Below are 72,089 nucleotides of genomic sequence, written 5' to 3'. Positions count from 1 at the left end.
GCTTACGGGTCGCATGCATTATCGCCAGAATTGCCTTTTCCAAAGGAAGGTACCGTACCTCGGCTTCGTGCAATGATTTGCTCACATAGTAAACCGGCCGCTGCACCCCATTGTCATCCCGTATCAGCACCAAGCTCACAGCATGGGGAGCTACGGCAATATATGCAAACAGCACCTCATCTGCCTCAGGGCTGGACATGATGGGTGGTCGAGACAGGTAGTCCTTAAGCTGCTGGAAAGCCTGAGCGCAATCCTCCGACCATTCAAACCCTTTCCATTTGTTTATCAGGAGGTAAAAAGGCCGACATCGATCCGCCGATCGTGATATGAACCGGTTCAGTGCTGCAATCATGCCAGTGAGCTTCTGCACTTCCTTCGGATTCCGAGGAACCTGTAGGCTGTTAATGGCTTTGATCTGGTCGGGACTTACTTCTATTCCCCTGTGAGTGACCATGTACCCTAAGAATTTCCCAGACCCGACCCCAAATGAGCATTTGGAAGCATTCAGCCGCAACCGGTGCTTTCTTAAGATAGCGAAGATCGCTCCGAGGTCACTCACGTGCTCGGAAACCCTTTTGCTCTTCACAACCATGTCGTCTATATAAATCTCAATGATCTTGCCCAGCTGTGGCTCGAACATCCGAATCATCATCCTTTGATATGTTGAGCCTGCGTTCTTCAGCCCAAACGGCATCACCTTATAATGATAGTTTTCGATGGGCGTCATGAAAGCCGTTTTTTCTTGGTCGTCAGGCGCAAGGGGTATCTGATGATAGCCTTGAAAGGCGTCCAGGAAGCTCATTCGAGGGTGGCCCACGGTTGCATCCACCAATCGGTCGATTCGGGGTAGGGGGAATGGGTCTTTCGGGCATGCCTTGTTCAGGTCCGTGAAATCCACACAGACCCTCCACTTCCCTGTCTTCTTTCTTACCACCACTGTGTTCGCCAACCATTCGGGGTAAAAGACCTCTTTGATAGCCCCTGCCCTTTTTAATTTCGCCACCTCGTCCCTTACGGCACTGGCGTGTTCCTTCGAAGGACGTCGAGGCGGCTGTTTCTTTGGAGTTAAAGAGGGGTTGACGTTCAGGTGGTGACAAATAAAGCTGGGATCAACTCCCGGGGCGTCGTAGGCGTCCCACGCGAACACGTCGACATTCTCTCTGAGAAATCCGACCAACTCCTCTTTTTCCTGGGAAGGTAATTCAGAGTCGACCTGAAAGAACTTCTCAGGGTCGTCATTGACAGCAATCCTATCCAGACCTTCGCACCTTATCTCCTCGACCAGCCCCTCGCCTTGGCTCGCCGAGGGAGTTGGTTGCTATAAGCTCTCCGGGACCGAGGACTTGATTGGGGGCTGATGTAAAACGGCGGCCACCATACACTTCCTAGCCACGGCTTGATCTCCTCGGAGCTCTTCCACTTGTCCTCGGGAGGGGTATTTCACTTTTTGGTGAAGTGTGGAGGTCACGGCCTCCAGGGCATGGATCCATGGCCTTGCCATTATCGCAGTGTAAGGCGAATAAGCGTCAACCACAATAAAATTTACCTCCACTATCTCCGCTCCAGTCTGTACGGGCAGTCGGATCTGCCCTTTTGGCGTGACCATCCTTCCCTCAAAACTGAGAAGAGGGGAGTCATAAGCGGCCAAATCTTCTGGCTTCAGGTTCAGCCCCTTGTATAGGTCGGGGTACATTATCTCTACCGCGCTTCCCGAATCCACCATCACCCTCTTCACGTCGAAGCCCCCGATCCTCAGCGTGACCACCAAGGCATCATCGTGGGGTTGAATAGTTCCTCTCTTATCTTCGTCCGAGAAACCCAGTACCAGAGAGCTTCCCTTTCTTGACCTTTTGGGCTCTCCTTGCCTACCCTCAGGGGGGAACCGATCAACAACTAACACCCTGGGAGTGGGTGGCCCCGTCCTTCCTGGTGCAGCAAGGATGACATGTATCGTCCCGGTGGGGGGTCCCAAGGACACGTCCTTTCGGGGCTCTTGTGTTGTTTGGCCGGGATGGCCACTTGACGGGTGCAGTAGGTGACGTAGCTTTCCTTCTCGGACCAACTGATCTAGGTGATTCCATAGATTCCTGCAGTCCTCAGTAGTATGCCCATGATCCTGATGATAGTGGCAGTACAGGTTCCGGTTACGCCTGGAAGAGTCTCCGGCCATCTTTCCTGGCCACCTGAAGTAGGGCTCATTCCGTACTTTCTCCAACACTTGTTGTACTGGCTCCCTGAATATGGCATTCACTACCTGCGGGTTGCTCTGGCCCGCCTGTCGCGAAAAATCTCTCCTCGGCTGACCAGGATTGTGCCGTTCCGACCTGAAGTCGTTTGCTTTGGGGGGGATAACTTTATCCTTACCCCTCCCTTGCAGTTGATCTTCCTCCACTCTTTTGTACTTGTTAATCCTATCCCTCAGCTGATCGATGTTGGCAACCGGTTTACCAGTGAGGGATTTCCTCAAGCCATGGTCGGTGGGGAGCCCGCTCTTGAACGTGCTGATAGCGACCGCATCATGGTTGTCATCCAGGTCGTTGTACACCTCCCAGTATCTGTCCGAGTATGCTTTCAGAGTCTCTCCCTCGTGCATGGACAAGGACAGTAGCGAACCGAGGGGCCTGGGGACTCTGGTGCTGGTGATGAAGCGGGTGCAGAAATCCCGAGTGAGCTGCTTGTATGAGCTTACGGAATTTGCCTTTAGGCCATTGAACCACCTCATCGCCATTGATCCCAGGCTGGATGGGAAGATTTTACACATCAGGGCCTCATCTTTCGAGTAGATCGCCATCTTTTGGTTAAACTGGCTCACATGCTCTACCGGGTCCGTTCGACCGCTATAGATGGTGAATGTCGGCTGGTTGAACCGTCGAGGCAGCTTAGCCCCTTCAATTCTATACGTGAAGGGGGATCTTGAGACCTGGTCCAACGCCTTCTTCATGGCATCGTTTCCCGAGCCCCTGCTGGATGTGCTCTCATACTTCCGCACGTGGCGCGGTTCCTTTACGTAGGAAAAGGTTTCACTTGGGGGGGTCCTTGACCTCCGTCGGTAACTCACATCCTCCGCATTAGAGGACCCGTCTGAGTCTGAAGGAGATCGTTTTCGCTGGGTTCGTCGCAACTTTCTCTTCAGATCATCTATCTCTCTCTGCATGTCCTGGTGACTCTTTCGCCTCTGGGAAGCGTGGCTTCCTATCTGAGTGTGACTCTGGCTTGTCCGGATAGTTTGCACACTTCCCTCACGATCTCCCCTGTGGCCTGGGTTGACGGGGTTATTCTGCCTCGGGGACTCGACGGGTTGTGTCCGTTGGGAGTCGGCCTGGTGAGGATTCCCCTGGTGCGGATTTAGTTCTGCCATGCTTGACCGTTGCGCCTGCTGATGCCCTAGTTCTTCCCACAGACGGCGCCAATTGTGGTTGCACGATTTTCTTGGCCCAAATTCTAATGATCAGGCTTTGACCCAAGACGCAACCCACAATGAATGTTCGTAGAGAATGGGTGAAAGAACTTGGCTTCAGTGAGCCTGTTCGGTCGAATGCATGGATAAGGTGGTTGCAGAAGATAAAAGACACGGGGAAGATTTCTCAAGTCTCCTTATATTCCTTTTCTCTTTAGGTCTTCATACAGTTTTTTTTCCGTCCCCTTCTTTGGGGGACTGTATTACATTATATAGCTCTCCTTCTTTCATCTAAACCTTACACCTGTTGATCATCTAAGCATCCACTTGAGCGCCTGTCCCATCAGCCGCCCTCACCACTCCCTTTGTGAGTTGCAGAGGCCAAGGCAGTACTGTTCAGGGGTCTTTTCCTCATTAATGCGGCCAAGAGGTTGGTTGGGGCGCAATTAATGTGGTGGTAGCTTTTCGAGGGATATTTTGGATTTTATTCATTTTATATGTCTGGAGGGTGAACTGAATTGGTTGGGGATGGCTCTTGGTCTGGGCTTCGTGGTATCCGAGGAGGAGTTTCTCCTCGGATAGGCTTCTTGGGCGTTGCTGGGATTGAGTAACGCTTCATGTGTGGCCTCTCCTCGGAAAGGAAGCTCCTCGGATGGGCCTGGATTTGGAGTGGCCCATTATTTTTGGGCCGGGCCCCACAATAGTCATTCTTATATATTTTTTTTAACTCTTTAAAAAGTCTTGTAAGAATTTTATTAGGTAGAAAATGTAAATTGTCAATTTTTTAAATGTTTTTATGTTCATTAATTCTCGACTCTTTGGTTTTTATACACAATAACTTACTTGAATAGATATTTATGATATGATCTCACATTTGATTCCAAAATTAAGAAATAAATCCTTCTTTAAAAATAAATAATTTAGAACACATGACGCAAAATTGGACTTCAATTGTAGAATCTAATTGAATTTTCTCTAAACTTTACCTATTAATATATATATATATATATGACTTATAAATTTGAATTGTTTTAAGTTATACAACAAAAAAAAGGCTCATAAATATAAAATCATTCAAACTCTCTCTTCCTCTAATTTTATATTGTGTTAAATATACGATTATGTTTTTTTTTTATGATTTACTTATATTGGACTCCTCGTTTTTTACACTAAACTAACTCATTTGGCACAAAAATTTAAAAACTTAGATTAAATGAGACACATATCGCAAAATTAAACTCTAATTGAAATCCAAATTTTACATTGAATTAACTCACTTGACATAAAAATTTAGAAAATTAAATTAGATGAGACACGTGGCGCAAAATTAGATTCTAATTGAATTTCCATTTGAAATCTAATTGGATTTTCTCTCAGTTTTACCTATTATTATTATTATTATTATTATATAGATGTGGCGTGAAGTCGATGAGTCCACACCGAAAACCTCATTTTTTTACTTATCAAAATATTTTTTTATTGAATTGAGAATTTAGTGCAACATAGAAAATACTTCATCAATAATGATATAGAACTACAAAGTCATCTTGTTAATGGTGAAAAAAGAAAAAATAGACACCTTAACAACTCTTTAAGTGAATCTAGACAACATGACGGCACTTAAATCCAAAATTTCTCCACTTTAATTATGGAACGTAAACAAATAGTCAAAATACATAAATCATCTTCTTTTTTTAAGGGATTTGTTTTAGTTTTATTAGCAATATTGGGTTTTTTTTTTTTTTTTAAGGGGGGCCACCAATCACAAATATGGTCCTTACTTTAATTTTTGTGTTTTTCTAGACCAACTTTCAAATTTAGGGCTGGTTTTCAAATTTCGAAGGGGGCCATGCGTAAATATTTTTGAAAATAAATTTTATTTTTCATAAAAGAGATATTGACTATTTTAAATATTTTTTAAATTCTAGGGGGCTCCCCAGCTTAGTAGTGGTTTTGTCTTCGCTTTCATTTTATATTTCATGTATTAATCAGTAATTAGATCAAACTTAAACCCCTTTTATAATATTGTTTTATATAAAAATGCAACTCTAAATACAGACTTGTGTCATCACATGAGTGACTACCATTTATTTTAATGGATGTTTGACAGTATAATATACATATTACAAATTGTTAAGTGTTAAGTGTTACATTTAAAACAACTTAGTGATTTAGAAAGAAAACATAGTGGGATTTCGTGTACTTTCCCGTTAATGTGAATAACATTCAAATAGATATTACAATAATATTAACTAATATATATTTAAATATAAATAATTTATATAAATAAAAATAAAAATAGATGAACTTAATGAATTTCTACATTTTGGGTATGTCAAATGCATATTAGAAAGTTTTGAGGGTTTTTTTACATTTTAAGCTAATATTATTTGGTCGAGTAAATTATGACTATTTGCAACATTTAAAATGTATTCAAATATTATTTTAAAAAAAAAAATGATTTGTGGTTCCAAAATAAAATAGATGACAACTTAGGGTTTGTTTGGTCGGAAGATTTTTGTTTTTGTTTTCAAAACAGTATGAAAACAATTTTCAAAAAATTAAAATTAAAACTAGTTTTCAGATAATTATATGTGTTTAGCTCTCACTTTTAAAAACAATTTTCAAAATACTAAAAAAAAAAAATTGTTTGTGATACCATTTTGAGATTTTTTTTTTAAAAAAAAAAATTCAAAAAGTAATTTGTAGGTAGATTTTTTTTATTTTTTATTTTTTTATAATGATAAGGGAATAAAGCTCATGTACCTTTTTTTTTTCTTCCTCATAATGATAAGTTTCGAATTTGAAGTGTGAGAATTTTTTTTTTGTGATAAAGATAAACTCCTTAATTTAAAAGATAAAAAAATTTGGACAAATCTATAAGGTCTACTGTTTTTAATTTATTTACAATTATACCATTAAAAATATTTTTAGTATCTTGAAAATATCCTCTCAGCTATTTTCAATATCATGTATTGAATAATAAAAATAGGATACAATTTTTTGAAAATTGCATTTAAAGAACATCAATCAAACAATATATTCACATGTGAGGCCCATCATTTTATGGTTTGCAAATCAAAAAACTATATTCAAATACTCTTACCAAATAGACCCTTAGTTTACTAAGAGTTTTGTAATTTAATTGCTTAAATTTAACATGCATGCATGCATGCATACATACATACATACATATATATATATATATATATATAACAAAATTGATTTTAGAAAGAGGTGGTTGGGGCCTTGGGGGAAGGGGGGAATAAGCTGGGAAAAGGATGAAAAGATGACTATAAAAAGGATTGTGAAAATATAAAATAGGGTAAATGATAAATTACATCTCTAAAATTTAGGATTGTTTGGATTTTACACCCTAAAATTTCTAAACTTTGATTTTATACCCTAAAATTTGGTTCTATTAGCAATTCATTCCTCATAGTTAATTTCTGTTGTTAAGTGATAAATATGCACGCTGTTTTATTTTTTTCAAATCAGCGTTGTTTCAATGAAAAATAAAACCTGCCCTAGCATTTTCCAAACAGTACCGTTTTGCCCAAGTTAAAACACAAGTAAATATTAATATAATGAGTTTTGTGATCACTTATGAAAACGAATGTTCAGGAATCAAGGGTCATCTGCAATAATAACTTTTGCCATCTTACAATGAAAAGCAAAACAATTTTCTTGTATTGGTTTTCCTGAAGTGAAAAATATCATAAGAAAACAAGTAAATGACGAAAGACATTTGAAGGGGTGGATATCACCAGACACCTCGTCACGATCTCTGGAATCAGCAGCTGGTTGAGGTGATTGAGATCTGTGCTTGCTCTTGTGATGACGATCTAATGGAGAAGTAGACCGCCCATGTCTTTTATTTATTTTATTTTTTTATTGCTATTATCTCTACGACTCTACCTGACCTCTCTTTTCTATCGCCCTTAGTTTCCCTATCAAAACCCCTTTTCTACAAGGTGTTGGTTTGAAAAAAGAACTTTCGTAGACAAAATAAGATGAAATTAATGTACTAGGATTTTTTTTTTTTTTTTTTCTCTTAAAGTTCACAGCCATATAAAATAATAAATAAATAAATTGATTCTAAAAATTAATTTATATATATATAAACAAAAAAATTGGTTCCTTCTGCTTTCATTCAATAATAAATTATTTGGGTTTTAAAAATTTATTGGAATGACTGGAAAGTTTTATTTATTTATTTTTATTAAATAATAAATAAGCAATAAAATAATCTAATATCGTTGGTGTAGGTTTCAAAAAAAAATAAAAATAAAAAACATGTCGGTGTGGACTGTGTGGTACCTTTTAAATTGCCCATAGAATCAATATCTTATACTAATTCAACGACAACTAAGATAATTTATTTCTGTTGTGCGATTATTATCACGTTGAACTAATTCTCGTCGTTGCGTATTAAAAATGATTTCATTTCAATCACAATATGTTGACAATATATCGACCTCATTGATTATGTAACATCAATTTAAACGACTTAAATTTGTTAACAAGTGACAAATGACTAATAAAAAATAAATACTTTTTGCGTGTGAAAAGTATCAAATTGAGTTCATCCTATCGTAAAATGATATGAATATACATAATTTCCTTTCATTACACATTGAACATCGTAAATAAATAATTTTATAAAGACTCGCGCTTAAATTGTTTTAGGTTGGGATATAATAGAGGAATAAAGTTTCTCTTTAAACTTGTTTAGACTTTGGAGAGAAATTCTTTAAACTTCTTATATATTTCTTTTTGGGATGTAAATTTTGAAATTCTAACCGTTGAATTTCATGTTCCTTATATTTTTAACATGTATATCAAATTTCATACAAATCGGATGTTATTTATTATTTGATCAATAAACTTATTTTTCATATACAATTTTAGATCACAAAAATTTAAAATTTTAACATTTGTTTGATGATATAGCAATTGATTTTTTTATTTTTATGAAATTTTGCAAACATGAATGATATAATACAAACATGCAAACCAATGGTTAGATTTTAAAAATTTACCTTCAATATAAAGATATATGAGGAATTTAAAGAATTTTTCTCCAAACTAGTTTGAAGAGAAACTTTGTTCTAATAGAAGTGTATGAAGGTTTATTATTTGTTCATTTAATTCAATTTTGAAAACAAATCAAGTTTAAGTTATTCCATCGAGCTAGAGTGCATGTTCATGTTTAGTGGTTTTTCTTTTTCCTTTCTTGAATAAGTATTCCAATATAATATCATATGTCAATATTATTGTATTTTTCCTCTCCCATGGCAATAGGTCTCACAAATTAAATTTGTAATAAGACTTTATGTGAAAGAAGAAAGTACAACATTTTGTTCTCCTGAAATATTGTATAATTTTTCACTAGCTCATCATTCAAAGTAAATACCAAAAGTGAGATTCACATGTCTCTTGATGTATCTACACACCAAAAGTAAGATTTACATGTCTCTTGATGTATCTACACAATTCAAAGTAAACACCAAAAGTAAGATTCACATGTCTCTTGATATATCTACCCAAGTGATTAATAACTATTATAATTGATTTTTTTTTTTTTTTTGTATTTTAATTAAACTATAATGTGCTGGTTATAAAATTTTGATTCAACAAGTTTGTTTTATTGGATATTATATATAACTTTTACTATGAAATGGTCTATCCATAATAGCTCATATATTATTCATTTTCATTTATTTACAAACTCAAGCAATCCCATCCACACAATTTGATGTATCACAGCAGTCGTGCATATTTTGGGTTCATTTGAACTTTATGAACATCTATAAGGATTTTCAATTGTGACTAAGCTAGTCTTGGGGTATAATACATATATATGTGATTAGCATTTTTTATTGAGTCGTAACAGTAGGTGGACTTGATTGTTGTTGATCAGTGTTTGATTTGTTCTTTTTTCTTTTATTTCTAATTATTTCAGATTTTATTTTGTATTTAAAATAATTTTAGAAGTTTTTCATTAAAAAAATTAAATGAAATTTTATTCATTTTTCATTATTAAAAAATATTTTATCAATAGGTAACAAAGTAATTGGATGGAATGATCAATGTTGACAACAAACATAAACTTTTAAGGACTAAATTGTCAAAAACATAACTAAAGGGACCAAAATGACAATTTACAAAGAGTCAACCCACAACAAGAAAATTTATTCGAGGGCCTAGCCAAGAAAACCAATATGCCATGAAGATAGTTGTGATTCAAAATAAATTTTACAACCTCTAGTCCTATGTAGATGTTATATTGTATTCAAGCTCTCTACTCTTGCCAGTAACATGTTGTACCAGCCGCTTCTCTTCAATAGTTTCAGGTTCCACAAGTTGAGACTCCAACCGCCAATTCAATCTCTTAGATTCTTCAAAGCAACCTGAAGGTTTGAGATTGGCTTAGTAGTTTTCAGCACCATTAATCCAATACACACAAGGAAATCAAGAGTGTTTGGTTGGGTTCTCCTCTCAAGGGTATGTCAATTTGAAGAGGGTAAATGTAAGAATGCGACCGTGATTTTTTCTCTAAAGAGAATTTGAAAGTTTCAACCTTATTTATGATTTTTAGGGTTAAATTTCGTAATAAATATATATGTCACATTTGAGACTTGATGGGTTATAGGAAATTAGGAACAACAAAGACGACTGGAATTTTTGTCTCTAGTGAAAATTTGCTCAAGCCAATTTCATGCCGCTTTCAAGCGAATGTTAATGAATAACACTTTTTAAATCTGTTGAACTCATCATCTAACAACTCGCCTAACATTGAGATTCTTAATTGCTCGAGCAAAAATCCTACGTTATCATATTGTACACTTTCATTTTTATTTGATCTTCTTTGACACAATGCAATTACAAATGAATTAAATTTCAAATTTATGGATTACAAATAAAATTTTGACACAGAATTTAGCCAACACTAAATATTCTAACAATAACGATTGGCCCAAATTTAACCTCTTTTTTTTTTTTCTCCACTCTTTCTAAGCGAGTGGCCCAAGTTTAACTTGAAAGAGAAATTACTTGAACAGGCCGCTCAAGTTTATACCAGAATCAAACTTTTACAATTAAGTTTCGGAAAGTAATTTGCTAATGTGTTTTCACTATTATGTAGTTCAAATTGTGTTCCTTTCAAGTTTCAAGGTTAGTTTACGTAACAAAAGCTAAATTGTTTTTTATAGAGTAGAGATGGTGTTTTGAGTAGACTCTTATGAGAAATATATTACTACAGGAGACTTAATTTGAAAACCAATTGTTTTTGGAACTTCAAGCAAAAAATATAGGAGAAAACATCACAGATTCTTTGGTCTGTTCGAGGAAAATTTAAGAATGATCGACTAATGAGAAGCAAATAATTTAAATAGTATTATAGTACTAGTATTAGATTACATTCAACGGTAGTTGAAGACGTGAATCTTTATTAATATTATACAGATTCCTTAATTGAATTTCATATAAAATTGCCTATAGATATTTTTATTTATTGTTGTTTTGGTTAGAAAAAATTAGTCCATTAGATTATTTCCTTCAGGTTGACCTAACACATGTTATAAACATATTTTTTGAAAGAGTGATTTTAAATATACTACAGATTTTATGTTTTGAAAATTGATGTTTAAAAAAAATGATGTTATTAATACAACAAATTTTATCATATAAACCTAAAAACACTGATGTATCTTTACCGTATAAACCTAAAAAAATTGACGTATCTTTATCATACATGATAAAAAAAACATTTATTACTATTATTGATGTGGCACTAATGAGATTCATTGCCACAAGTAATTTAGCATTTTTCAAAGAAAAAATAAAATCAATAGGATTACATTATTGGATGTGAATTTTAACAAATTCACAATTGGATTACATTTTCTTCTTATATCCTCAATACTTGCAAAATTTCCAAAAGATCAAAGATTAATAAGTATATCACCAATCAATTGTTTAAATTGCAAAATAAGTTTATAGATCATATAGTAAATAACATCTGATTGACATAAAATTTGACATGTACATTAATAGTATAAAGAACATATAATTAAAAGATTAAATTTTCAAAATATGTAACAATGTTAATTTTTTTTAAAATATAGTTATATTTGTAGTCAAACTTTGTCCCTTATTTATTATGTTATTAACATGACACTAATCACATTTCAATGTCAACTTGTAAATTTGTTGAAGTAAAATAGGCAAAAGCTTTAGCATTTCTAAATAAACAAAATAGGCAGTAGTTTCTTCTTTAATTCCTTTAGGCCAAGCATGTAATAAGTTTCAAGAATTATCCTGCATCAAATGAGATAAAAATAGTGGATTCTAGTTAATTCAATTAGTAAAATCTCTGAGGATCAAATAAGATATCTGAAGTTCAATCTTTGCCTACACCAAAAACTGATCAGTGTCTTAATCTGATGATAAAGAGCTGTCATCAAGAATAAACACTATAAATTAAAACTCTCTTAAAAAAAAAAAAAAAATTGAATCACTATGTATTCTCCTCATCTTCATTTTATTCATGTACTATTGTACTAAACGAGTTTAACAACCTTGAGTGACTCCTAAGCAGCCGCTAGAAATGGATTTTCTTTTCTACCTTGCCATAAATTTCTACCCTAGGATTTGGCAACATCCAACACTTAAGTCAAAATTGTATGTGACATTTCAAGAAAATTGGACATAGTTTGTCCAAAAACTAAAAACGAAAAAAACAAAACAGGCAAAGTGAAAGAGCATTGTCATGGAAGAAAAACTATAAATCATCTCCTAATCAACACGACTCTTACGATTCTAAATTGGAATTATTAGAAATAAGAGCCATCACCATCATCGTCATGTCACTATTTCATTAAATACTCACATTCACATTATCAAGAAATAGTTCAATTTTTTTTTTTATAGTTAAAAAAAAAAAAAAACAATAATTTAGAATGTCATTTTCCAAAATGTTAGAATTAAAAAATGGCTGGGTCATAGATCATAAAGATACACATGAAACTCGTCCCACTTCCAGGAATCTTCCTCAGTACATCAATCTTACCTTCCCCAAAACTAAAATATATGCAACATTTCAAGCTTGTTACCAAAAGAATATCATGCTAATCCAAAGTACAATTTGTCTTGTTACCAAAAGCTAAAAGAGAAAAATAATTAAGATTTTAAAAAACCAATTTTGTCCACCGTCAAGTCACAGGCAAATTAAATTTGTAGGGACAATAATGCGATTGCCCAATTAACATTTTTCACGTTGGCAATAAAAACAACAACCTGAAAAAAGCATATACGTCAAAGATTTTGTAAATCTCTAGAAACATACACTACGTACTAAAAAATCGCAAAATAATTTACTGAAACAGTAAATTACTCGTGAGGCTAAAAATTGATGGTTACTTCGTCGTGATCTTGATCCACAAGTTACGTTAGATACCGGACCCATTGCCTTTTCTCCTGTCAATCTAAAGGGCCTTAAGTCTATGCTGACTGATAGCCATGTCGGAAAGAATCCTCTTCCATTTTTTGGTTAAATATGCGGCACGTATTATTCATCTGATTTTTTAAATGACACACGTAATTGGCACGTTGATTGATACTTGATAGCCATTATGGAACGAATTCTCATTCTTTTTTTTGGTGATGAATGTGTGACACGTAATATTCATATGATTTTTAAATGTCATATTTATTCTTATTTAAGTTTTTTTTAAGAGAGTTTTAATCTATAGTGCCCGATTTTGATAATAGCTATTTATTATCAGACTAAAATATCAATCAGTTTTTGGTATAGACGGGAATTGAATCTCAAATCTTTTATAAAACTATTAAAAATTTTACCAATTGAACTAATTGAACCCACTATTATTATCTAAGTAAAAACTAAAAATAAATGGGAATTGAATCATTCGATGCGAGAGAATCTTATCCAACACGTTATCCGTATGCTTACAAGATCAAAAACGCGCTTGCCCCCATCCAAAAAAAAAAAAAAAACGCGCTTTGCCACTTGTACACTTGGTGGGTGGCCCATGATTTGCTAGCCAGTCGAGTGGTGTACAATAAAATGACTACAACTGATAGGACCTAGATATGACCAATCAAGACCAGCCAAATGTCTAAAGTTTGGTTAGATTGTCGAAAGGTTTATTCTTACATAAGCAACTACATAAAATAGTTGTATTACTTGTTTTGTCGGCGGTTTAATAGATCATTAGATTGAATTTTAAAAATAAATAAAGAGTTCTAGGTTTACCTGATGTGATTTGGTTTGAACCAACGTCCCAAATTCAAGTCCCTAAAAAATTGAAATTGATTTTCCAGACTTCCACTAGATGATCAACCTAAAAGGAGCTCCTACATCCCCCATATAGGATCTTTATGTATTATTATGATCATGTCCAAACATAATTTTTCACAGATTAGTCACCTCCTGCACTTTTTATTTTTTTAATCAACTAACAAAGGAAAATTTACAATTTACCACTTATGATTTGGCCTTATCATAATAATTATAAGTGAAATATAAGTAACATCGCAAAGTATGTATAAACATAAGGAAAGCACACATACAAAGCAATAAGAGAATTTGCAAAAATAGGATTTTTCAAAATGAATGTTTAATCTCACATCTAAGCACCCGGAAATATCTCTAACTCCAAGATCCCCAATTTATTTATTTATTTTTTTTTTTATGAGTAAGAGCATCTCCAATGGTATAGCTAAACCCAAAATTCTCTCTATAATAGAGAATGAAACCGTAATTCATTGCTCCAACAGCCTCTTTATTTCTCAAAAAGTTTTTTGCTCATGAACAGTAGCTCATCAAGTTTGATGAGTTACTATAGATTAGCAAAAGAATTTATCACATTAAAAAATTCTAGAGCTAACTTTTTTGTGCAAGCATGAGTAAAAGAAGAATTAAAAAAATATTAAAGAAATAATGAAAAAATAATATTTGAATGGAATAGAGAAAATATAGAGAATTTGTTGGAAATTGGATTTTATAAAGTGGGTAGATAAAAAGTAAAAGTCATTGTTTACTTACCAAATAGTACAAAAATTTGAAGAATTTGCTGGAGATGCTAAGATTCTTAAATTAAACTTAAAATAAATTTAGCTGGCCATAACTGAACATGCCCTAAGTCGACTAGGACCTTCCTTTCCATATGATAATTAGTTAATTACTATTAAGTTTAGAGAATCAGGCTTTTAGATATATAACCTTCTCTGCATCAAAAAAGATATATAACCTTTTCAACAATAAAGCTTAGATATATAAAAACCTCAATTTAAGAGAAAGCCTCTTTAATTACTAATCAAAATTTTAATTAATCATAATCCTTTGATTACCTCACCAAATTAAAAATTCATACATGCACTTCGAGTACCTTAATTTTATATAAGAACCTATACTTAGAGACTAAAGTGTTTAGATCATCAAAACCCTCAAAATTGGACTAAGCCAAAAACTTAATGATTTCAATTTTGTGACTACTCTTCAATCTATAATAATTTATCTCAACTAAAGTTAGTAAAACCCTAATTAGATGTTCCAAATTGCATGTTATTCCACCAAATTTGATCAAATCATTACTAAATTGAAAAGTTTCTACTTAACGTAATCTATATATAAAATAATAGGTGAAGTAGAGAAAGTGTGAAATTGAATTCCAAATTAGAACTCTAATTTTGTGCCATGTGTCTAGAATTTGAAATTGAAGTTAAATTTTGCATCATGTGGCTAAATGTATGTAGGCTCATTCTCATTAAAACCACTTCTATGTATCGGGTCAAGTGAGTTACTGTGCTAATTAAGTTTTTTCTTGATTTTGTAGTTAAATGTGAAAATCAAAGAGATTAATATTGGTGATAAGAACTTGGTTTGGGTACATTGCATAATTTCCAAAAAGATAGCAAAGCCAGAGTTTGTATCTTTGTTATAAATTGTTTACAAAGTTTGCATCTTTACATTTGCACTGAGTTTCGGATTAAAGTGCTTTCTTCTTGGTTCTGACACTGAGTTTTGTTTACTATTCACTTACAAAGTTTGCATCTTTACATTTGTTATAAATTGCTAATATGTGATTAGATGCACATTATGCCTAAAATTCACTATCCTTAAATTTGGTTTTTTGTTCCGGTTTGGCACCTATAACAATGAAGAAAGCACTGTTGTGGACCGATGGATGATACTTTTTGCAGACTACAAAGGAACTTAGTGATCAATGGAATCTCACGCGAATTGGAGAGGACCCAGTTGTAGATGTCTGGATGGCAGAAGTGAGTCACTATGTTTTTAAAATGTTTAGTGAAGGTGAAGGTTATGAACAATGTAAATTTTCCGGAGAGAGATTTATTATTCTATATTTACACAAGTTTGGTCGCCTTCTTGGAGTGGATCACTCCACCTTGTCTTTCTACTGGAATTTTTTATTCAGATTGTTACAATTTTATTTGAAATTTTATTTGAATTTTCCTATTGTTGTTACTATCATATATTATCATTCTAATTGTTCAATTAGAATCTGAAATTGGAGTCCAATTTTACTATACACGTGTACAATCTAATTATTTTTAATTTTGATGTCATGTGCAGAAGCCAATGAGATGAAATTAATAACACATTAAACACTCATGCTTTGGGAATCGGTAGTACCAATCTAAATCCATTGGACCTGCTTCGTGATAATACAACTATGAAGGATGTATAAAAACCCGCACAAACCCCTCTCTCTATAAAAGGAGATTGGAGAGAATTTCTTTTATCAGCCATGGAACTTCAGAGGTTTTTTCTTCACACAAATGCCCATCATGTTACAAAATGACCCATCGTAAAACTACAAAATGATTACAACTCTGAGGGTTTTTTTTTTTTTTTTTAAATTTTAAATTTTTTAAGTTGCGAAAATTTCAATCACCAATAGAGAGATTGAAGATTCAAAAGTGTGAATGGATCTTTTGGATAAACATTGTCACCAAGGTTCATCTTTCTGTGTAAAATATATATACTGCTAAGTTTTGTTAATGAAATTTTCTGGTTAATAATATGAATTTAGACTTAACTGAGCCTTTTAAACATGAATAAACTCATGATTAATAATATATCCATTCCCGTGCGGTAGCACGGGGCTACATACTAGTAAATACTATAATATAAAAAGACCTGCTTTTTCTAGATCACATTAATCAGGAGATAATCTGATCTACTTTGGAGATTTAAACTATAATTAGAATTTTTTTTCTTTTTTTTTTTTTTTTTCTTTTTTAGTCTAAAGTATTCAATTTCATGGATCAAAGTCCATAACCAAAAAAAAAAAAAAAAAAATCCTCAATTTGGGCATAAAACCCTAAACCTAAATTATAATTATTCCATATGTCCTTCAAGTATAATACTCTCACCAAATTGAACATGTGGTCTTAATTACATGTTTTTTATGTTTAATTTCTAAAATTTATAATTGAAATATAAAATCCCCTAGATTAAGCCTAAAACCTAACCCTAACATAAAAATTTCTCATATTCCTAACAAAATCCTTATAGTTAAGTATGATCGAGATTAAATATTGAAAGAATAAGCTATATTACATGTTGAGTATGGTTCAAGACAATCTAAAAACAAAAAAGCTCAAAATGTGTCATGAACAAGCAAAAATATCAATACTTTTTTTGGCAAGATTTGGTTGGTTTTAGGCTACAACACATTGTCCTAAGGCTGGGTTGCAACTATCTTGGGTAGAGGAGGCCAAAAACTCACTATTTGCCTCATATCTTGTTTTCAATGAGTTCTTTGCCCTTTGTCAATGATTCACTGAGATGGTGAGACTTGGTTTGGCTTGGCTAGGGTTTCTAGAGTTTTAGGAAGGTTTAGATAGGTGGCCATATATATCAATAGAGGTTAAAGACTTTCTTCAAATCGGTTTGGAAAAATCTCCTCTAATCTATTATGTGAACGATTCATAAAATCATTTATGTGTATTATTTAAAGAAGTCACATAACTCATTTATAACTCATGTGACTAAAAGTATATGCTAATGATTTTATTAATTACCATATAGTAGGTTGGAGCAATTTTCTTCCAAATTGGTTTAGAGGTAAATTTTTTTCTTTTAAGTAAATAAAACTCCCTTCTTTTTTATTTATTTATTGTTTGTTTTATTGTTTTATTGGCCATTACAATGATAATCTCTCTCTCTCTCTCTCTCTCTCTCTCTCTCTCTCTCTCTCTCTCTCTCTCTCTCTCATACTTTTTACATTCTCCCCAAAATAACTCATACCAAAGGACTGTTAATGTTTGATGTAATATTTAGAATATCTTCATTAACATAAACATGTTCGATATACATAGAGGGCATTCCTACTATATTATTGAAATCATTTTAGGCATATCTAATAAGAATATAAAAATGTTGTTCCATTATCTTAAGCTGTCAATAAAGTAGGTAATCAAGTAGCAAAATATAGAGTAGGTAATCCACCTTTTAACCCTAATGTGGAGCTCGACATGTTCCACGAGTATTTTTGAGACACTGAAATTGAAAACTAATTATAAAGTTATTACAACCTTTCATTTTTATGATTATAGAATTAACTTTTAGACCCCATGATAAAGACAAAATGTGGCAACGTGTTACGTAAGGATATGCAAAGTTGACACTTCCGCCGCTAAAACGCAATCCGCCGCTAAAACCGACCTCTGATATTTTATTTTTTATTTATTTTTTACGGAGACAACCGATAATTTTATGTTCATGCCTTCAAACCTTTCATTCGTTAATCTTTCTAAATTGATCTATGACATATGCAATTGCTAGCATAATAGCACACATAATTTTAATGTTTTTAAAGATTGAGTATTCAGTCCTTTTTTTTTGTTTTTAATTTACAGTCATTTTATGCTAGCATATGAAATTGTGAAAATATATATATATATATATATGTAGGGGTAAAGTCTCAAGATCATACAATGGGTCTTGGGCCCCATATAAAATTCGACCACGTCCGAGGAGAAGGTATGGGTACCAAAAGGGCTCCCGGCCCAATACTTATGGGCCTAAAATTATTTAAAAGGCGGTCCGAGGAGAAATGTCTCCTCCGACATACCAAATGTGACTCAAACATGCACTCTGCCAGTTATAAGGATCCACTTCAACGAGTATCAGTAACAGGGATGAGTCCCACAAACCCGTAAGAAGGAAGAAAGTGTAGGATGCCAAGGGAGAGGCTACAACTGTCACATTAAATGCATGACAGCTACTATTCTGACTGCATTAATGTGGAGAGGACTTGCGAATAGTGTTACCTTGGTTACCACAACTCATAGAAAGATGGGGGAGATATCCGATGGGATGGACACTCAAGTGAAGGTCCAGATAATCAACAAGTGTAAGGTCCTGATGACTTCAAGGGGGCTATATAAGAGAGGGGAGTCCCCATGAAGAAGAGGACGGAAAAAAGAGAAACTTAGAACAGAAGAAGAGGGTGAGAACTATAGCCTTTGAGCAGGAACAGAGATACATCCCCTATGTCTCCTCGGACCGTATATCTAATGGACATGAAGGAAATTTTCTTATTTTCAATTGTTGTATAGCCCAATGTTAACTAGTATGCACTTCGTTAGGGCCTAGTTCTGTAACCCACTCTCTATAAATTTATTGTTTTGGGCTCCTTGGGCCAGAACCCCATACCTGTTGGGTCTGGACCCCGAATTGTGACCCCACAATATATATATAATTCATGGTACTTTTTTTTAATGACCAACTTTATAATAGTTTACTATTACCAAACAATTTTTATATTAAGAAAACATATGACAAACTTTTTTTTTTTTTTGAGAAGAAATTAAAACATATGATAAACCTAAGGGGTAAGTTTAATGATTCCTAAATATATATGAGATTCTGGGTTTGAAATCTTTAACTAGCATCTTAAAACCACCTTCAACTCTAAGGAATTTTTCTATGAACAAAATTTCTCTCCAAATTCAAACTCTTCATATATTTTATTATTTTTATGTTGAAGCTGCGTTTGGATTGCGCTGAAAATTAGCGCGTTTGCGTTTTTTCCCTTTTTTTTTTTTTTTTTTTTTCACGCGTTTTCAGACATGCGGTTACTATTCATGTACTGTTCAATGAACAGTAACCACAAATTTTGACTTTTCAAACTTTTTTTAGCCAATCAGAACACATCGTGTACTGTTCACGGACCCACAAATTTCACTTTTCAGCAACTTTTTCATTAAAAATGGGTCCCACGGTACGATTCACACATTTAAAAATTATTTTGCTACAGTATTTTTCAGTTTTCAGCTGTATCCAAACGGACCCTAAGTGTAAATTTTGAAAATATATATATTTTTTTTGATAATCTTATTTTGAAAATCTATACGTTAGATTACATGTTCTTATTATATTTTTATACTTGTAAAATTTCGAGAAGATCAAAAATCAATTGCTATGTCATTAAGCAAATGTTAAAATTTCAAGTTTTTATGATTTAAAACTGAATATAAAAAATAAATTTATTGATCAAATAGTAAATAATATCATTTGAACAAAATTTGATATGCATATTAAGAATATAAAGAACATAAAATTCAATGATTAAAATTAAAAAAAAAATTATATATATATATTCTCTCTCACACACACCAACAACAAAATAATTCATAAAAATAAAAATAAAAATAAAATCAAAGTTTCTCTCATATTCCTTTAGAGAGAAACTTTGAATTAATTTAATTTAATTTTTTTTTTTATGAATTATCTTGTTGTTGGTGTGTGTGTATATATATATATATATATATATATATATATATACACACCAACAGCAAGATAATTCATAAAAATAAAAATAAAATCTAAGGTTCTCTCAAATTCCTTTAGAGAGAAACTTTTATTTTTATTTTTTTTTAATGAATTATCTTGTAGTTGGTGTGTGTGAGAGCGAAGAAGACCGCAAAGTGCAAGAGGAATATGGACTAAAATCTATAAACAAGGAACAAAAGAGAACGAATTTAGTCATTGATGTCATACTGACAACACTGCAACGTGTATAAGCAGCAAGACTTAAACAATGTTGAGAGAAACTTTGATTTTTTTTTTTTTTTTGAATTATCTTGTTGTTGGTGTGTGTGAGGGAGAAGAAGAATGCAAAGTGCAAGAGGAATATGGACTAAAATCTATAAACATGGAACAAAAGAGAACGAATTTAGTCAATGATGTGATACTGACAACAGTACTGCAACGTGTATAAGCAGCAAGACTAAAACAATAATTCAACATAACACGTGGTTATACCCTCTGAATCTTGGCATAAAATAGTGAGACAACTGTTGAAACTTGAATAAAAGGGACCATTCTACCGAACTATCTTTTTTTTTTTTGATGAACCATTCCACCAAACCATCATTAACTGAGAAAGGAACTTAGTACATATGATTCCAGTATATGCGATCTCTCTTTTCACACTATGTATAATATATCTCTTCCTTTTAAAATCTATACTGTTAAGGTCCAAAGGTTAAAAAATTCAGAGTTTCTGACTGCCATTCAACATAGAGAAACATCAAAATGTTGGTTCTAATAATTAAGTTCCAAGTCTAACTGCCATTCCAAGTAGTTGTAGAACGTGTTTATAGAAAATAAGAAAACAATAAAGAAAGAGTGCTTCTAAAAATTAAATTGGTCTTGCATAATTCATGCGTAATAAGATATAATAATATGATTTGATTAATGTTTGTCTTTGGAGTATATATTAGTAAATTATTTAAAAAAAAAAAACCTATGAGAAAATGAAAGAGTGACTAATGTTTTTTGAACAACTTTTTCAATTTTTCTTAAGTTTTTTTTTTTTTTAAAATGGATAATTAATATATGCTCTTACACGACAACCAGACTCATAATAATAAAGAGTCCATAACACACTTTCAATCACTATATATATATTTTCTCAAAAGAAAAGACTATATATATATATATATATATACACACACGCGCATCAGCCATTACTTGCTGACTATTTATTAATATTAATATATTTTTGCTTAAGAGGATGAATGTTTGATAAAATAATAAATGTGCTTGGCGCAACATGTGACCAAGCTCTCTGAAACTCCGAGTTCATATAAAAACCTTATTGTCAGAAGGTTAGAAGCAAGCATTTGTGGTTGGTAGGAATACAAAATTAGATTTGAATACATAATTGGGTTTGCTTAGTGGGTGGCTATGGCTTTCCTTGCACCAGTTCTGAAAGTTTAAGTTTTGATCAGTGCATAACCTTGTTTATGTAGGTCAATAAAGAGGATATATGTTGTATTTGCACTGCATACAAGAGAAGTATCCCTGATTATTGTAAAGATTCATATATTTTTTGGCAGGTAATAAAAACTTAGATTATGTACGTTTGAGACTGATTTATAAGCTAGTTTTGTGTTTTTTTTAATTTTAACTACAGTTTATTAAAATTAAACTTCTTTATTTTTTTTTCACTTTTTCAAAATACAAATATATTTTCGGCAAAATTTTTTTAACAAAAAGTTAAATAAATTATTTCTAAACAAAAATAATTTTCATTTTATTTTATTTTTAGTTTATAACGTTTGCGTGCATGTCCATTATTCAAATTCCAAGGGAGTAAAAGCAAATGGCCGGGAGGAGGGACAATCCTCTCCGTTGGGTGAAATAAAATTTTAAATCATGCATACCTTTTCATAGGTATTAAATCTAAACCTTGGAATAGATTATTTCCATTGATTATTATTCGGAAAAATAATAATAAATTTTGATACCAATCAAATTACATTTTTTCCCCCTTAATAATTTGAAGATTTTGATTTAACTCATGATTCATTGTATGAGAGATTCTTGATTATTTATATATATATATATATATATATATTTATTTATATCATTTGGACACGATGAAGCTCTACTCCAGACATAGGTGAGGACTAACTCTGTTGGCATAAGGTCCAAAATTGTTGAGTCCACACATAAAAAATCTCCTGTTAAAGCTACTGATTTGCATTGATTCCATGCTAAAGTTACTAAAGCTACTTTGATTCCCAGATAAGAGTATGACTCTTACTCTGGCTGTTCCTTATGGGGGATGATTTACTCCAAACAGTACATACTGACAATCTTGCTGTCCTCTGATGAATAGTAAAAGAGTTTATTTTACTGTTCACTATATATAATTTTTAGAAAGACAATATTATTGATAATATTGTTGTATATGAGAGACTTCATAAACGCCGAGTGTGTTTGACAACTGATTTCTTTGTTTTCGCTTTGTTGTTCATTATTGTTTTAGGCCCATACCGCAGATCAGATTAGCTTTGAAAGGCCACTCAAAAGTACTCTTGGGTTGGGCTTTCTTTATGGTTTCAATTTGCCTTTGTTTCAAACTTGGCCTCATGTACCGTTAAAATACATCTACAGTTATATATTTTTTTTGGGCCGTCGTTGGGCAACCTAGGTCAAGCTAGTGGAGGGGGCTTTTTCTGAGACTCCAAAGGGCAGTGGATCAAAGGTTTTTACCGTAACATTGGACTAGGTCATGCTAGTGGAGGGGGCCTTATTCTGAGACTCCAAAGGGCAGTGGATCAAGGTTTTTGCCGTAACATTGGGCTGTCCTTGAGTGAAGAGGCAGAACTCTGGGCTTTAAGGAATGGACTAACCTTATGCATTGATCTCAACATTCTAGCAGTGGAGATTGAAATTGATGCAAGTACTGTTTGATTGGATTTCTAACGAGTATAATTGCAACTTACACCATGCCTCTCCCATTATGAATAGTAAGACTCTCGTCAATCAAATTCCTTAATGGTCTGTTTGGATAGAGGGGGGAAGGAGGGGGAGTGGAGGGAAGTAGAGTAGAGTTAGTTAAAAATAAGTTAATTTTGTGCTAAATCTACTTGACTCTACTCTACTCTCCCTCAATCCAAACAAATCATAAATGAAGATGAATCACTGCTATCATGAAGCAAACAAATGCACAAATGCCTTGTTATTTTTTATAGTATGCCTATGGACATTTCTATGCTTTCATTTTATGACAATATGGGTGTGTATTATGAGAGGAGTTATCCTCAAACATCTGCTGTTGGCTTTAGTTAGTTTCTGTTTATGATAATCATTTTTTCTACCCAAAAAAAAAAAAAAAAAAAAAAAATTCTTATAGTTATAATTTTTTGGGCCACTCGTCTTTATCTAAATCGAGAAATTTATGGGTGGATAAGTGGATAGAAGCTTCGGAATTACTAACCAATGGCCATCCAAAGAGAGGGTGCTGATTAGGAATAGGAAAAAAAAAAAAAAAAAAAAGATGTGCCGCTAAATTAAAAGAGACATTTGGTTCGTCGTAATGTGATAAACATTACGATATTAACTTAATGTGCTTCATTATTGTAGGCGATTGTGAAAACTATTACTTGCTACTCTTTCCTAGAAAAAAATGAGATCAAAGAATTGACCCTCTTCTTCCACTGTAGTACTTTGCTTTCGATGCGAAATGTCCTTTTGCCTCCCATATCTAGAGTCTCGAAGAGCTGATAGTTGAGTGACTACTGCCTCCAAGGATTACTACCTAGCTACAGTGGCGGAGCCAAGAATTTTTCTTTTGGAGGACCAAGTTTAAAATGAGATCATAAATTTTTAACAAGTATATACTATATTTATATTATGTATAATGAAAAATGTTATATTCACAATAAATTTTAGGCGGTAAGTTGTTACTAATTTTAATCTAAGACCATCACTAAAATTATCCTTTTACCCACCAATAACAACAAATAACAACCCATCACCTAAAATTTATTGTGAAAATATTGTTAAAATATTATGGACACGATATTTTTCTATATACAATAATCTTTTTGTCATTGAATGCATAAAAAAAACATATAATCAAATAAGTGAATAACCAATCATATATTTTTGTCAAATTTATAATAATATATTATATTTTTATGATATATTAATATAGTATATTATCATTCACCATTTTAATATAAAAAAATGCTTTGTCCATAATATTTTCATCATAAATCTTAAGTAACAAATTATTATTGGTTGTTATTGGTGGGCAAAAAATTAATTTCAATTGTGAATTTAAATTAGAACTAATTAAAAAATTAGAATCAATATCAACTTATTAACTATAATTTACAGTGAAAATATAGTGAGTGTAGCACTTTTATTAAAAAAAAAAAATAATGAATAATAGAACAAGAGAATGAAAGCCAATATGCCAGGCACCTAGCTGGGAGTAACTGAGATCACCTTTTTCTTTTAAAATGTATAGTTTTAAAACCATACACATGTGGTCCTCTAGGATTAGAGCAAATAGTAAAGTATTTTTGGACTTAAAAATCTGTGAAGCACTAAAAGACTTCAGAAAACAAGTCAGGGAAAAGAAGAAATAAGTTTCCTACCCCTAATATTTTCCCAAGACACAGATTTGAGACAAGAAATTGTTAAGCTCGTAAGTTTTCTTCCTAAAAAATTTTAAAAAATTTGGGGGGGGCGTGGCCCCCTTGGGCCATAACATAGCTCCGCCATTGCCTAGCTAACAGTGGAGGTCCAATATAGGGGCAAGTGGTTTCCTAGAACAAGGTAGCAATTTCCGTCTCTCTATATTGTTAAGCTCTTTTTTTATTAAGCCAATGTTCATTAGGCTATTCAGACCATAAAAGCTAACAATGAGAGATGTGTGAATATCTTTATCTGGTTTTTATTGACGAGAAAACATATGATAGGTATCATAGGTTAAGACTCGAAAGATATTATAGAAAATGTAAATCATAGGATAAGAGCATGGTAGATGAGGTGGAGAAGTGTATTAAGGAGTATTGTGCGATCGTAGAATACTTATTAAGAGTAGTGTAATTGTGTTACATATATTACAAGTTTTACTACAATGAGTTTAAAAATTAATGTGTCAGTACATCAATCATAAAGAGAGGCAATTCAAATATTCAATTATGAGATAGTTGAAATCCACCAAACACATTCATTGTTATATTAATTTGTAAATTTTATGTTGTAAAACTTGTAGTGCCTTTAATATTTTCCTTAATGAAAAACAGTTGCTAGAGATTATTTAGTCATGTTTAGAGAAGAGAACCTTATACAGCAATAAAAAAGAGTAAGTTGATTCAAATTGAGCAAAGGGAATGAAAAAAGATTTAAAAAAAAAAAAAAAAAACTAATATAAGTAGAAGAAGAAATGACATATCAGTTAAGAAAATAATAGAGTAACTTTGAATATAATAAAATAATTAAAAATAATAATAATATATATAACCGTCTAACCGATCTAACTAATATTTTGAGAATCTATTACTGACCTAAAATTTTTTGAAATTATATCTTTGTTGTTATTGTTTAATTGTTTGTTAGGTTTATTTATTCATTTTGATAGGTTTTTTTATTTATTTTATTTATTTATTTATTTTTTTTTCACATTTATTTTTTAAGAAATGTACAAAGAGGCTTATATGGATTTAGGTATAAAGGTTAGATAACTTCATCACTTGTAAAGAGGCATTCACATTAGTCATGATTTATATAATTGTAGATACTAGTACCATAGTCATTCCAAAAACATTTGACAAACACTGGAAGGCCTGTAAACATGAAATTCTGATATAATAATAAGGTTAAATTACTTCTAAAATCTTATATAGTTTACTCGGCTGCATCAAAGATCTCATTCCATATAAACCCCATTAAAGCGAGAGCCTTGGTACCGGTTCCGCAAAAACACAAAATCAACATTAACTGAAAAAATAAAAATAAAAAGTAATACGTTTCTCAAAGTTCAATAGTCAGTTTCAGTTTGAATTAACTTTAACTTTTTTTTTTTCCAAATAATTTTTTTTTTTTTTGTTAAAAGTGTGCTAAATTATACTTGTAATTTAAAAAAAATTAAACCCTAATTTAATTTAGTACCGGTTTAAAATTAACTTAATTATTTAATTTATTTACTTAAAATTTTAGTTAAAAATATGCTAAAAGTGTACTCAAGAAAATAAAATTTTAAGTACTTACACGATAAAAGCTAAAATTAATGGCCATTGTCTTTCCAAGGATGGCTTGTTAATTATCAAGTATTAGTTGTAGTAATGAAGGATGTTGATACTTTATCCATTTAAAATCAATTGCCATGGTCTTTCAAGGAATAACTTGTTAATTAGCTATGAAAGCATGTCGTTTAACATGACTTTTTTTTTTTTTTTTTTTTTTTTTGCGGGTAAAACAACCAAGGGTCAATAGCAAGCGTGACCTTTGATATAGAACAAGGTCTAACACTATAGACCCAAAAATTTCAAAATTATTGAGTTAAATAAGTTTTTTCTATTTTAGCTGCTGCTAATAACTCGTCAATTATGAAATTTCTCGTTTGTCTCTAGAATTATTTTTGATACGGACTAAACAGACACTTTTGACCTAGGCAAATTTTTTTTTCTGCTAAATTCTTTTCACAACTAGTGCCTTTATTTTTGTATTTAAATTAACGAGTCCCATACAAGTTACAACTAGATTTCTAGAAATTCCTTGCATTTAATATGACACAATAATACAAGAAGTAAGAGCCTAGTATGGCCATAGAAACATAAACAGCAATTTAGATTTTTAGACATTGATCACACACTTAACATAAGCTTGATAGACACATACATAGCCAAACCGTTCGAGATGGACCTAAATTTAAAGCTAAAAGTAAACCAAGTCCATTGGGTCTATGGACATTTGGTCTTGTTTCCATGGGTGGTCATATCAGTGTAGCATGTTCCACAGAGCTCTCTGTTCCCTGCAGTACCAGGTGGCACACACTTGCACCTCACACAGCACGTGCCACATGCCCTGTTGCACAAGTTCGGCCTCGAGTGAAGACTACACCTCTGCTTGCACAAACCTCCACAATCTAAACCCAAAAAACAAAAACAAAAACAAAAAATTATTAATAAATTTGAGGTACATATCTGACCCAACGAAGACAAATAAGAACCCAAAAACCGTAAATTTATTTATTACAAAACCAAAATACTGACTAACAAAGTATTGTGAAGCTCAGAAATGATTTTGCTGAGAAATCAGTAATATGCAAAAATGGCTTATTGCTAAGGAGTTAAACTTCTTCATTTTTAAGAAGACCAAAATACTGACAACCTTTTCTCCAATTTTTCACCCCAAATGAAACAAGAATCCTAAGAAAAGTGTCTAATTTTTTTTTAACCAAAGTTACATTCTCCACTTTGTACACCACTACTTACAAAGTACAATATGCAAATACGTGTTTTTTTTTTCTTTCTATTTTTAACTATAGTTCTATTTTATACAAAAACTGTGACAAGTTAGAACATAAACTTTGATTATTTTTTCAACAAATAAGGGTTAGGATATTGCAATCACTTTTGTTTGGGGTTTGGTGGTGTTGGAACTTGGAAGAATTATGAAAATAAATTATAAACCCACCAATTTCCTGCATGAGCCTTCTGTTTCCATCTTTCACAATAAGCTGGAAAAAGAAAATATTGCCAAATGAGACATGTGTGGAATAAGAAAATGAGAAAAGTAATAAACAGCTTTAAGAAAAAAAAAAAAAAAAAGGAAAGTAAATGGATCTTTTGTACTACCTGGCTAGGAAGGGGTAGCTCTTCTTCAATCTTGATATCAGATGAAACCTACATGCATGAAGTTTTGAAGATCAAAGATAAGTATCAGTTGAAAACAACAACATGTAACAATATGATCATTTGTGAAGAGCAAACAAGAAACCAGACTGCACCATTGTAAAGCAGAAGAGTAAAGCCCCCAAGAAAAAGAGCACACGTAATGCCATCATTCTAGACTCTCTTGCAAGTACCAAAGGCTAGCTGAAAGTGTGTAGTTACTTAGTGCTACTTGCTCAGAAAGCTGGCATTGCGTGTTCTTTATAGGCGATTCATCAGTGGCGATTTTACTAAAATGGTCAGAGTTCACACCTTTTTGTTTTGGTAAAATGCTAGACCAAACAAAATTACATCATTTTGCATCATTTTACCGCAACTTTTTACGTAATTTTTGTCGCAACATATCGAGTTGTAAATGATGTAAAAAAAATAAAAAATTCATCAAATTAAAGTTGATATTTTTTGTTGTGCAAGAAGTTGTGAGAAAAATTGTGTAATTTTCTGTGATCAATTTTCGTTTGTGGATTAGGATTAGGCCGACATGTATATGTGGGGACTCCTCGAACTTTGGGCATTGCCAACTAGTTGAGTAGTTCTATCAAAGTATCAACCAGGTAATTTATGTGTGAATAAATTTAAAGAGTCGGTAAACGTGGTGCTAATCAAGATTATTGGTTTTGCTGTGTTTGGGTTCAGATCCGCTGCCATCATGATGTGGTGGCGCTAAGTACTAACCAATGTTCTTTACAAAGCGCACGTTTTATCTTCATAAAAGGTCATAAAATACACGTGACGAGTGACAATGCATCTTGTTTATACTTTATACTATTATTTTTCCCCCTAGTATGTAGCATATTTTTATAATTAGATTGTTATATATTATCAGTTTTAAAAAAATAAAAAATTGGTCTCTAGTATAGGTTCATTGACCTCATATATATGTATTATGACAGTAATATGCAATATCATGTGTATCATTAAAATCTCTTAATGAAGTTATTACTCAACTTATTTATCATATAAAGTAATATGAGAACTTTTATCAACAAGCCACACTCCTACAGTAATATATTAAATTTTAATTGAGATATGATTGCAAGTCTCTTGAAGGGTATACATGATTTATTAATATTATAGATATGTCTTTGTTATGATTTATTTAGATAAATGTAAATTTTAAAAGTCTTACTGGTTTTTTTAGATAGATTTTATTTTTTGGGCCGAGTGAGTTGATGGATTAGAGTTATCAACACCAAAACATAATTGAGACTGCGCCCACCTGTATTTAATTGGCCACATTTTGGCACTCTCAAATGATTATTCGATTGGAAGTTTGACCAAATCTTGATCATATAATTGAGGCAACCAAAAGAGTTAAAATGGTAGTTAGCCAGGGAAGAAAAATGGGCTTTGATTGCTAAATAGGCTTCATGCTTTTGAAATATGTCTATTCTCTTTGAAGATATTGTAGAGCTACTAAATTATACCGAGTTTTTTCGAATATATTATCTTAAACATAATGTGTTTTCTTTATTAGAGAATATTTATACTAATTTTAATGGATTATATTCTTATTTTTGCTATTAAGCTACTTACCAAAAATAAAAAATAGTGCTTGCAACTTGCAAGCAAAGCTTGATTTGCACAGGAGAAAGATTGAAAGAACATAGAAAATAAAAAAGTCATATTGGGGATTAGAAAAACACTTTTTCTAAAATTCACCAATCTTGTCAGCCCAAAATCCTAATATTTTAAGAAAAAAAATCTTTTTTTTTTTTTTTGAAACTAGAAAAAAAATCTTTTGTGGAATGCTCGGTTTATTGTATTAATCTAAGATTTCAAAATAGAGCCACTTGGAGTATGAGCTGCCAGGAACGAAGTATATAAATTAAAGGACAAGCAAAAAATAATTGTAGAGTTGGTGAATTAATTGTATAATATATAATCTCTAGGTTGTTCTTTGAATAATAAATAGTACTCTAATTATTTATTATTTTCTGGTCATGACCCATGAGACATCTTAACCTTATGGGAACGGCTTGTTGCCCTTGGACCTAGGACCTTGGTCATACTCGTACACGAGTCAAAACGGTGCTTTTACTCCACATAGCTGGATGTTCATTACGTACTGTACAGCCTGTACGTACTGCATACTAATACCTTAGAAGACAAGAAAAAAAAAATTTTGGTACAACTTTGTCATGGCATTATATGAATTATAATGAAAGTGACAGATACCGATTAATCATTATATAAGATAATTATAAAAAAATAAGTGGTAAAAAAATGTAATCCTTCTATTATTCATGGAAAACTGATATTAATAATGTTGTTTAAATGTTATAGAAATATGTATGGATAAAAAAATATTGTAAAAAATTGTTATTTAAACAATACAACTGAACAAACCCTAATAGTAAAGTTGTTTTCAAAAAAGATTAAAAAATATAGAAAATGCTATATTCATGTTAGTTTGTGTAAAAACTTATGTTTATTTTAGTATATAAAAAGGGTTTGGTTAATGTATGTCCTAAGAGCATACATTAAATTTTCTATTTTTAAAAATATTTTTTAAAAATTGAAAAAGTTGTCATTATTTTTTTAATTTTCAAAAAAAATTTTTTCAAAAATGAAAATTAATGGACATACATTAATAAAATTCTATAAAAAAAATTGTTTCTCAAAAAAAAAAAAGAAAAAAAAGACATCAGTGTAAACTTATAGGAAAATTCTGGTGACACAATTATTGGCACAACTTTGTGCACAACTCGTCCACGTGGCGAATTGTGATTGGTGGAGGGGTGACCCACCATCACCCCTTCACCAACCACAACTCGCCATGTGAACGAGTTGTGCACAAAATTGTGCCAATAGTTGTGTCACCAGAACTACTCAAACTTATATATCTACTGCCACTGCCATTCCTATGCAAGTTGCATGAATGACACCAACAGTTTTAAAATCTGTACGTGTCAATTGTCATATCACAGTACTTATTGCAATTTGCAGTAGTAAAAATGATAAAAATATTTACCAACTCTCACCGGCACCACCCTACAGGTCACGACAAAAAAAAAAAAAAAGCAAGCAAAAAAGCAAAAGAATGATATAAATGGATAAGCGAGCTGGCAGAGATGAGTTGTCGTGACCCGTCAGGGTTTGTTCACTAACTCACTCACTCACTAGGAATGGTATCTGTCCATAGCCTCGGGTTACTGTCAAGTGTCAAGCATGTCCATTTTAAACGCATATCAGATCGAGTGATCAGCCTTACAGCTGGCCTTGCTACCTATATATGGGGACTAGCAAAATATTGGAGACCAGCTCATCATCTTTTTCTTCCAACCCAACTGGCCCCCATTCTCTCTTCTTTCAAAAACCATAATAAAAATATATATGAGAGTTGGAATCGGATGGATTACTTGAGATATTTTTTTGGCCTCACTGTTTATTTTTGGTAAGAGCAAGATTCGGTTTTTGGGAATTATGTGCGTCATATATATCTCCATTGGCTCTAGTAGTCCCCTTTGTTATTTAGTGGGATTCATGGCCCATGTCATGGGTCACTATTCTGCCCTATACGTTGGTTTTTTCCATTTTGATAACACTATCCCATACGTAGTAGTAATGGATTGCATGCAATGCATGCGCCATGGATAAATTTACATGTCCACGAACATTACTTTTTTTTTTTTTAATTTAAATGAAAATATGGTAGTACCTTATCTTAGATTTATTATTATTATTATTATTATTACACTTTTTTTTTTTTTTGGCTTCAATAAGGATTTTACTGAAAAAAAACAAAATTTACACAGCGCAATCCCTAAGAAAACATTAAAGACAGATTGGGACTTGGGACTTGGGAGCATACACCAAAAGAAACAGTGCCCGTAAGATTACAAGAGAGTGTCATTTGGCAAGGGCATGAGCGGCAGCATTTAGCTTCTCTTCGAACCCAAAGAAAACAAACAGAAAAAGAAAAGGATAGAGAGTACAAATGTCTTGCACAAGCTCTTCAATAATCCATGCTTGCGTGTTTTAATTGGTTTAATTAAATGGAGGATGCATTACTATGAGAATGTGTCCTCAATTATAGAGAGACAATTTAAATATTCAATTATAAGATGGTTAAAACCCACCAATCAAATAAACTTTATATAATAAAACTTGTAATACATTTATTATTTTCCTTACAAAATAACGTTGACCTCATCTTTTAGGGAGAATAATGCTATTGACACATAAAATACCATAATTTTAAGCCACAACTCGCCACATGCATCTGCCTTTTTACTTTTTATTTTTCCTTCAATTCTACTCTTTTCAATTCTACGCTTTTCTTGTTCAGATGTTAATTGTGCTGCAACTCACCGGAATCTATTGGACATCTCCTGCGGGAGTGCCCCTTTGCCAGGAATGTTTGGGCTTTGTGTCGAGGAAAAATTCAGAAGTGCCTGAATTATGCAGGTGAGTTCTTCCTTCTATTTCGAATGCTGGAGGAAAAGCTTCCACAGTTGGAGCTTGAACGATGGGCAACAATATCATGGGCAACATGGAATGTACGTAATAAGTTCTACTTTGACAAAGTCCAGCAGCTTTCAAAAATGATTTTTGAGCGAGTATCAAAGGTTATGCGTTACACAGAGGAGTAACTAAAGCAGTGCAAACCTTATTGTTTTCTCTTTTAATTCTACTGATCTGCTGTTTAAAACTGTGGCAGACTGGTTGGATTATTGTCTGTACTCTGTTTTTACCTTAAAAAAATTTCTATGTTGTACCTCCCAAAAAAAAAAAAAAAAAAAAATTAAAGTTATATAGAACCTGGTAAGAAATTTATAGTAACATTATTTGTATTTTTTAAAAATATGTATAGGTAAAAAAGTTTATGAAAATATATATAATATTGTTTAAACCACTGTAACAAACAGACCCATAATATCAATTTTGGGTGTATGGTGCAGCTTGCTGTGATTCTTTGAAGGATGTGAATTTGATGGACATTATGTACCTGTTTGGTTTCGGTCTTTACTGCGTTTCAACGTTTGCTTTTTGGGCATGGGATCCACGTTATAGTTGCACGTAGTAAACACATCCTTCTTCTTCTTCTTTTTTTTAGCTGTTAACGTTGACTTTTCCTATGAATAGTATACTCGTGTACTGTTTATGGGTCTCACAAATTTCACTTTTCAGTAATTTTTTCATTAAAAATGGGTTCCACGGTACTATTCACACATTTAAAAATTATTTTGCTACAATGTTTTCAGTTTCAATAAAAAAAGCTCAATCCAAACAGACTTTATATATACATACAGACACACACACACACACACATATATATATATATATATATATAGTTATATTATCTTTTTATGATTCCAGTGTCGAAGGAGGGTGATTTAAACCGTAACATTGAAAATTCTAAAAGATACCAATTAATTGAGCATTAAGACTCTTGGTAAATTTGATGGACGGTTGAAACGCAAGAAAGGGGTAGGTTTAGGCCCTCTGATATACCCTCTCCTTTAAAAAACAATGGAAGTGTGAAACATTTCATTGGGCCCAAGTTTGTGGACATCTTAGCAAAGGAGTTGATTGACTTAAGAAACAACCAAGTTTCGAGCAGCCTAGTCTCAGGCAAGAGCAAGACGCAACCCAGTTTCGGGTACTATTTTTCCAAATTGCTTAATTATTCTTATTAGGATTTGAACCCGATGGCGTAGGTTCCTGGGCCGGCCCAAACATTGTGGAGATCCAACGCGAAAAGGCCTTATGTTATCATTTAAATAATATTTAACTAGTATTTTATATAATAATTTAAAAAAAATTCATTTTTTTACTTTTTAATATGATTTTTTTTTGAGAAAATGATGAAGTTACAATAAATTTTACTACAAACTGATATTGTAACAACCTCAATGACATGAGGCTTACAAAAATGTTAGAGATATTATAAAATTTACAACATAGAAATTATAAAGATATTTCACTAATCACAAAAATTCATTCAAAAATCCATTCAATAGTTTGTTAAAGTCTACCTGTCATATTTATTGTCACATCAAATTATAAAGTTATGTAGACCACTATGCACCCTTGGCGCAGTGATCATTTCAGAAGTATAAGTGTTTGTGGGGTGTAAGGGCCAAGGGTCGAGGTAAGACATATTTATTTAAATTAGGGTCTTTTCTCTATCTTTAGCATTACCTAATTCTTTGGGATTTCTTAATAGTGAAAAAAAAAAATTTAACTAAATTTTTTTTTAATGTCTCCCAAAAGTATTTATTAAAAAAAAAAAAATTCCCCCAAATTTGGGGCCTTTCTCTAGTAGGGGCCTAAGAAATGGCCTAATTGGCCTAGGCCTAGGGCTGGCCCTGGTAGGTTCAAATCCTACATAGCATGATTTGGTTCTTTTTTAGGTCCTAATTACAGTGAAATGACTTCCCTAATTAACTTGTATAGCAACTCGAAATTGACCTCTTGTATGGATTAATAAAAGGGAGTGGTAACAAAAAAGTTAAGAAATATTAATTAATTAAAAGGTTCAACATCACTGTATTTGCAATGTATGTATACAGTTATAAATAATTTAACCAAAGTAATTGGATTTAGACCTAGCACAATTCAAAATAGAAAAAACTCAAATCATTTTTTTTAATAGACATGTGCAAATTTTAACCTTTGGTATTTACTTAATGACCACTGCTTTATTTTAATTTAGGGTGTTATTTCCACTAGAAAATGATTGCTTTACTTTGGCAAAAACGTCATTTTAGAGTTACAGTCAATTTGGTTTCTAGTCCCTACTACCCATGTGACTACTAAAAGAATACATGAAATGCAAGTTTGGTAAAAAACTTGAAACAAAGATGAAGAGGTAGCAAGACTTGATAAATTAAAAGATACTAAAGAGGGAGATCTTTTGAATCTTTGATGAATAATTCTTAAAAATCTAGAGATTAAAGAGAATGTGAATTATAGGAGAAGAGTAGTGTAGATGAAGTGGAGAAGTGCATTAGGAGTATTGTGTGGTTGTAAAATACCTACTAAGTTAAAAGGAAAAATTTTATAAGACTACATACTATTAAACCAAGTATGCTCTATGGCACTAAATGTTGGAGTGCTAAGAAGCAACATATTAATGAAATGAGAAATGAAGGAAAGTCGTGCAAGAGATGGTTTGGTCATGTTCGAAAAAGAGCAACTTATGAAAGTGTAAAAAAAGAAAAAAGAAGGTGAATTGATTCAAATTGAGATAAGAGAATGATAAATAATAAAATAGTAGAAGTAAAAAATTAAGGACATATTAATTAAGAGAGTAACAAAGAGTGGCTTTGTATATAATAAACGACGTTACTAATTGCCAACATTCAGGTTGCCTAGTTGGTTAGATACCAAGCCAACAAGTCTCAGGACTTGGGTTCGAACCTCAACAACTAGCTGTGTTTTGGTGCTCCTTATATCTCATCTTCATCCCAAATGGTCTAAATGATAATAAGTGAGTTTCTCATAGAATGGGAGTATGAAGTCTCTCCCAAGAGCGGGTAGGGTGCTAATATGGTCATGCCTAGGTAGGAAAGCCATACAAGTTACCCCCCTCTAACCATTTTTTTTACCACAAAAAAAAAAAAAAAAAAAAGACCTTACTAATTTGGTAAGGATCACTCAAGAAATTTGAGACTAAAGTTTTGTTATTATTGTTTGTTTACTGTGTTTTTTTTTAAAAGAAGACTAATATGAATTTAGGTCTAAATTTTATTTATTTTAGTTTGTTAATAAAGAGGGTAACAATATGAACACTATATCCACTCCAATGGCCAGTTTCTACTGCTCCTTTCTACTCCCCCCCTCCATCCAGATTGGTCATAACACTTGTTGTCACATTTGCTGAAGATAATCATAAATAGTAATAGTTGCATTCTAGAGCAGCAGCCACCCAAAAAGCCGCTTCTTTTTAGTTTTTGAAGCAGTAGGTTTTTTTTTTTTTTTTTTTTTTTTTTGAGAAGCAAAAGAAACCCCTTCAAACCCAACCCCCCTCTTCTTTTTCTCTTGTCATCACATGTTGTAGTTGAAAATAAAATGTAGAATTCTATCTATCTCAAAAAAGAAAAAGAAAAGAAGGAACTTGCTTTTGTTAAGCAAACAAACACCAAATGGCGTTTTTAACTTCTCCCTCACACATTAAGGGGAAATTGCATAGTGCAGTAACTCCAAATCATGCAAAACTCACTCTGCTCATCTGTGGCAATTTCTAGTACACATACACACCATCAGTCTCTGCGAAAGAGAACTCCCTCAATAGAACTTGTAACATTCCCAATTTGATACATAATGTGCAGAGCAACTTAATTTTTATCCACCACCCCAAAAAAAAAAAGTTTGCATTGAAAATTTTCTATACGAAGTAATAAGTATCCCTATAATCTCTCATTTTCCTATTTTCTCAAATGGCTGTTAGTACAGACCTGCCCGATTATTTACCTCTGTGGACCAAAGTTATTATAATTCAGAAAACTTCACTTATTTCTTGAATATTACAAGGTATTACACGAGTAACCACAACCCACAGTACCCAGCCATGCTGCATGACCTTCGTCTGCATGTAGTCGAATCAACTCCACATTCTTCATCAGTAAAACACCTGTGGTCAGCACGAGCATCAGTGATGTGGCAAGCGCTCTCAACCTGTTGGTTATCATTAGCAGGACAGACTTGTAAAGACATTGCACTTGTCCGCCTGCCTTGCTTTTCACTCTGCACAAGTAAAAACTTCATTACTTACATGATTCAATTCCACATTTGAGAACAACAGAAGTATAAACTACAAAAGTGAAAACTGAAATAAAAAGGTCCGAACTCCAGACTATACTTTTGGTTCTCCAGCAATAATTGTAGTTTCAATTTCATCCATATACATTGAATGATGTCAATTCCCCTCGACTTTTAATTGTCAATTTTGTGTCCCAACTTTCAAAACTAAGTCGTTTTCTAATGAAAAAATCTACTTGATTTTCAATTGACTTGATTTTGGAATTCAAAGGACGAAATGGAAATGATTAAATATATAGGAACAAAATTGAAACTGTGACAAATGTGCAAGGATAAAAATTGTTGTTTGGACAAATTAAAATAAAACAAAAAGGTTAGAGTAAACTATACATGCAAGGAAAAATATAAGTTTCGAAAAACTTCTATTCAATCAGGAAGCATCTTTGGAGTATGTTAAAGGAAGAGTTTCAAAAATCAATCGCTATACAAGCATATAGGAAGAAAACCTGGGCAAAACTCCAGTTAGTTGAAATATAGCTTTCTGGAAGCCTGTCATGCCAATCTCTTAATACTGGAAGGGGATGACCCTCGGTTGTGAAGATATAATTCCGATCAACCAAAAATGAATCATCAAACAGAAGATAGAGGTACTTGCACCTACAGGAAACATTAGACATTGACATAATTTCAAGAGTGAAAATTCTATGGCTGAGATAATATTTCTTTATTATTAATAACATGAAGAAGAAGGGAATGACAAAGCTTTACGTTTCAGCGAGGAAAAAACTATGCTGGTGATCTTCCAACTGCATAGTTGTCACGTCTCTAACGCTTGCAAATCCCCCTTCCACTTTGGTGTATAAATTAAGAGAATTAACAATCGATTCACCCACTTTTAAGTACCACGAATCTGATAACATGAAAAACAGAAAAAAGAAAAAGAATTAATCAAATGTGAGAATTAACAATTAAATCACCCACTTTTAAGAACCATGAATCTGATAACATGAAAAAAAAGATAGAAATCAAACAACTGTGAAAATCAGAATAGTCCAGAGCGCAGCTGAATAACCATGTGCCTTGATTAAAGCGAGAATTAATGCATTTGTGTGATATGCCTGCAACCATGCTCATAATGAAGCTTAAAGTACACAAGAAAGCAAGTCCTAAATCAAGCAATCCAAATTATGGACATGATAATTAAAATGAAGGGTAAATTACATATTTGGTCTCTAATCTTTACACTGTATGCCAATTTAATCCAAGACCTTTCAAATGTGTCAATTTGGTCCCTAATATTTTAGTATTATGTCAAAATGGTCTCTACTGTTAAGTAATAGATGGAAAATACTGACGTGACTAACGGCCAAAATAACATATTATTTTCATGCCACATAGATGGCCGGTACTGGAATGTCAGCATATACTTAACCAAAAAAAAAGAAGCAAAAAACCAAATTAGATATCTTTTGCTCTATCTTTGGGGTAATGTCACCCACCATCAGTTGGGGTTTAAATCAAATAAGTGTAAATTAGGGTTAGAGAGAGAAGTGGATAGGTAAAGTGAATAGGGTTGATTGAGAGAGAAGGGATGAAATCAAAAGAAAGGAAAAGAGGGGGGGGGGGGGGGGGAGACAAAGGAATGGAAAACACTGTCTCATCAATTTGTTTTTTTTCTACCTTCCTTTAACCCGTTGTCAAACTGTGGGCTTTCTTCATCTTATCAAATTTAAAAAGGGTAAAAGAAGGAGAAGAAGGGATGGCACTACAGAAACTCAGAAATACAAAGATCTACCATTGCCAAACAATGGGAGTCACATCTATTGTCCTCCAAATGGGGGAAAAAAGTATAATGTATTCCAAGACTACTTAATTGGAACTAAAGAAAAACTTGGAATTCGTTTCAGAAGTAGGATTTACTTCATATCCTCTTTCTTTAAATTAGTAGAAGATATGAATTAATATCTTCTTGAAACAGATTTTTTCTTTCCTTTTGTTCTTAAAGCCTTCATCATTGCCATGTTTGACTTAACCCCCTGCCAGAGAGAGCAATAGATATCTAATTTGTTTGTTTGTTTTTTTTATGTATATGCTGACATGTCAGTACATGTGGTCATGTATGTGGCATGAAAATAATATTTATTTTGGCTGTTAGCTATGTCAGCATTTTCTATCCTTTACTTAACGGCATGGACCATTTTGACACAATATCAAAATATTAGGGATCAAATTGACACACAATGTAAAGGTTAGGCACCAATACGTAATTTACCCTAAGATGAAACTAATGTGTGCTTTGCAACTTAATTACAAGGCTCATCAATGTTCAACTTCAATGTAAAATTACAACTTCTACATAAATGACCTAAAATTTACTACCTACAGTTGATTTACTTTTACAAGTTCAAAGTATAAATAAGCATTACATTTCCAGGGGAAAAAAAAATCAAACAAAATAAAAATAAAAGAAAGTCTCAGACAGTAAGGTCAAGCTAAAATTAAAAATAACTGATATGAAACAATAAAAGACCTTTGGTGGCTTGATATAAGTAGAATGTTGACTCTGCCAATTCGGGGCGCAAAGGATAATATTTTTCTGTAGGATGCAACATTTGATGGTCCAGCAAATACCTGAATAATTACATGTTTTTAACCCATTATGAAAAAAAATTCTGCCATAGTAGAGACCAAAGAGAGACAAAATTAAACTAAGCTAATTGTTGTTACAGAATATACAACTAAATGAAGACATAGGGAAAATTTCAAAAGCCGGTTACCTCTCAGGTAGAACTCCAAACTTCTCCCATACATGGAAAAACTCACGGTGTGATGAATTAGCTGCTGCAATATCCCCAACAAGAACCTAAGCACCATATATCAAATATAAAGATCAGAAGGTCTCTCTGAGACTTAAAATTTCATTTCATAATATGTCCTTGCCTGCAGGCCGGGCCAAAATGCTTGAAGGCTTGTAAGCTGCCAATAAGTAGCCTTTCCTGTTCTCATATCAGCTTCATGATACCTACATACATTACAATAACAAGCTTCAAATCATAAACTTTTTTTTCTTTTCTTTTACAGCCTAATACTCAATAGTTGAACATAAATTCTTTTGGCTTGTAAACTCCTAATATAAACTCTTATATTAAACTTAGTGAGTGTTTAAAAATTCTTTTTGCTCTATGTTTTTTATGCATAGAGTAGCCATTCGTATATATAACATTCTTACATATCAAAAAAAAAAAATTTACAAGGTAAAATACAAAGTTGAATATTCACTCAAAAGATGTATAGCATCAACTTGTAAAACATGTAAAAAACATTTGAAACCACAAACCTCATAAAAATACCATTTAAGCAATTGAGCTAGAGCTCCATTGTGCAAAGTTCTTATGTCTAAAGAAGAGAAAATTCCCCACATAATCTATGGTTTATTTCAAAAAGGGTGCTGATCATTCCCCTGTGTAGTCTGTATTCTTTGTACTCTTGACTAATCTGTTAATTTCATCAGCATGATGATACAGTCCAGACTGTTGGCAAAGACAATACAACCCAGGTTGTAAAACCAATGGCCTGATCCACAAAAAGTACACCAATTTATTTATTTATTTTAATTAGCAAGCCACATTTGCTCCAGGTTTTTTTTTTTTTTTTTTTTGACAAATCAAGACCTGAAATTTTGGGCAGGTAGAAAGTATAGCAAAGTCTGTCAATCCATATAACAGTCATGAAGTTAAAATCAATAAAGGTCACAAAATCTTGGAAAGTTGGTGAAAGTCTTTAGGCAAGTTATAAACGTAAATCAAGAAACCATAGGATGAAAATGAGAACACGTAGAAACATAGAAATTATTCAAATTCAACAGAGCAAGACATCAGTGCAGTACCATGGACCGTGTCTAAAATATTTCTGCACTGCAAGATAAGCAGAATGGAACATTCGCCAAAACTCCTCCTTTCCAAAAAGAATGTGAGCTTTGAATAGATACTCATAGAATGAATCAACCCCTAAAATAAGCCACAGGGAATCCAACATCAGAAACATCAAGGTTAACTTAACAAATATAAAGAGGCAAAAAGATCCAGCATGCAACACAATCTGGAAACAGCATGGCATGCCATATTTGACAAATTTTACAATACAATATATGCTAAATTTTAAAAGGGAGCTCATATGTTTAGTGGTCTCATGAACCATATGACACAGAATCTAGCACAAAATGAATTGAAAAATCAGAGAGTACCTACCAGCCCCAATTCCAGCTGAATACTCTATCCAATCCCCAGTTACCACATCCAGCGTTGTTCCAAGTAAATTCAGTGAACTCCGCATGCTCCATAATTTACGAAGAGCACGTATAGCTACATATTCGTATGTGGGGTCACCAGTTAATTGTGATAAGGCTCCCATTTCAAGAATCAGAGAACCTGAATCCAGAATGAAAATCAGCTGATTTCAGTGCTGCACTTTTTGTGATACTCTCACATCATAAACTCTAAAAGATAAGCCTCTCACCACACCCAGAAGTGCTTGTTTCAGTAGTCTCATCCACCATCACTCCGTACTGTCCACAGAATTTTGCATTGATGCGGAGTCATATATCCTTCTTACAGACAAAACCAACAGACATTTCATACATTTTGACAATTGAAATGTAAATTTTTTTTGGATGAATCAAAATGTGAGTAGGCTGAAAAGTGCTTGTCTTTCAGCATCATACGAATCAAGATAGCATCAATAAGAGCATGCTTAGTATCTGATTGATGACATTCATACAGTTGGAGGATAACAAAGACCTTTTAGTTCAACATACAACAGAAGATGAACTATTTTGAATAGCACCAGAAGCATAAGATTGCAAGTTTGATATTAAAGTTTAGTAATTGGCTTTCGCATATTATCAGACATTTTTAAAGAATGACATTTTTCAATATTTCAAGCTCAGTTGTTAAAAGTCTTGAAGTCAGGCCAATTTTTAGCATAAATTACTGAGCACTGAATAAGGGCTATGGTTCATCTATATCAAACTAAAAGTATGCTATATCCATTATGAGACAATGGAGAAGTGATAATCTAGCTACGTCTGAAAGAATATCTCATATATAAAAGCACTACAATATGAAAGATCTGCATGAGCCTTCTTCAAAGGCTAGCAAATATGTGTTGCAACAAAGGGTACAGCCCTATATATTTCTTGTTACTAGTAGGTATCCTAACACTGGTTTAGAAGGTAAGTATATATATATGCGTTTGTGTATTTGAAAATTGACTTAAGCATATTTTGGTAGTACCTTTAAGTTAATCCATGCATATGGCAACCCAGTGGGTGTATTGAATGCAGGTAGAAAGCGTTTCCCTAAATCTTCAGCCAAGATAAGCAGCTGATTCTTGTAAGCACCATGAACCAACCTGTTTGTAGAATCAGTTGCAAGTATATGAGCAGAAACTAGTCCTCCAAGAACTCTTATGTTGCACTACACCATAATGACCAAGTGGAAAAGAACACCATTAAAACATTTCAAAAACAACATAGAATGTAATAATATTGCTTCTTGAATGACATTGAGAAATTAAAATTAGCAATCTGCTTCATCAAGATTTGATTAATCCATACTGTCCCAAATGAAGTTTTAGAATCAACTAAACCAATGCTTTTCCAAGAACTATTTCAATCGCATACCTCAAAAAGATTTACCCTTGCATCAACATGGAATGTTATATTTTGAGAAAGCCAAAGTACTGCCCTTTCAAATTCAGTGCTGTTACCCATAATAAGAAGGCTGAAAAGGGAGGAGAGAGAGACAGTATCAGAATGATTATGCCACTATATAAAATGAAATCAGGAAAGCACCAAACTAGAATATATTACTGCAATAACTAATTATCAGAAAAAAAAAATAATGATAGTAATAGATTATTGCAATAACTAGATACATAACAGTTAAGATTGAAAAATTAGATCTACAACCTAACTATCTATGCACTCTTTACTCAAGTCACATGTTATACCTGGATAATGACTCAATAAGTGTGAGAGCAGATCCATTATAGTCTTGCGGTAAGTGTTCAAGCTGTAATTGAGAGAACAAACAGTTATATTTCCCCTTGCAACTAACTATTAATAGCATGCTCAATAATAAAAAATTACCCTCAGATTTCCCAGCTCGCTAAGAGAGTCAGTGAAAGATTTAGTAAGAGGCTTGAGCTCATCATGCTGCCAAAAAAGGAATAAAAAGATAAATATGATGTCATTAAATGGAAGTGTTATGTCAACTCTAACAAAATCATTGAAGATCAGGAACTGACCGGGAATGCATGGGTCATGTAGTTGTCATATGCATGGTAAAACCTGAAAAGAATGAGAAATAAAACATACTGTTAAATTTCATCTCACAATTTATTAACAAGGAGATGTCAATATAATTTTTTAATAAAAAATTTTCTCACCCTTTTTCTGTTCCACTTTGTTCAAATAGGTAAATTCATTTAGAATCAGTGCTTAAAATGCAATGAAGTTGGTCATGAACAATAACAAAAAAGCAAAACCACATATTTCTAACATGCTTGCTAATGTTACCTCATTTGTCACCTAAAGTTTAAAAGCAAATTGAAATTGAAATTGAAATTAAAATTAGAAATAAAACTATTCAAACTAGCAGAGATCTATAAAAATAAAATAAATCCCTCATCTAAAATTTATTTGATGACAAATTTCAACCAGACACCAAGCATTGCCAACAACATAAGCCAAAGCAAATCCTGATATCAATCAATAAATTGAGAACAACCCATGATTCTATTAAGACTAAAATAGAAGACACCCATCAGCTCAAAATGAAAACCAATACGAAAGTAATGAAATTGAGCTCAGAATATCAACTGGGTCAGTGTCAAAATTCGAGCTTTGCTTACATCTTCCGAACCTTCTCTCTCATAACGTGTCTCTTCTTAGCTGCCCAACGAGGTTCGAGTTGGCACGTGCAAGGGTTGAAGATGTTGGGAAAGATCACAAGGAACACAAGCATCCATGCCACAATAAACTCTCGAGGCAACATGGTTTTTGCTTCGTGTGCTCAATTTGAAAGCTTTCTATGAGTGAGTATGAGAATTTTTCGATTTTGTTGAGGTGGTTGTTGGGGATCTTGTCGAGCAGTGCCAGTGAAAGATTGGCCATCTGTTTAGAACATGAATAATAAAGGTATTGAGTGAGAGATTCTTGACCAATGAGGTGGCGCCACGTAATGTTTAGGGTTTTGTGAATTTACACTTCTAATCGGTCAAGTAAACACGTGGTGTCCACTGATTGGTTTTTGACTATTTATCATGTCTCTGACTTCTCAATTGTGTTTTGACTGTTCGTAATACTTTTTTTCCGGACTTTTAACATTTTTTTGTGGGTCTTAAATAATGATTAAGTAATAAGTAATATTAGGAGCACGTAAAATGACATAACATGTAGATAGTGGGTAATATATTTGTACCGCTTATAACTTGCTACGTGTATGAGTTGTGGACTTGTGGTACAAATTGTATTATTTTACGTGATCTTTGCATTACTCATAACGTTTAATTATTTCACTTTTTTTAGAATTACGTTGGTGTCATGTTGGCACTATTTGTGTCACAATTCGCCCACGTGACTAGTTATGGGTGGTAAAGGGATGTCTTCACATAAACCTACCATTATCTCTCTACAACTCACAACTCGCAACACAAGCATAACTTTTTTTTTTTTTTTTATGAGAAAATCTAGTACCACATTTTATTTCGCAACTTCATTGTCATAATTGTGACGTGAAAAAGTGTGAGTGGTGGAAAAGAAAAATTGTTGGTTCATGTATAAGTGATAAACCAATATGCTACATCATAATTGTGATAAAAAAAATTGTGAAATAATGTGTGGTCATATAACTACTATTTAGTTTGTGAAATATGTACATTTAATTATTTATTCATGTACATATTTATAATTTTTATTTATTTTGAATCCTTCTACAATGACAATATAAATTTATAACATTTCAAAATTTGTCTATTACCTCGCATATGGACATTGAAAATTTTTAATTGTAGATTAAGGTGGGTGCAAGTGTGGAGTGGTAGGCAATAGAGAAGTGTTGTAAAATTGGAGTAAATTTTTGTTGTTACCCTAACTTCATTGTTTTCTCTTCCAAAGTAGAATAATTATTTTTGTTAACCTTCAAAAAGAAAAATTCATAGATCTGACATGTTTGAGTTTGACTCTTCTAACATTTAACTAGTCCCCAAGAATGATGAGATTAGTGAACTCCGAATTACAATTCATGTAATCAAAAAAACAATAGGCCTTATTTTAAAGATAAAAAACTGTCTTTACAAATCTCAAAAAGGAAATAGGAGATAAAAATTAGAACTAAAAGAAGATAATTCAAAACGAGGTAATCAAGATCATGCTATAAATTGCGCGCCCCCCCCCCCCCCCCCCCCACCCCCCAAAAAAAGGTAATCCTTGATCTCTTGGCAATGCATGTTCTGAGAATTTTTTGTGTTTAATGTACATCTAAGTTATAACTATTCTCTCAACAACAACAACAACAAAAAGTTCTAACTAAAGGCCTATAATTTTTTTTAATTAAAAGAAATCTAACTAAAGAATGTTATGTTTAGCTGGATGGAAAATGAAAAAAAAAAGGACAGGAGATAAGAGAACGCGGAGGAAACAGCAATTGTATTGTGGTAAGAAAAGAGAGAACAACCATTTTTTTCACAAGCAAAACTAATTCAGTTTTGTGGGGAAGAAACATATCCACTACCCTTCTTTTTTAAGTGAGGCAGTTTTGTGAGAATCTAGCTACATGTTTGGATCGCTTTTATAAAATTTGTTTTGAGTCAAACACTTTGTTAAATTTAAACAAACATTTGGTAATTAATTAATCAAAACAGTTTTTATATGCGAGCGGCACCATTTATACAAAATTAACAATGCAAAATTATAGGTCATATAAATCTTCCAACCCACTTTTTTATGTTTTACTTTATATTCAACCAATCATTACTTATCATGTGGTTGATTTTTTTTTTTTTCTATTTTTTTTCCATTTTAAACTTTAATTATCTTATATAAGAAAAAAAATTAAATAAATACACAATAAATTATGATTAGTGAAATACAAATTTTGAGATAAAAAATTTATATTTAAATGATTTCGCTGGTTCAACGCATTCCACGCTCAATAACCTTTCCCCTTCCAAACCTCAAAAACCAACCCTCAAAAACCAACCTTCCATACAAAAACAAAGCCATGCAAAAATAGCATGCACAAGAAAAACACAAACAGAAACAAAAAAATTCCTCTCTTTTTCTCTCATTAATATAGCAATATAACAAACCTCCCCCCCTAAAACCTCTCTCATCCACAATACTCTTTACCTTTTTCCCAACTCTCCTTTTCCCCCAAACCCATAGATCTGCTTTCTCTTTCCTCCCAATTCCCTCCTGTGGAGGTTGCTTCATAGAGGAAAAACCTAGAGGAAGTAGGTCTCAACTCTCAATCCCTACCACCCTTCCTCTCATTCATTCATTCATTCTTTCTTTCTTTCACCATGGCTTTCCCTTTCCCATTCCCTTTCCCTTTACTTTTCCTTCTCTTCCTTTCCATTCCCTTCTCAGAATCCAAGCTCTCCGTCGACTACTACACAAAAACATGCCCTGATTTTGACTCCATCATGCGTGAAACTGTCACCAGCAAACAGATCAATAGCCCTACAACCGCCGCAGGCACTTTACGTCTCTTTTTCCATGACTGCATGGTTGATGGCTGCGATGCCTCGGTCCTCATCTCCACAAACCCCTTCAACAAAGCCGAGCGTGACGCTGATATCAACCTCTCTCTCCCCGGCGACGCCTTTGATCTGGTTGTTCGTGCCAAGACCGCCCTCGAGCTCTCTTGCCCCGGCATTGTTTCCTGCGCTGATATCTTGGCCCAAGCTACGCGTGATCTTATCACCATGGTGGGTGGTCCTTTCTACAATGTACGTTTGGGACGAAAAGATGGCTTTGAATCAAAAGCTGGACTTGTTAACGGACAAGTTCCGCAACCAAACATGTCCGTGAACCAATTGATCAAAGTTTTCGCTGCTAAAGGGTTTAGCGCACAAGAAATGGTTGCGCTAACAGGTGCACATACCATTGGATTTTCTCATTGCAAGGAATTCAGTCACAGAATCTACAATTACAGCAAGACCTCCCCATCTGACCCAGAAATGTATCCTAAGTACGCTGAGGCATTGAGAAAAACTTGTTCAAACTACCTTAAAGACCCTGGAATGTCTGCTTTCAATGATATAATGACACCAAGCAAGTTTGACAACATGTACTATCAGAATCTTCAGAGGGGATTGGGGCTCTTGGCCACCGATCATGCACTCAGTAAGCACCCTAGAACCAAGCCATTCGTAGACTTGTACGCTTCAAACCAGACTAAGTTCTTCGAGGATTTTTCACACGCAATGGAAAAGCTTAGTGTTTTTGGTATCAAGACTGGCCGGAAAGGAGAGGTGAGGCACAAGTGTGACGCTTTCAACACTATCAAGGCATAGAAATATTTGTGATTGTTTTGATTTGTATCCAGAAGAAACAGGGTTTTAAAAAAAACAAAGGTTCTAAATTCCCTTTAACTTCATATTTTGTTTTGCTTTTTATAAGAACCATGATAGTGATTATATTTATATGGTGATCTGATTGATGTTCTTCATGATGACATGTTCACGACAATATAATATTTGAGAATAGAAGCTTGTACTATTTTTTTTAATATAAATGTTATGTGGTTTAAGATTAATGAATGATGAAAGAAGGGAAACGATTTTCCTCTTCATCTGCAAATTAAGTGTGTTAATTGTTTGAGGTTGTAATTTTCATAGGTGAGTAAAAATAAAATTCTTAGTTTCTCAATTGAGATTCTTTCCCCCTTTTTCCAAGTTTGTTTTCTGTTGGCTTTTGGAAGATGGATGAGTGGAATTCAATGGGGATCCAGCACATGTTTTAAACATGCCAAGAACTTCTCGATTTTGAAAGTTTTTCAAACATTATTGATTCATTAGTTTGCAGAATAAGGGTCCGTTTGGATACAGCTGAAAACTGAAAACTGAAAAACACTGTAGCGAAATAATTTTTAAATGTGTGAATAGTATCGTGGGACCCATTTTTAATGAAAAAGTTGCTGAAAAGTGAAATTTGTGGGTCCGTGAACAGTACATGATATGCTGTGATTGGTCCAAAAAAATTTGAAAAGTCAAAGTTTGCGGCTACTGTTCATTGAACCGTGCATGAACAGTAGCCGCAACACCCAAAACGCGTGAAAAAAAAAAAAAAAAAAACTGAAAAACGCAAACGCAGGATTGGGCAGAAAACGCCCAATCCAAACGCACTCTAAGTATAAAATATCCAAACTCAGATTATAACGTATGAACAAGAGAACAAAACATGACTTTGAATTTTCCAAAGGATAATTATTAGCTTAAATGAATAGTAGAACGTAAAGTGTACATTGTAGGCAAAAAGATTCTTCCAAATTGTCAAATATTTGCCACTTTGGAAGAATGTGTACCATCCTTTTGCCTACCATGTAGGCTTTACATTCTCGTATTAATGTAAACTAATAATTTTCCTTTTCCGAATTGTCTAACGCTACAATTTTTAAGAATCAAATGATGGCGAGAGAAGTTTCTCAAAAAAAAAAAAAAAAATGATGGCAAGAGATCCTCTTGTCAGTGGAGTTAGGAGGAGGCTGGTGTTCGTTGATTGTGGGGATCAGTTGATGATGTTGGATCTTACCATCAACGCCACTAAAGAGCACAACCTCTATGAAGACGAACTTTGAATACTTCTTGACTCAATTCGTTTAATGTTATCAGTGTTTATGCAGTGCTGTTGCCATCCACTCACGTGGCTAATTTTATTTAAAAACGTTTTGTTTTTTATGCTGACTCAAAATCCCAACTTAAAACAATGTTGTTTAACAAAATCACGGCAAGTTATTATCAGATTTGGACAAAATGACTGGATTAACTCAATTTGACAAAAGGATTGAATTGACATAAATTAGACCTTAGATTTTAATTTGACAACTAAAGAAAAAGTCAGTTGACTGAATGGATTCCATGAATTTATACAACATTTGAAAAAAAATATGGCAATCAAAGTTTCACTCTCAATTCAATGTAAATTGTCATGCACATTTGTATGCGGCCAAAAACACAATTGGCTCTTTTCAATAATTTTCAAGGAGAATTTGAACAAAAATGAAAGAACAGATCATCTGCGTATCAACTAGCAACACAAGGAAGTAGTAAACAAGCAGAAAGATCCAAAATATGCATTGCAAATAGCGTCCACTTTTTAAGTAGTTGAATTGCTTATGTGAATTGCTTTCTCCGCTTAAGGTAAACTACAGACATAGAACATAATCAATAGAACTGTAAATAATTTAATCTTAAATCTAATACACAATTGCTGGTTTTTCATTGTCCAAATTGATCCCATAGCAAGCAATTAATGGATTAGCATATCCTGATCATATCATAGACTCGGCGAACTGTGGTAGAATCATCCATTCATGTTACATAGGGGTACAAGGTCACAAGTCATATACTCTAAATAAGGCTGAATCTAGCATCATTGATTTATTTCAAATGGGAGATTGCTTGAAAAAAGATACATTATGATCAACTATTGTTATAATGCAGTCTCAGACTGCCTACCTAGAGACTTTCCATAATACTTCACCCATCTTTTTCACTTTGAGAATCATAAAAATCAAAAGGGAAGAAGGATAAGCACTGTTTAGATTTCCCAAACTGTATAGCATGCGCTTCTGGAGGAGCTGCATTGGGCAAGCCTAATCGAATACACAGACTCTGACAGCTTTTCTTTGAAACATAGGATGGCAAAGGTTTGATGACTGCTGGTTGTTCAAATCGGCCATGAGAAGCCTGAGCTATCGGCTTGAAGACACGAGATGCACCACTGTATAAGTTTTGATCTTGATCCAAGGAATTCAAGCCAATCTGAGACTCCTTGTGGTGTGTTATATCAGGTGCACAAGAAGAAAAGTCAATGAAACATGGGGAAGAATGACCGGGAATGAAACCACTGTGACTTTGGAGAGGTTGAAGGTAAGCATTGAAGCTAGCCCCCTCTCCCTGAGGCTGCATTAGTTTCTTCTTTAGCCTCTCGTTCTTATGGGCATTTTGGTGGCCTCCAAATGCCTGCGAGCTTGAAAACTCCTTAAGACAAAACACACATACATACCTCTTCTGTGCTGGTTCGCATATTGAACTTTTCTCTTCAAAAGATTTCTCCATCCCCAACAATTCTTTGTCAGAGGACCTAACACTTCCCTGCCTTTCAAATTTTTTCATATATTTCTCACCCTTGGCATAAGGATCCACATCAAAGCCAAATAATTTGAGCCTTTTCGCCTCCATGTGGATATCAGAAAAGAAGTCATCATTCTTGCTCCTTCTATGCAAGAGTAAGTTAGAGGCCCCAAAGTTTGTTTGCAACATATTGTTTTCCATTCTCTCTAAAACTAACAATTTAGCATACCCCTCTAGGCCTTGAATCTTTACCTTATATAGAAAACTTCTTTGGGTTCACCAATATTTTACACCCAAATAGTATTATTCCATGTTAAGAACAGGATAAATGTGTCGAAAGAGTCAATCAAAGAAAATGAGTAACAAGAACAGAAGTAGGTAGCTGGCATCCATCAGAGGATTAGGACAACATTTTAACAAAGACATGCATCAAATTTTCCATATCAAAGAGAGATTATCTTACTTTATATGGTATATAGGCAGCTAGGCATTTTTTACATGCAAATTTGCTGAGGCATTATTAAAAGGGATTAGCCTAAATTATTTTATTTAACACCAAAGGTCAAAAAGAAGTGGCATGCCTGCTAGAGGGAAAACTCTGACTTCTATACTTATCTGTACCGTACTTTCAGCATGTCTAAGACTCTGAGCTTATTAATGATCACTCCTTTCATTTGTCCACATGCATGCTTATGCTAAATTCAGTAATACTGCAGCAACTTGCCTCTTCCATAATCATTTTCATAACAGTTCCTCTGCCCTCATACAACGAATGAAAACTTGGTAAACCAAAGAATTTGGAGGTGGAGTTACTGCATAAACATGGGATGATGGAAGTGGATAATGATGTAAGCAAAACTACTAAGGTCAAAAGAAGATCTTGGAATATATGTAAACAGGAACCATCAAGACTTTTGACATCTTAAAAACAATTGAAATGTGTACTTACTCAATGACTTGCAAATTGCACTCTCTCATTCCTTATCAACTCACACCCACCAACCCCCCAACCCTCCCCCACCAAAAAAAAAAATCCATTTTGTTTTTTCTTTTAGTCCAATTTCAACTTGATTTCTTAAGTTATTGAAGAAATTCAAGTAGACCCCTTAGAAACAGTTTAATAAACTCAATTTGAAATCAAACAAGGATATACTATAAAACACACAGTGAAGAAGGGTGCAGTAATGTATTGGATGTATCACTACATTTTATGTCATATATCTTAAAGTGAACCCAATTCATCACTTCACAAAGCTTCCTTGAGATCAAACAAGGAACTCACCCCCCCGCCCCGGGTTCCTTCTTCAAAACAAAAGGAAAAGCATAATAGGATCGAGCAAGGCTTTCAACCTTAAATTGAATTTATTAACTTGATTTCATACAAAGAGTTCTTGCAGTAATTTAAGAGAGGACAAGAGATTTCATGGGATTCCTTTCTTTGCTGCTTACCCACTTTCTTGGTGCATTTACGGCAGAGCTTACCATGGGTATACAGAAGACAGTTAAGATCAAACTTAAGTTCATTTGGGATACGTTGATTAAGATGAAGATATGTCTTGTTCCTGTCAGCCAGAGCTGGTACCCAACCAATGGCCTTTGCAATCTCAAACACCTGCACAAACATGTGAGTATGAGGAGAATCACACAGTGCCGAAGAAGTGAGAGAAATATAGTACTCACATGTGTGTCCACTGGAAAATCGTCTAGCTGAAGATTGAACATCAAAACACAAGCCACCTATCATCCATTTTGCAATCATTAAATTCTGATGCAATTGAGGAAAAATATATACATGGTGTGGTGCTGTGTATGTGTGGATAAAGGATAGTAACATATAGGAAGGAAAAAAAAGTAAAAACCTTCTGGACCATTTCAACTACCAGTAGAATGTGTTGATCAATATGACCAACAAAGACAACAAAATTGGAGCTGAATTGGCAATTATATATATATATATATATATATATATATAATTGAAAAAGGCATTCATACATTCCTATTTTAAATAGACAAAGGCCACCAATGCTCTTGATACTATGAAGGTTTCAACAGATGCAAGGATGAAGCATACAAAAGTAACACAAAGAATCACAAAAAAGATGATTACCGTTTTGGGGCCAATTCCTTTGAATTGAGATAGCTCAGCCTTAATTTCATCAACTGACAAATCTCGCAAGTACTCCAAGCACAATTTGCCTTTTTTCTCAAGCAAACAACTCAATATATTCTTAATGCAAGAAGCCTTAGTTGGGGCTAAACCTCCACATCTTATGGCATTCTCTAAACATTTTGATTCAGCAGCAAGGACCTTAGACAAAACACAAGAATCTTTCAAAAACGGAGCAAAAGTAGCCCCAATAAGCAATAAATACCCATATCCACCTCAGGATTCATCAATAACCATCAGGTCAAAGAAAATCATTCAGCAAATTACAAATAGTCAGAAACAATAAACCATATTGTCCATTTACAACAACTATTAAAACCAATACAAAAATAACTTATTCAAAAGGACACATTTAGGTTGAGAAACTAATTGAAACGCCCACATTATCAAAATTGTTCTATAAAACACAACCCCATGAAAAATCTAGGTCCAAAAAAGTACTAACTTTTTATGATTTATTAAGAGTTAAGACCCATCAAACTATAACTAGACTTATCAATCAAAATAAACAAAGCCCATCTCAATGCAAGTCCAAAAACACACAATTCCACCTCAAAATTCAAAATTCATCAATACCCATTGCCCACCAAACCAAAACAAGTTGAAAAAATAAAAACAACAAAAAACATACTTAATTTTATGTTTCATTAAGACCCATCAAACCAAAACTAGACCATCAATCAAAATAAACAAAACCCACCTCAATGCAAGTCCAAAAACACACAATTCCACCTCAAAATTCAAAATTCATTAATACCCATTGCCCACCAAACCAAAACAAGTTGAAAAAACTCGAACAAGAACAAACATACATACTTCTTCCCAGGTGGGAAAAGCAGACTTGAGAGAATCAAAAGCCCTCAGAGAATTAACTTCCGTAGTGTTCTGGGAGAGCACGGTTTTAACCAAACCGTCCAAAACAGTCTCCTTGGCATCCCCATCATCGAATTGGATTTGGTTCTCGTCTCTGCGGTACTTGGCGAACTCTTTGGGGAAGCCATGGAGGGCCAAGAGGTCGTCTCGTACGGCTATGCATTCTTCTCGGGTGGGTCGAGTGTGGGTCGGATATGGGTCCTTGGTGAGTTTGGTTCCAGAGTCAGACTCAGACTGAGGCTTGTGATCAAGCTCAAGCTGCTTTCTTTTGCGGGATTTCTGCATTTTCTGAATGCTTTCTGTGTTTTTGGTTCAATTCAACGCTTAAGCTGAGCTTATTAGTTTGAAGCTACTTCACTTAAGATGGACTTTACTTTTGGACATGGGCTTTTAGTGGGCTAATAAAAATGAGTAATAGTACTTATATAAACTATTTTACAATATTTTTACAAATGGCTGATATGGCTTAGCATTACTCAATAATAATTGGACAGTTTTGAACAATATGACACCTGTTTGTTGTTTGCTTACCTGCAGAAAATTTTGGGGGGGGGGGGGGGGGAGATGGATTTCTCTTTAAACCCTATACCGTCCATAGAATCAAATTGAAATAACACCATTATCACTCAATGGTTACTTTACAAATATAAGTGCTTGTGAGGTGTGGAGGCCAAGGGTCGGAGTTGTCTCTAGAAATAAGCTTCATACACATATACACTTAGAGTGTGTTTAGATACCGCTTATTTGCTGAAAATTAAAAATTTATTACTGAAAACACTGTAGCAAAATAATTTTTAAAAGTGTAAATAGGGTTGTGGGATCCAAATTTATCTAGAAATCTGTGTTTTGCTGAGTTTGGTGGTTCGTGAATGATACTCCTGGGACTCACTAAAAAAACGCAAGACACACAAATTGAGCAAAACGCCCAATCCAAACGTACGCTTAGATTAAATTAGAGTAGGGTTTTTATCTTATATAAAATTAAAAAAGAAAAAAGAAATAACACCCTGAATTTTCATGGTTTAATTTGGACCATCCCTAAAGTACAGGGTAAAAAGGTGAAATTTCTCCAAATCTTTTTTGTATAAGATAATGTTGTTTTATATTTTTTTTAGATACAATCTAAAAAATAATTTTGTTAGCTTTTGGTTTAATTGAAAATTCCACCAATAATGACAATTGTGAGAAGAAAAGGAGTGAGGGATGTGGCAGCAACGTCAAATGATCAACGACGGTAACAATAACGAACAGATGGTGGCCAATAGTGATTGGTGACAATGTTCAATAACCAATAACAGCCATCAATCAATGGCCAACGTGTGATCGACAACGATTGAGCTAGTAATGACGGTGGATAGGGGGCAATAACTATTAGTGATGTGGGATGAAATAAGAGTTGTGGACGAAGTCCAAACCTTTTTCAAAAAATGTTATATGCCTTGTAAGTCGTCATTTTAGTGTATTTATTGATGACAAAAAAATGTTTTCCGTTGATTAACAATTTCAATTATATCAAGCATTAAGGGTGTGTTTGGATAAAACTTATTTTGCTGAAACTGAAAACTGAAAACACTGTAGCAAAATAATTTTTAAATGTGTGAATAGTATCGTGGGACGCATTTTTAATGAAAAAATTGATAAAAAATGAAATTTGTGGGTCCGTGAACAGTGCACGAATGCACTGTTCACGTAAAACTAGTCAAATGTTGCGGCTACTGTTCATATACAGTACATAAACAGTAGCCGCTTGTGAGGGGAAAACGCGTGAACAAAAAAAAAAAGAAAAAAAAGAGAAAACGTAGAAAGTGAAACGCAACGCAGCAAACGCGAATACAAACACACACTAAGTATTTTTTTGAAAAACATTTTACGCTAATATAAACTGCACCTTTTATTTATTTATTTTTAGTGGGTTTGAATATAAGAGAATGAAGAAAGAAAGATTTGAGTTAATAAATATGCCTATTGCTAACCTCCCTATTATAATAAAAGGCTTAAAGGGATTGTGAGGAAGAAATTGGTGGTGAGGGTTGTGGTCACGATTTCGAATGATCGACGATGGTGACAACAACGGATGGGTGGTAACCGGCAGTGGTTGGTGACCATGTTCAACAACCAAAAACAAGTAAACAAGTAAACAACCAATGGCCAGAATGTAGCGGACAACGATGGTCAAGTTGACAACGATTGGATAGGGGGCAATGACCATCAACGATATGGAAGTAAGTGGTAGTAATAGCATATTGAAACTTGAAAGGGGTAAAGGGCTGTAGGATAAAGTCCAAGATATTTTTTTTGGAAAAAATTTTATGCTTATGAGTTATGATATGGAAGGAAGTAGAGGTGATGAAAAAATGTGTTGAAACTTGAAAGGGGATAAGAATTGTAGGATGAAGTCCAAGCTTTACCCGAAAAATGTTATATACATTTTAAAACATGATTTTAGTGCATCTATTGACAAAAAATAGAAATAAAATGTTTTTCGTTGATTGACATTTTTAGTTGTGCCAAATATTAAGTATTTTTTTTGAAAACATTTCACACAAAAATAAATAGAACTTTTTTTTTTTTTTTTTTGGGAAAATTTATCAAATGTCTTAAAGATATTTGTTTGAAAAATATTTTTAGAAAATTTTTATGAAAAAAAAAAAAAGCAACAGATTTTTTGAACAGTTTTTTTAATATTTTTCATAAAAGTGATATTAAAATTTTATTTAAATGATATATTAACAAATATCCTAAAAGCACCTGTAGGGACGCGTTTTGGACCCTAGACCCAAAGCATGATTGGATTCAAGCCTAATACAATAAATTTGTAGAGAGTAGGTTGAAAAATTAAGCTCTAATGAATGAGATAACAGTTAGAATGGATTTTAAAAGATAATTAAACAGAAATGGACTGGAGTAATCTTAGTAAATTTGTTCTTGGCACAATCCAAGAAGGTCTGTTCTAGTATATATTGATTGAAAATTGTTATAGATATGGTTCAAGCTGCTACAGTACTTTCTCTTACAAATTTCTGATCGTCTCTCCATGGAGGGTCTCTCATGTTATATAGTTTCCTTTGAACGATCTTGGTCTTATATTTGTTGATTATTTAAGCCACTACTTGAGTGCTTGTCCCATTGGATATCCCATCAGGCCCTCTGTGAGTTGGAGTAGCTAAGACGACATTATTCAAGGGTATTCTCCACATTGATGCAGCTAGAAAGTTAGCTGCAGAGTATTTAATGTGGTGGCAGCAGCATTTCCTTAGATATTTCCAGGCTCCCATCCCTCTTGTACGTTCATAATACACGTCCCTATCAATGAAACTTCCTAGAAGGTTACTTTGAATGATAGGATATACACTTGGTCTATGCTTCGTTGATCCGAGGAGTTACTCCTCCTCAGACAACCTCCCACAATCCTTCCATTTGCCAAATACTCATGGGACTCTAAGCTTAATACCATCATTACTGTTTATTCGTTCTCGAACCAACCAACGTCCTCGGCCAAAACCAAAGGCCCAATATATAATTTTGGGCCCTTATTCCTACAGCACCCATTCCTTATTTTTATAATTGAATTTTATTATAAGAGAAGAAAGAAAAGAAGATTTGAGTTAATTAGGGCCCGTTTGGTTTAAAGGTGTCTTAGTTTTCATAACTCATAACTCAAACTCCACTATCACTCAAAAAATCCAACACTTTTGTTTGGTCACAAAACTCAGTCATGTATCTCAATTTTTAACTTCACTTTTTGCCAAAATAATGGACCCACTCATTGACACTACACAAAAGAATATGGTTGCTACCTACGTTCCTTTTTTTTTCCTGCTCTTTAAACCTAGCTTCACCACCACCAACGGCAAACCCAAAAATCCACAACCACAACCACAACCACCACTACCAACAGCCCCCAACACAACCACAACCTCCACCAAAAAGTTCGAATGAATCAAAAATCCAAACCCACCAACAACCCTCAACCAAATATGTTTGATTGAAGAAGAAAAAAAGAAAAAAGAAGAAGCATCAGGTCTCACCCTGTTACAGCCATCATCGAGTGAAGGAAAAAAAAAAAAAAAAAAAAGAAGGAGAGCTATGGGTTCGATTCGCCGGCGAAGCTTGATCTTTGGTCTTGGCTTAGTTCGATTCATCGGCGAAGCTTCTGATCTCTGTGAACCATTAGGTCTCACAATCCGGAGTGGGCTTAGTCCGATTCGCCAACGAAGCTTGATCTTTGGGTTGGAGAGAGACGTTACTTGATGGGAAAAATCAAAACCCAACACTGGCTATCATGGTCTTGGTGTTTCAAGGCTCTCGCTTTGATGGTGGTGGCAGAACTAAGCTGAACCAGATAAAGGAAGAAAGAAAGAACCAGACAAAGGAAGAAAGAAAGAAATAACCCCATCAACACATATGGGCCCCACAAAGGTTAAAAATTTACAATCCTGCCACTGAGTTATGTATCTTAGAAACTAAAAACACCAATTTGGTGTTTTCAGTTTTCATCACTCTCACTCAAAATTTTTGAGCTTGAGTGATGAAAACAAGATTAGGAAATCAAGCCAAACAAAAAAAATTTTATGGGTCCCACGTTTAATTATGAGTTTTTGATCATATCACTCAAAACCATTCTAAACCAAACAAGCCCTTAAAATCTATAGCTTTCATGAGGCATGAGGCATGGTATCTCATTCATTATGTCACACTAAATTAATCATTTGTTCATTTAATTTGAAAACCCACAATTTATTGCAAAAGCATTTTGCACTTGAGTAACAAATATACACTTCTAGAATTTCATTAAGACAGACAAACTCTCATTGTCTCACATTTATGTTGACGTTTAACACGGCCTTATTTTGATGAGCATTTGACACGGTCTTAAGTTGGAAAAAACAATCGTGCACCTATTCGTAGAAAAAAACGTGCACCTATTCGTAGGCTTTCCTATTAGCAAAGTCAAATTGACATTCGACAGTAAAATTACCATAATTCAAAGTCTCAAACACATTCATTAACCTGTCTGTTTTACTCAAAGAAGGAAAAAGAAACATGTAGGTTTAAAAGAAGAGTCTACGCGAACCTGAGTTCAAGTCTCAGTGCCAGAAAAGAGATACTTTTTCGTCACGTCTAAATAAGACTAATAAAAAAATAAAGAGTCTATTAATCATTTGTTTACTAGTCTCATTTAGGACATGTGATAGAACCATCTTTGAGTCGCTGTTTAGAATTTCAAAGTTCAATGAACCAAAGCAACAACAATCACATTCCTTAACAAACCTAGTCCTGGCTCAGGACTCACGAAGGACCTAAATGGCTAAATCATTTATAAAAGTCCTTGGCTTAAGAATGGTAAAACAATCGAGAAGCCCAACTTTTGGCAAATATAATCAAAGGCCGAAAAAGCAGTATGAACAGAACATCCCTCCACTGAGAACACAAAATTCCAACATCGAAAAAAGAAATCCACCATATCCATAACCAACAAAAGCCTAAAACAATAAAGCAAAATCAAGCAAAGCATTAAACTACCTTGATTTGGACCAAGCCATGCTCAAAAAGAAGTCAAACCCAACATTTCTTTCTCACTCAGATTCTCAGAGCATACAAGACACAACATATAAACAAGCATTTGTAGCTCAAATTAGGCAATTAAACAAACCAACCCCTTTACTATACAATCATGAACTCAAAAGAAAAAACAACATAATAATCTCAAACTTTTATGCACAATTGTGTACTTTTCAAGAGCTCTTACCTATTCATTTCTAGTTGTATAATTTGCATTGCCACAACCCCAATAAACAAAAGACCTTTCATGATTCCAACTTTAAAGTGTGAAAAGCAAAAGCAAACATATCCTCACAAACACATTCCACCCAAAAAAAAAAATCCTTATCAGAAAGAAAAGGCCAAGGAAAAACACCAAACGTATATATTTCTAGATCACATTCCCTACGAAAATTTTATTATGTACACATTCACAAGGAGAATTACAAATTAACATTGACAAAATATCACAAAAAAAAACCCATATATCCCACATTACCATTTTCCCTAGTTCCTACAAATAATTAATTACAACCCAAAAGACCCAACTTTGTTTACAAAATCCCTCAATTCATGTAAGCTGGACAGTAATTAAAAATTGGAAACTTACAGGAAATACCAAAATTCAAAAGGTTGTAGAGTTAGCACCATACAAGTTTTTCCCGGCAACTCGGTACCGACTCCGACTCATTCCGCCCGAGTTCAAAATCCCTTCCCAATCCTCTCCTTCATCCCCTCCATCCTCCTCTTCTCTTCCCTTCATCATTCTCAAAATCCGCTTCGCCTTTTCCCTCGCCCTTTCGCTTCCTTTCTCTTCCACTTCCCTCAATGCCTCAACAGCTCTTGCTTCCTTTGCCAATCCTTTGAATCTCATACTCCCTTGGCTCAGGGCATACAACGCGGCCACGCAGTTCTCGCGCGTGGCCTCAGACTCTGCTCCTTCGCCATTCCTAAGCATTCCCACCAAACACTCCACCGCATTGGCGTCCAGCATCGCTGACCTCCCTTCCACGGATACAGCCAAGTTGCATAGAATCAACAGCACGCGACTCGCTGACTCGCCGGTTTTAGCCATTGCTAAAAGACTCGGCACGGCTCCGAGTTTCACCAGCTTGACTCGGTTGCTTTGTATAAGAGTCAAGTGGTACAGTGCCAGCGCCGAGTCGTGCCGAGTTCGCTCGCTTTCTGATCTCAGCGCGTGCATCAATGGCGGCAGAGCTCCTAACACTCCGATTGCCATTTTGTTGTCGTCCTCCAACGCTAAGCTGAAAAGAGCGCCGGCGGCGTGTTCCTGCGACTCGCTGAATCCTCCTTTCAACGCGTCGATTAAGAGCGGAACGAATCCTGACCGCACGATCTGCACCTTGTTGCGCTTTTCCAGAGAGAGGTTCACCAACAAAGCGATGGCGTGGACTTGTACGGCGGCGTATTTGGATTGAATCAACAATCGGACGGCGGAGAGTAGCCGAGGAGTACAGAGCGAAACCCTAAGGTCTTCTCTGGTCCTCGTGAGCTTTCTCAGCGAAACCACAGCTTCTTCTTGCTCATACACCTCCGCGCTTTTCAACTTCGCGATGAACTGGTCCTCTTCGGGAGTGGAAGAGTTAGGGCCTATGGTTAGGCTTAGAATTTCGTTCGCGACGATTTCGGAGGAGGAAGATGAGGAAGAGTAGCACAAAGGCCTAGTCGCGAGTGGTAGAGGAGTGCCTGGACTCCCCGCCGCGATAACCACCGACTCGTCGGAGGAGCTCGAGTGGAAGTGATTGACTCGGTGACCTAACTCAGTCGCCGCGTGCGACAGAATCAACGGCGGATTCTCCGCCACGCCTCTCAGAAGCTCCCGCTCCGAAATCCTAATCTCCGGACCCGAATTCCTCTCCTCCGCCGCCATTGTCGACCGGACCATCCGCTCCACGGAGCTGTATTCCGGTGCGGACGGGTGCTCCGTACCGTTGCTCTCGCACCACTTGAGGATCGTGGACTTGAACGCCTTATTCGGAATCTCCGTCGTGAAGTCGGGCCTCGACCCGTCTTCGAGCCTCGGGGAATACCCGAGGTCGCGGCAGACGCGTACGGACACGCGCTCGAACGTTTGACCCGAAGAGACCACAACCGGGTCGGACATTAAGGACCCGGAAATTGGGCAGATGAAATCCTTAGGGGTCTGTTTGGGACTGGAGTTAGAGCGGTGAAATGAAATTTTCCACCTGTGTTTTCCGTTTCCGCCCATTTGGGGTTTTGGGGTTATCTCTCTCTCTTTCTATATTTCTATCTTACTTTTCTCTCTCTCTCTCTGAAGTTGATGAGTAATGAAAGATTCTTCAATTTATTATTCTTGCTGTGAATGAGAAAAGTATTATTTATGGGGTCAAAAGACTCAAAAATATAGGGGCAATCTAATTGGGCTTTTGGAGAGAGAGAGAAAATGAGAAATTCTGAGTTGGGAGTTTGTGGGGTCCATAGAAGTGTTGGTGAGACGAGTATCATGAGAGTTAGCAATATATTATTGAGGTTTATTGAATTAGTCTAGGAAGAGTGATTTGACTTTTTGATAATGTTCTTAAGACTTTAGATATTTGATGATTGAGGATAGTGGCTATGAGAGATGCAACTATGTAACTAATGTAAGAAAGATTTTTTTATTTTATTTTATTTTAATTTAAGATTAGTTTCAAGTTTTGACCTTAATTTTGTACTAGCAATTACAGCTTTTTTTTTTTTTTTTTCTCTTTCAAGTTTTTAGTACAACATTGACTAGCCAATCAAAAGTCTTTGCAATCTCTTTCTGCGTCCCTGTCTGCTGCTCTGCTGATATTTTGTAATATATTATTTATTTCGAGTGTAATACAAATAAATCTCTAAATTGCAAATGGATAAGAAGATTGGGAGTTTAAATGTGAGATAAGAAAAGCTAATCCAAATATGAGATGAGAACAATATTTACTCATGGAGTGTCAATATATTGCCTCTTTTTTGAAGAATCCAATTAGAAAGATTTTATTACCAAAACAGAATTAATCAGAGTCAACATTTTTATATACAGGATTCAAGGTTTATTTGCATTGCTTACAATTGACATTTAATTGATTTACTCGCTCTTAAATTGTTACAGTTCTATCACTGCACACATTTGATATGATGGCCACTCAACAAATATAAATACTTGTGGGATATTGGGTGTTCGGGGTAAGGGCCGGAGTTCAAATCTCAAGGAAGAAACTTTACACACATATACACTTAAATTACGTTAAAGTAGAATTTCTATCTTATATAAAAAAAAAAAAAAAAAATGTTACAATTCTGTATCTTCAGGTCACAAAAGGAAGATGAGAAAAGCTAAGGGCATTAGTTTAAGAAATATTTTTAGAAACTTTTTATAGGGAAAAAAATAATTTTTTTAACGACTTTTATGTTTCTCATGAAAGTAGTATCAACACCTTCAGAACATAGTCCATTAACAAATACACTAAGTTAACAAGACCCAAAGAAGTTAACAAATTCAAAATATGGGAAAAAGAAAGCTCTAGACCTAGCAATCAATGAAAAGACTTGTAGCTCTTTGCACAATTGTTGTTTTCTCAACCACTTCTTGAACTAAATCTAGGGTAGTTAAAAGGGAAAAAAGTATCTAATATTTTGGATGCATGATATATTACATAGCATATGAATCCAATCCGCCTGTAAAGTCTATGTATTAGAAATGTGACGCTATATGTATCTGAAACACAAGATACTTAGTTAGAAAAAAGAGAGATAAATAAATAAATAGATGGGGAGCTTTCCTTCCTAATCACTTAATTGTTTTTTGGCTACCTTTGGTTCAAAATGAGAATTGGAATGGTTTCGGCCTTTTAGCCTTTTAGGTCTTTAAAGTTTTAAAGGAGAGAGAGGAGAAATCTTCAGCAAGATTTTCACCTTCTGCTTGGAAACGGGACCCATTACTAGAAATTATTCCTGTCCTCTTCGGCTAACATAAGTATTCATCTTCTTTTTGAGCTTCGAATAATGTTCATCACAACCTTTGGCTTGCATGCCAAATTATCAAGATATGAATAGTAAAATAAAAGCAGTAAAATAATTTCAGAATTTTTTTTAAATCATCAAAAGGGATTTCATAATTTTTATTTCAATCATTTATGTTCACAAGAAAGTAAAATCTCTTAATTATTTTTAAAGCAATGTTAGTAACAGAAAGGTTATAATTATAAAATTTTTTTTTTTTGAGACACAGAAAAGTTATAATTAGAGTAACATCATTTTCATATAAACTCACCATTAGATATCACTTTATTATGCATTAATTAAAATAGACCATGGGTTATAGTTAACTCAATTGGTAAAGTCTCTTTCTCTAAAAAAAAAAAAAAAAAGTGATAAAGTTTCTGATGGTTGAATAAGAGATATAGAATTCAATCCCTCCTACACCAAAAATCGATTAGTGTTTTAGTCTAATGATAATGAGCACAATCATAAGAAGTGGATGTTATAGGTTGAAAACCTATATAAAAAAATTGTAATGTAGTATGGTTCATCAAGTAATAGAGTCTCACATTGATTAATAATGACAAGATTGAGTAGTTAATATAACTAGTATGTAACCTGTGCTTACGCAAAGAATAATAAATTGTAGTAGTGCTATTGATGTTAGTTTTTTTTTTTTTTTTACAAAATAGAAATTCTACTTTATCCTAATTTAAGTGTATATGTGTATGAAGTTTCCTCTTGGAAACTTAAACCTCGGCCCATACCCCCCCCACACCCCACAAGCACACCCCACAAGCACTTATACTTGTGGAGTGACCATCACACTAAGGATGTGCAATATTAAAATAGTTTTTCCTTACAATTTTCATGATATTAGTTATGTTAGGTTTCTCATTACATTGCTATTATGTATATAATTTTGAAAGTTATTATTGGATACTACATATACAATATCAATTCTAATAATTGTACATGAAATTCTACTAAATACGACGCAAAATTTAAAAAAAAAAAAGATTGGTCCAATAGTATCTCCTAAATTGAATAGGGATACGTGCATGAGATTGTTTAACTTAATTACAATCTTTTAGGTTTAAGATCTTCGCATACAAAATATCTGAATTGAAATAGTATAAAAAATATGTTCATTAATTATTATTTTTTTTAAAAAGCAAAAATCTAAACAATTTAATTTTTATGAAAAGCTAACAAAATTACAATTTTTTAGGTTCAAGATCTTCACATAAAAAATATCTGCATAGAAACAGTATAAAAAATATGCTCATTAGTTTAAAAAAAAATAATGTGGGGTCATAGAGCCCAATAATATACACCCACCTTTTGTACTGGCCTGAGGCCCATGCCAAGGTCCATAATCGCATATGAAGAAGACAGTAGTGATCATGGCAACCCAAGAAACCGTGCCGAGGACAGCTCTATCATTGGCTAGCCAAAGCCAAGGTAGAAGAAAAGTGATTTACCGACAAAGACAATCTTCCAAAGCACTCTAAAGAAAAAGATAAGTACATCAAGTAAGTACACTGGAGCATGGCGGTAGAGCAATTCCAGGAAAAGCTGCTGCCTCCACATTAAATGCTCCATAACTAACACTTTGACCGCATTAATGTGGAAATGATACCCGAGCAGTGGCTTTTCAGACTCACAGCTACTATCTAAGAGCTCTAGGAGGAGGTTGATGTGACAAAAACTAACAACAGCAGATCTGACCTGCACGTATATGGTGGAGATGAAGGAGGAAAGTAGTATATAAGGAAGAAGAAGCTCTGAGAAAAAGGATCAGAGATTTTACCAGAGAAAACATTGTAGCAATTTGAACTAATTTTGTAACCATTGTCATTATCACTCAAGAAGTAATAAGTTGAAGCTCCTCGGACTAGTGCCGAGGATTGAATTGCTTGCTCAAATCCATATTTGTTTTACTTATTCATTCTTTAAATCATCTTCAACTGTTATTACACTCATTAAAGCCTAGTTCTTCTATCAACTCTTTACAAATTTATTGTATTGGGCTTGTTGGGTTTGAATTCACTTATCTCTTAGGAATAATGCTCAAACCCAGTCCCTACAAATAACAACAAAAATCTAAACAATTTAATTTTTATGGAAAGCTAATAAAATCATACATAGTCATGGTATATTACATAAATGACTTGCTTATAAATTTGAATAATTTTTAGTTACACTAAAAAATAGCTCATAAATATAAAATCATTCAAACTCGTACTTCCTCTAATTTTATATATAGAGTTAAATATATGATTATGTGTGGGTTCCAGTTAGATCAACTGGTAAAGTCTCTGAAAGTTATATAAGAAATCTGAGATTCAATCCCTAACTACACCAAAAAACTAATTAATGTCTTGGTCTGATGATAAAGAGCTATCATTAGGAATAAACGCCATAGGTTGAAACTCTCTAAAATATATATATATATATATATTTATGATTATGTTTTTTTTTTTTTTTTATTATTAGTTTATTTATGTTGGACTCATGGTCTTCTACATTGAATTAACTCACTAGATACAAAAATTTAAAAGCTTAGATTAGATAGGAAACGTGGCGCAAAATTAAAATCTAATTGAATTACAATTTGAAATATAATTGGATTTTTTCTCAACTTTGACTATTAATATATATATATATATATATATATATGTAGGGATAAGGGCTCAAAATCATATATTGGGCCTTGGGCCATGGCCGAGAATGTTGATTGGTCCAAGGACGAATAAATAGTAGTAAGGGTGTTAAGTTCAAAGCCCCGTAAATAAAATGCAAACGAAAAGGTTGGGACAGGTGGTCCGAGGAGGAGTGTCTCCTCGAATAAACGAAGCACAGATCGAATGCATATCATATCACTCAAAGTGACCTTCCAAGAAACTTCACTAATAAAGGCGTGCATTATGAACACACTGGAAGAGTGGGAGCTAAGAAATATCTATGAGAAAGCTGCTGTCATTACATTAAATGTTTTGCAGCTAACTTTCTGGCCGCATTTATATGGAGAAGGCCCCTGAACAGTGCTGCATTGGCTATCTCAACTCACAGAGGGCTAGAAATGGTGTCCAATGTGACAAGTACTCAAGTAGTGGCTTGAATGATCAACAAATGAAGGACCAAGATCATTAGAAAGGAGATATATAATGTAAGGGACCCCTGACAAAGAAGGGGAGGGGAAATTAGAGAAAGAAATTTAAAGAGAAATACTATAGCAGTCAAGAAACAATCATGTAATCATACTTAAGATAAATATACAAGAACTGATCTTCTCGGACTTGTCTGAGGATGACTTTCTTCAGTTGAAATCCATCTACCTTTTTGTTCTTGTCATTTGAATCAACTTTGTTTGCCATCTAACTCATTCTAACCCAGTTTTCCAACTCACTCTCTATAAATTTATTGTTTTGAGCTTTTTGGACTCGAGCCTATTCATTTTTTGGGCTTGGGATTCAAACTTGGTTCCTACAATTGGCGCCGTCTGTGGGAGATTTCTAGTGTTATAGTGAGTCTAACATTCAAGTATGGTAGGTTCAGATCCACACCAAACAAAATCTATGGGGTCTCAACGTATAAACCATTTTGTCAACCTCGAGCGAAGAAGAGACTGAGAGGGGAAATTAGAGAGAGAAGTCTAAAGAAAAACATTGTAATAGTCAGGAAACAATCGTGTAATTATACTTAAGATAAATATACTAAAACTGATCTCCTTGGAACTATCCGAGTACGACTTTCTTCAGTTGAAATCCATCTACCTTTCTGTTCTTATCATTTGAATCCACTTTGTTTGACATCTAACTCATTCAAGCCCAGTTTTCCAACCCACTCTTTGTAAATTTATTGTTTTGGGCTTTTTGGTCTTGAGGCTATTCATTTTTTGGGCTTGGAATTCAAACTTGGTCCCTACAATATATATATATATATAATTTTAGTTATACAGAAAAAAAAGACTCATAAATATAAAATCATTCACAATTATGTTTTTTATGTTTATATATATATATATATAATATATATATATATATAATTTTAGTTATACAGAAAAAAAAGACTCATAAATATAAAATCATTCACAATTATGTTTTTTATGTTTTATGTATATTGGATTCCTTGTTTTCAATACTAAATTAATTCATTTGGTACAAAAATTAAAAAAACTTAGATTAGATAGGACATGTGGCGCAAAATTAAACTCTATAAATTAGATGAGACACATGGTGAAAAATTAGACTCTAATTGAATTTCAATTTAAAATCTAATTAAATTTTCTCTCAGTTTTACCTATATATATTCGAATTTGGTAAGGATGGAATGTAAAATCCATATTTGACACAATCTAATAAGAAATTGACACATTAGCTTTTTACTTAAAACTTAATACATTCTACCATACCTAATAATACCACATCAATTTTTTACTTAAAACATGAAATATGGTATTTATTAAGATATTATCATATGTGATCAGATGTATTTATATTTTGGTAATATGATGATGTGTCATATCCTTATTGGAGGGTGTAAACCAAAGAGTTTACATCAAGTCCTTACAAAAGAGATTTGAGCCAGGTCAAGAATTAGCCTAACGATCAATTAAAGCTCAACATTGCATCCTATAATTATTGAATAAAAAACTAGGTTTTACAACAAAATGAAAGATCATATTTTAACAAACTCTTTGATTTTGTACATAAAAAAGAAAATTATTGCTAATTTTTTTTTTTTTTTTTGATACCACAAAAGGAAGATACAAAGTTATTAGTTTACAAAAGAAGTTGAATTAGCCCAACTGTTATGTATTGGCATTCTAACTGCCATAGCTACAACATTATAAACAAAATCAAGTACAATCCTAGGAACCTCTAATAGCTTACAAACTAGTCCATCCATGTACAAAACATCCAGGTCAGCAATGAGAGACCTCTCCTGCCAAGCTGGTTTCTTGGACTTACTAACAAGTTGAATTAGGTTCTTACTGTTGGTTAAAATAGGATCCGTTTAAAGCCATGATTCTTGACTGTGAAGACAGCTTCCAACAGAGCCTCCTGCACAGCTCCTTTAATTGTACTAGCGTTGCTACTATAAACACCATAGAATTTGATAACTCCTTGCTGATCTTAAGCTTCAAAAGCCCAAGCACTCCTATTGAGCCTCGGGTTTCTAGTCCCTGCAATTTTAATTAGGAGTTGCCACTGTCTAGTGACATTGCTAGGTTCATTACTTAGCCTGCTTCTTGTAATAAGGGGACTGGTTGGCTTGAGAAGACCTCTTTGTACCTGCAAGACAAAGTTTGTGCTGTTAGGATTACTTTCATGGGGTTGGGCTGTTTACCTTCATGTACCATCATGTTCCTATGGAGCCAAATGGTCCACACAATGTGGTAAAGATGGACTGCATATATTCAAAAGAACCTTCTTCATTCCAGTAAAGAGCATTATTCAGATTAATTAACCATTGCTGAACAAATATGTCACTAAATTAGAAGTATGAATAGCCAAAGATGAACCATGCCAACAAGCTCTAGCAAAAGGGCATAATAAAAACAAATGAAAAGTTGATTCCTCCTTATAGTTGCACATTGGACATAACTCATCATCAGATATACCCCTAATTTTTAAAAGCTGCAAAGTTGGAAGACAATCATGTAATAATATCCAAATAAAGGTCCAAATTTTCTGTGGAAGCTTTATCTTCCAAATCAATGCCCAAATTTTACTTTCAACCAGATTCACCCTATGACTATCAATAGAAGAAGCCAAGCAATCCTTAAGGAGAAGCCTATATGCTGTTTTGACCTCAAAGTCCCCACTCTTTGAGTGCTTCCACAATAATTTGTCACCTCCAACATTAGTTTTTGGCAAGGGAATTTTCATAATCTCCTCACAGATAGGAAAAGGGTAATAGGTTTGCACTAAATCTGCATTCCATGAGTGATTCTCTTGATTAATAAGGTCAGTTACAGAACCATCAGTTATGAAGGGAATGTTCAACATATTATGTTTACACCTAAACCACTCATTATCCCTTAAAGGAATGTCTAAACCCTTATTCACCCACCATCTACCTTCCTTAAGCTTAGGATTATCAGATTTAATGATGTTCCTCCAAACCCAAGATTGATGCGGTTTAGGAGAGCAAGTATGGATGGATCCCCTAGGATAGTACTTTGCCTTGAAGGTTCTTGCAATTAAGGAATTAGGATTATGGCATAATCTCCAATATTGTTTAGCCAACATAGCTTGATTTAAAAGACTAAATCTTCTTAGACCTAAACCCCCCGAAGACTTAGGACAACATATCTTACTCCATTTAAGAGAACGTAGTTTCTTAACCCCAGGTGCATGACCCCACCAGAATGCCCTAACTATAGAATCCATCCTCCTACATATTGTTTCAGGAACCTTAAAACAAGAGAAGGTATAGAGGGGAGGGTTTGAAGTACATAGTTTATTAAAGTTGTTCTCCCAGCTTGAGATAACAGATTTGCTTTCCATCCTTCAAGCTTGGATTGAAGCTTGGCCACAAGGAATTGGAAGTCAGCCACTCTATTCCCCCTAAGCTTAAAATTAATACCTAGATACTTGTTGGGATATTGAACCAAATTAACATGAAGTTGTTTGGCCAAATCTTCTTGTTTAGATGGAGGCATGTTAGGAGATCAATAAAGGTCAGATTTTCTAAAATTAATGTCCTGCCCAGAAATCTTACAGTACCAATCCAAAATTTTCTTTAAGTTTATTATAAATTTATTGTCTTTTTTGAAGAAAAACAAAGAGTCATCAACAAACAACAAATGTGTAAAAGTACAGCCACTCCTACCAACTTTAACTCCATTGATTAGCTTGTCATGTTCAGCTTTTTGTGAAGACAATGACAAAACATTAGCACACACGAGAAAGAGATAAGGAGAAAGAGGATAACCCTGTCTCAACCCCTTACAAGGCTTGAAGGATTGAGACCTACTGCCATTAACAAGGAGAGTGTATTGTACTGAAGTCACACATTCCATCATCCAATATCCATTGTTAACTAAAGTTCATGGCAGTCAGAATAGCCCTAAGGAAATTCCAACTTACCCTATTATAAGCCTTTTTCATATCAATTTTTAAGGCTCCAAAGCTACCTTTTCTACCCTTTTTCTTCCTAAGAATGTCCATGATTTCATGAGCAATAAGAATATTGTCAAAAATACTCCTACCTTTTAGAAATGCATTTTGAAAGGAAGAAATAAGACTGTCCATGAAAGGCTTTAATCTGTTAACAAGGATTTTGAAGATGGTCTTGTATATCACATTGCAAAGACTAATAGGTCTAAAGTGTGATACTTCGTCAAGAAAGGGAGTTTTGGGGATAAAGGTGAGGAAAGTGTGATTAAGGGGTTTAAAAAGGGGCCCTGAATGAAGAAAACGCTTGAATGGTGTTGACAACATCAGTTTTGACAACCTCCCAATACTGTTGATAAAAGAAAGCATGTATTCCATCAGGACTAGGAGCTTTGTGAGGCCCTAATTGGAAAATAGTGTCCTCAATCTTTCATGAAGTGACTAGTCTACTCATATCCAAGCACTGCTAGTGGGATAGTTTAGGAATATCCAAAGATTGAAGTTCCATTTTAACTATATTCTATATGACTAAGTTAATATATATTAGAAATAATTATTCACTTATTTGTATCTTTATCTTGTATATACTTAATGGATAGTAGTTTTAATTTTCTTTTTTCTTTTTTCTTTTTTTTATATAACCAAAAAAAAAAAAAAAAATGAGCTTGCAAGTATGGTCACTATTCCTAACTCACTTAAACCTTATTTTTTTCATGTATTAATTAAGTTTTAATATATTTCTTATTCTAGAATGATCAAATTTTGTTGTCAATGTTTTAGCCCCTAAAACAAATTCCTGGATATATGTATATCCAAAAGTTCTATCAAGTTTCAATATATGTTGAAAACTTGAAATACTGAAATGTCATTTGATGAGTCCTCTTGGACATCTTCTAAAGCTCATTTTATATTATGCACCCTACTTTAGTTCAATGGAAATATGTACAATGTCAGTGAATATATCTTGGTTGCTTTATGCAATTGTCAACACTCAAATCTCAATAGTATAGCCAGTAATAAAGTAAAGGATGTCCAACTTAATTAATATACAACAGCTACAGATCATAGTTATAATATAAATTAGATAACACCACTAGAACTGTAGCATTCATCTATTCAGACCATTCCTTTCTACTCTTTTTCATTGTTAATATGAGCAATATATAATGACCTCTTCAAATCTTACGTGAGCAAGCTTCCATGCTGCAAAAGTTGGGTACAGAAACAGTCCTTCTACTGCAAATTAATGATACCTTGTATATATTATTAGATATGGAATTAATAATGCTAGCTCTTTGTTAGATTAATAAGATTGCCACAGTTCTAGCTAGAGAAGCTTATTACGCTTTGTTTGGTATAAAATATATCCCACTGTTCCACTTGTAGGATATTTTATTCACTTCTTTGTAATAATCATCCAAGTCTATGCCTTTTCATCAAGCAAAATATGAACTGTCACTGATTTATCTGTAGAACTTAGAATGAAAAAAAGAAAAAAGAAGAGAGTCTCAATTAGTTGCCTAATAATACTTATCTTTGTTGGTTGCAGCATTTTGAAACTAGAAAAGTAGTTCCTGCACAATTTGTACAACCTTGAGTTTTTGAAAGAATATTTAACTGGAGATCGTGGCCTCAAATTCTAGGTGGTTGGCAGATCACATTAAGCGTGAAAGCATTTGTAGATTTCAATATACTATTGTCGAGATTCGGTAGACCTGTAAGAGACATCAAAGAACAAGAAGATGGTTTGTTAAGCATGGTATATTTTGGCCCTGACACTGTCCTTCATTGGGGTTTGTCTTCTAGCTCGTGCAACAGTCGTTTGATTTGAAGGGAAATAATTTTTACGTTACCAAATTTAACAAGCAAACTTTCTTATCACACTGTAACAAAAAATGTATGGCTTGCTTCACTTCACAACAATGGAATAATTGTATAAAATTGATGGTAATAATTTTATAAAAGGAATAACCTTCCTCGGGCAAGGAGTATCATTTTATATATCATATTCTTCGCAACTTGGAACATTCACTTATTTAAATTTGGGGAACTCAAATTAATAATCATATGTTAGTTGAAAATGTTCCATGACTAATCACATTGATATGAAAAAAGTATGTTATAACTAGGAAGAAACAGTTGGTGCCACATCATAGCTGATCAAACTAATAAG

At 33.8% G+C, this 72,089-nt stretch overlaps 6 protein-coding genes across 6 annotated transcripts; 1 reads left to right on the top strand and 5 right to left on the bottom strand.

The window, feature by feature from the left end:
• Positions 1–26,952: 26,952 nt before the first annotated feature.
• LOC115964024 (snakin-2-like) lies at positions 26,953–28,340 on the bottom strand. Its single transcript, XM_031083309.1, has 4 exons — positions 28,216–28,340; positions 28,064–28,111; positions 27,903–27,945; positions 26,953–27,351 (listed from the first exon to the last, which is right to left on the bottom strand). The coding sequence occupies exons 1-4, from the start codon at positions 28,270–28,272 to the stop codon at positions 27,167–27,169; spliced, it is 333 nt and encodes a 110-aa protein (XP_030939169.1). The 5' UTR covers positions 28,273–28,340; the 3' UTR covers positions 26,953–27,166.
• Positions 28,341–36,371: 8,031 nt separating this feature from the next.
• LOC115963722 (alpha-mannosidase I MNS5) lies at positions 36,372–44,027 on the bottom strand. The gene is made up of 15 exons (XM_031082856.1): positions 43,781–44,027; positions 43,175–43,217; positions 43,017–43,082; positions 42,878–42,939; positions 42,549–42,648; positions 42,160–42,342; positions 41,384–41,432; positions 41,116–41,295; positions 40,755–40,875; positions 39,809–39,890; positions 39,646–39,731; positions 39,399–39,499; positions 37,637–37,778; positions 37,375–37,525; positions 36,372–36,853 (listed from the first exon to the last, which is right to left on the bottom strand). Exons 1-15 carry the CDS (start codon positions 43,921–43,923, stop codon positions 36,644–36,646), a joined length of 1,719 nt encoding a protein of 572 aa, XP_030938716.1. The 5' UTR covers positions 43,924–44,027; the 3' UTR covers positions 36,372–36,643.
• Positions 44,028–46,275: 2,248 nt separating this feature from the next.
• LOC115963723 (peroxidase 65-like) lies at positions 46,276–47,767 on the top strand. Its single transcript, XM_031082857.1, has one exon. It carries the CDS (start codon positions 46,451–46,453, stop codon positions 47,444–47,446), a length of 996 nt encoding a protein of 331 aa, XP_030938717.1. The 5' UTR covers positions 46,276–46,450; the 3' UTR covers positions 47,447–47,767.
• Positions 47,768–49,442: 1,675 nt separating this feature from the next.
• Positions 49,443–50,452, bottom strand: LOC115965489. The gene has a single exon (XM_031084724.1). It carries the CDS (start codon positions 50,426–50,428, stop codon positions 49,631–49,633), a length of 798 nt encoding a protein of 265 aa, XP_030940584.1. The 5' UTR covers positions 50,429–50,452; the 3' UTR covers positions 49,443–49,630.
• A 1,104-nt stretch (positions 50,453–51,556) lies between these two features.
• LOC115965488 (putative DNA glycosylase At3g47830) lies at positions 51,557–53,653 on the bottom strand. The gene is made up of 4 exons (XM_031084723.1): positions 53,211–53,653; positions 52,335–52,535; positions 51,908–51,964; positions 51,557–51,839 (listed from the first exon to the last, which is right to left on the bottom strand). Exons 1-4 carry the CDS (start codon positions 53,550–53,552, stop codon positions 51,579–51,581), a joined length of 861 nt encoding a protein of 286 aa, XP_030940583.1. The 5' UTR covers positions 53,553–53,653; the 3' UTR covers positions 51,557–51,578.
• A 5,525-nt stretch (positions 53,654–59,178) lies between these two features.
• LOC115965480 (U-box domain-containing protein 38-like) lies at positions 59,179–61,168 on the bottom strand. Its single transcript, XM_031084713.1, has one exon. The coding sequence runs from the start codon at positions 61,036–61,038 to the stop codon at positions 59,434–59,436; it is 1,605 nt and encodes a 534-aa protein (XP_030940573.1). The 5' UTR covers positions 61,039–61,168; the 3' UTR covers positions 59,179–59,433.
• Between the last annotated feature and the right edge of the window lie 10,921 nt (positions 61,169–72,089).

This window comes from Quercus lobata, chromosome 10 (genome assembly GCF_001633185.2).
Source record: "Quercus lobata isolate SW786 chromosome 10, ValleyOak3.0 Primary Assembly, whole genome shotgun sequence".
Lineage (NCBI taxonomy): Eukaryota > Viridiplantae > Streptophyta > Magnoliopsida > Fagales > Fagaceae > Quercus > Quercus lobata.
This window is presented reverse-complemented; position numbering and strand designations above follow the sequence as displayed.

Excerpts from the sequence above, each read along its gene's own strand:
- LOC115965480 (XM_031084713.1), bottom strand. The coding sequence starts at position 61,038 with ATGGGCGGAAACGGAAAACACAGGTGGAAAATTTCATTTCACCGCTCT.
- LOC115964024 (XM_031083309.1), bottom strand. The coding sequence starts at position 28,272 with ATGATGGCATTACGTGTGCTCTTTTTCTTGGGGGCTTTACTCTTCTGC. Across the intron at positions 28,112-28,215 it reads TACTCTTCTGCTTTACAATG|GTTTCATCTGATATCAAGAT; the intron begins GTGCAGTCTGGT and ends TCATGCATGTAG. Across the intron at positions 27,946-28,063 it reads AGCTACCCCTTCCTAGCCAG|CTTATTGTGAAAGATGGAAA; the intron begins GTAGTACAAAAG and ends TTCTTTTTCCAG.
- LOC115963722 (XM_031082856.1), bottom strand. The coding sequence starts at position 43,923 with ATGTTGCCTCGAGAGTTTATTGTGGCATGGATGCTTGTGTTCCTTGTG. Across the intron at positions 42,940-43,016 it reads GCGAGCTGGGAAATCTGAGG|CTTGAACACTTACCGCAAGA; the intron begins GTAATTTTTTAT and ends TCTCAATTACAG. Across the intron at positions 42,649-42,877 it reads CTTATTGAGTCATTATCCAG|CCTTCTTATTATGGGTAACA; the intron begins GTATAACATGTG and ends CTCCCTTTTCAG.
- LOC115965489 (XM_031084724.1), bottom strand. The coding sequence starts at position 50,428 with ATGGAAAACAATATGTTGCAAACAAACTTTGGGGCCTCTAACTTACTC.
- LOC115963723 (XM_031082857.1), top strand. The coding sequence starts at position 46,451 with ATGGCTTTCCCTTTCCCATTCCCTTTCCCTTTACTTTTCCTTCTCTTC.
- LOC115965488 (XM_031084723.1), bottom strand. The coding sequence starts at position 53,552 with ATGCAGAAATCCCGCAAAAGAAAGCAGCTTGAGCTTGATCACAAGCCT. Across the intron at positions 51,965-52,334 it reads AAGGAATTGGCCCCAAAACG|GTGGCTTGTGTTTTGATGTT; the intron begins GTAATCATCTTT and ends AATGGATGATAG. Across the intron at positions 51,840-51,907 it reads ATTTTCCAGTGGACACACAT|GTGTTTGAGATTGCAAAGGC; the intron begins GTGAGTACTATA and ends ATGTTTGTGCAG.